Here is a 72,089-nt window from a genome sequence, read left to right as displayed (position 1 = left end):
AGAATGGACTATTCTTTATTACTTCTCTGCTACTGGAATGTTAATCACTGTCTCCTATAATAATAATTCTAGTCTCAGTCATTCAAGTTTTGTTTAAGATAATGAGAAAATAGCATATATAAAAACATTTCTTCATCCAGTAAAGAAACCTTCTCGTAAGAAGAAGGTAGTGAAATTAACATTTTTGAGTAACTTCCAGGTATCAAGTGTTCTGCTAGGTACTTTAGAAATCATCTCATTCAATCCTAAACTCTATTCCGTATAGTGGTACAGGTTCAGTATCCCTAATCTAAAAATCTAAAATCTGAAATGCTTCCAAAATCTGAAACTTTCTGAGCACCAACAAGAGAGGCTCAACAGAAATGCTCACTAGCACATTTTAGATTTCAGACTAGAGATGTCCAACTGGAAGGTATAATGCAAATATTTCAAAAATCTGAAACACTTCCGGTCCCCAAAATTTTGGGTAAGGGATATTCATCCTGTATTTATCCCATTTTACAGATGAGAATATAGGCTTAGATAAATTAACATCTCAGAGCTTGTTGATAGGAAAGGAGAAACTGAAACTGTATCTGGTTCTGTGGCTTACCTGTTATGGGACTGTGGTCAAATTACTAGTGCTGAGTTTTACTATCCTTGTTTTAAAAGGGAGATAATAAAGTATCTACTTTTTATAGCACTGTTTTGAGGTTTAAATGAGTTAATCTGCATATATAATAGTGTGGCAGAATGCAGCAGAATTGATGATATGTAACTTTTAACTTTTTTTTTTTTTTTTTTTTTTTTTTTTTTTTTTTTTTGAGACAGAGTCTCGCTTTGTTGCCCGGGCTAGAGTGAGTGCCGTGGCGTCAGTCTAGCTCACAGCAACCTCAAACTCCTGGGCTTAAGCGATCCTACTGCCTCAGCCTCCCGAGTAGCTGGGACTACAGGCATGCGCCACCATGCTCGGCTAATTTTTTGTATATATATATTTTAGTTGTCCATATAATTTTTTTCTATTTTTAGTAGAGACGGGGTCTCGCTCTTGCTCAGGCTGGTCTCGAACTCCTGACCTCGAGCGATCCACCCGCCTCGGCCTCCCAGAGTGCTAGGATTACAGGCGTGAGCCACCGCGCCCGGCCAACTTTTTTTTTTTTTTTAAGATGGAGGTCTCACTATGTTGCCCCGGCTGGCTTTGAACCCCTGGCCTTAAGAAACTCACTTGCCTCAGCCTCTCAAGTAGCTGGAACTATAGGCATGTACCACCATGAGCTGATGACATGTGACTTCTGAGACTAGGCCTTAAGAAGCCCTGTAGCTTTCGATTTTGCCCTCTTACAACACTCCTCCTGCCACAACTGTTGGAGCAGGTTGCTACTTGCCCCTAGGGATGCTGCTAAATATCCTACAGTGTACAATGCACAGGTCAGCCCCTTCCCCCAACATTACTGGCCCCAAATGTCAATAGTGCTGAGGTTGAGAAACTGCTATAATCTGTGATGGAATGTAGCTTGGATTAAAATAGTAGTGGTAAGAGTTGGAGAAGTGCTTAGCTTCTGGATATATTTTAAAAGTAGGGCTGACCATAGTTGCTGAGGGATTAAATGTAAAGTATGAGGGGAAAAAAGGAATCAAAATTGACACCAGAGTTTCCTGCCTGATCAATTAGAACAATGAAATTCCTTATAGTGAGATGAGGAAGAATGTGGGAGTTGCAGGTAAGTAGCAGGTGTTTTTGTTTGTTTGGGGGTGCACAGAAGAGACTGGAATGAAGTGTTCAGTTTGGAACATACTAAATTTGAAATGCCTAGTTGGCATCAAGTGGATATAGCAGGTAGGCAGATGGATATATGTGTCTGAAGTTCAGGGGAGAGGCTGGGGCTGGAGATACTAACTTTGGAGTCTTGGTGTCCATATAGTATTTAAAGCTATAGGACAGGATAAGATGATTTAGGGACCAAATGCAAATTGAGAAGAGAACTGAGCCCTGAGGCACTCCAATGTTTAAGAGGAATCAGCAAAAATTACTAAAAAGGAGAAGCCAGGAAGTAAGAGAACTGGGAGTATGAAAGAATGATCAATTGTGTCAAATGCTGCTGAAAGGTCAAGGAAAATGAGCGCTAGGAAATGACCACCAGGTCTGGCAACATGGAGCTAATGCTGATGTAGAAACGACATTTTCCACATGGTGGGGAGGTAGGCACGAAAGCCTGACTGGTCTGAATTCAAGAGCGAGAACAGTAGGGGAAGGTAGAGACAGTAGCTATAAACAATGATACACTCTCTTGAGGCCATTTCCCGTAAAGCTGAGTAAAGAAACAGGGTTCTGGAAGAGGGATTTTTTTTTTTTCTCCCAAGTTCTTACTTTACATATTCAAACATACAGAAAAATTGAAAGAACAGTATGACAATCACCCTTATGTTTACCTCAAGATTCAACATTTACCACAGTATCATTTTTACCTATGTGTACTAGTATGTATCTTGAATATAACTCTTCCCCTCTAAATACACTTCAGATACACCTCCTAAAATAAGCCCATTCTACATAACCATACTAACCATTAACACATCTAGAAACATTAAAAACATATTCTCAAATATATTCTATAGCTGGGCATATTCAAATTTGCCCAGTATGTGTTTTACAAGCCAGGATCAAATCAAAGTCCATGCATTTCATGTTTCTTTGGTTCTACTACATGATAATGACTTCCCGAAAAGACCTGTCTTAGAGAATGGATTTGACTGATTCTTTGTCACTTCCATTTCACTTGTTCTTCTGTTCTATTAATAGAAGGGGAGGTTTTCAGGATAGTGAATATATTTATGACCTCTGGCACAATAGTCTAAAATTAACATTTCCTAACTTTCCTATATTTCTCTGCCCTTTCATTCAGAAAATCCTCAATTTATTTCAAGTATTTTTTTTCATTTAATCACCACCTTTCAGCTCGGAAGACTCAACTAAGCAACTGCCAAGGTTTATATACTCCATATTTAGAAAATATGTACTACCACCTCTCATTTACCATAAGAATTCATAGGAGATCCCATCTTAAAGCTAATCAGTACCCAAACCAAACATCATTTTATTGATTAATCATGACAAATTACATTTGAAAAGTAAAATGAATTTCCTAAAATTTCTTTCCTGATTAGCAAAATAGTGCCTCCAAACACTTGAGGGTGAAAGCTGCTGTCAAATATACCTACATGACTGGAAATTATGACATCCAAGTGAGTTGACTGGGTCTGGTGCTGGTATGCTCTACACTTCCTCCTATCCATGTAGTAAACAGCTTCCATCCAGGTGAGAAAACAGATTATAGCAATATTTGGGCTTCTATAACTGGTCATTCACATCTGTAAGTTCTTCAAGCAACTGAAAATGCAAACTGACCCAATAATACTTATGGTTAGAATTCCAAAGAACATTTAGGCATTGCCAGTTTATCTTAAAACATCTTCTGCCATAATCTTGAAACTATTATCTTTTCCAGTGTGTTAAAAAGCTATAAAAATAGAGGACAAATGAATTGTATACTCCTTAACTCAATGAACATTTCAAGTTCTCTCTTACATTGCAATTTTTTTTTTTTTGCTATTTTACATAACCTAAAATTACTTAGCATATTATAGGAAATTAAATTATATTCTTAACCATTTCATTACACTTACTTGGACTTCTTTAATGCTCTGGCATTAGAATTTTATTTTTACTTTTAGACAAAGCCTATCTCTGAAATCTGGCATTAGAATTTTAATCAAACCATAGACGCATACAGTGCTTACAGTGCTCCTTTGGGCCTATGGACTATCTCAGTGAAGTAAATGACCTTCACTAGCCATCCAGTCCACCTCATTCTGATTACCACTGCAAAAAAAAAAAAAAAACCACAACAAACAAACAAAAACAAGAAACCTCACTTGAATAAACCAAGAGGATGGGAATCAGACTCAGGAAGCACCCACCAGGAGACCAGAAGCAAATTATTAACTCATACTAAAATCAAAATAGTAACTATTATCACCTTATAATAAATCTGCCTATGGATCTCCTGAACTTCCACATACTACACATACTATCTGGAAGAACATGCAAACTGAGAGTAGTCTTTGAACATACTATGTAAATTACTGATTTAGAAAAAAAACTAGACAAGAAGGTCAGTCTGATAGCAGAAAATCATCCTGTGGATATATTGTTTCAACCTATTCTCCAGCTAGGAAATTTTATGATAATACATACAGAAATATAATCGTTTCACAAAACTATCATTAAAGAATTTTATTGGGATATTAGACATTACTGAATTACTTACTCTGCAAGGTATAAAATGAAACTAATAAGTTATATAATTGCAGTACCCAGCCTCCAAAATGGCCTCTAATGAATCCTACCTCCTGGTATTTATATCTTTGTGCAAATACCTCCCACTTTGTATCAGGGTAGGTCTGAGCAACCCATAAAATGTAGCATAGTGATGGTAGGTCATTTCTGAGGCTAGGTTGTAAAAGACATTGTGGTTTCTGCCTCTCTCTCAGATCACTTGCTGAGGACATGTTGTGAGGACACTCAAGCAGCCGGTAGATGACCGCAACCACATGGAGGCTGACTTGGAACCACCCAGCTAAACAACTCCCTGATTCGTGACCATCACAAATTGCATGAAATAACAACTGTTTGTTGTCGTAAGCTGTTTTGGGGTAGTTTGTTACACAGCAAAAGACAGCTAATACGATAATACATACTGATTTAAGTGGCTGAAATTATAACTTTATAACTTCTTTTTTTTTTTTTTTTTTTGAGACAGAGTCTCGCTTTGTTGCCAGGGCTAGAGTGAGTGCCATGGCATCAGCCTAGCTCACAGCAACCTCAAACTCCTGGGCTCAAGCGATCCTACTGCCTCAGCCTCCCGAGTAGCTGGGACTACAGGCATGCGCCACCATGCCCGGGTAATTTTTTCTATATATATTTTAGTTGGCCAGATAATTTCTTTCTATTTTTAGTAGAGACGGGGTCTCGTTCTTGCTCAGGCTGGTCTCGAACTCCTGACCTTGAGCGATCCACCCGCCTCGGCCTCCCAGAGTGCTAGGATTACAGGCGTGAGCCACCACGCCCGGCCCATATAACTTCTAATTTAGGTATTAAAAGTCATAGCTTCCTGATGCAAGGTATTTTAAATTAACAAATACTGATTGAGTACTGTTGAGTGCATGAAAGCTCTTTCATATTCCACATGAAACTTCCTTAGTGTAATATTCATGGCCGATCTCTCTCACTAACTCCTTCCTACGGGAGGAGCGGGTAATTAATCTGATAGCAAGTTTGGGAGAAGAAATTCTGAGACTCAGTCACTTTCTCTCTCCTTTCCATTTGGGATTTGGCTGACTAAACACAGACATTGCTTTGGCCTGCTCTGTCACACAGTAAATGTAGTGGGACAGCTCTATTCTTGTAGATAGAGAAACTTGAGGTGTAAATATGTCTAACCCGGAGTGCGATACTGGGAAGCTCGCACTGTTGCTGCAAACCTCAGCCACATTTTCCAAACAACTTTTTCAGTAATTAAACTTACATTTCAATTTTCACTTATTTGATTTAACTGTATCCAAACATAGGCAGATACAAAAAGTTGGAGGAGGGGGAGCACTACTTATCAACTTCTAAACTAAGTATTTTGTGCTCTCATGGAATTTACAGTATATTTGGGGTATAAACTAAAACACTTGAAGGGTTTCAAATATAAAAAACAAAAAGCACATGATTAATAAATAGGTGAGAAATTGTGATTGCTGGTGAATATTAGAAAATCTGAGGGATAAAAAATATAGATGCCCAGGCCCCATGCCAAACTCATGAAACCATAAATGAGACCCAAGCAAGTACAGTTTCAACAAGTTCCCAATATACAGTTGGCCCTTGAACAACACAGGTCTGAACTGCATTGGTCCACTTACATGTGGAGTTTTTAAATAAAAGTTACACCAAGTGTGCCTGCCTCTCCTGCCTCCCTTTCCACCTCCTTCAGCTCTTTTGCCTATGCTAGCCCCGAGACAGCAAGACCAACCCTTCCTCTTCCTCCTCCTCCTCCTCAGCCTACTCAATATGAAGATGACAAGGAAGACCTTTATGTTCATCCACTTCCACTTAATGAACAATAAACATATATTTTCTCTTCCTTATGACTGTAATAAAATTTTCTCTTCTCTAGCTTACTTTATCGTAGAATACATGTATCATACAAAACACATGTTAACTGTTTATGTCATCAGAAAGCCTTCTAGTCAGCAGTGGACTATTAGTATTGTAGTTTTTTGGGGAGCCTAAAGTTATACATGGATTTTTGAGAGCATGGAGGGTTGGTGCCCCTAATCTCTGCGTTGTTCAAGAGTCAACTATAATGCTGACTCATACCCATTTAAGAACTTGTAATATATATGTGAGTGCAACAACTTGGCAAAAGAGAAGACTTCTAGGAGCTAGCAAAGGCAAGGTTATAGCAAACAGAATTTAAAGCGAAGTTTAAAGCTGTGATTCCCAACTCCTGGAGCCACAGACTGGTACTGGTCCCTGGCCTGTTAGGAACCGGGCCACACAGCAGGAGGTGAGCAGTGTGAAGCTTCATCTGTATTTACAGCCGCTCCCCATCATTCTCATCACTGCGTAAGCTCTGCCTCCTGTCAGATCAGCAGCAGCATTACTCTCATAGGAGCTCAAACCCTACTGTAAACTGCGCATGTGAGGGATCTAGGTTGTGTGCCCCTCGTGAGAATCTAATACCCAATGATCTGAGGTGCAGCTGAGATGGTGATGCTAGCACTGGGAAGCGGCTGCAAATACCAATTATCAGTAGGAAAGAGGTTTGATTGCACAATAAATGTAATGCGCTTGAATCATCCCAAAACCACTACTCCCCTCTGTCTGTGGAAAAACTGTCTTCCATGGACAGTTCTGGTGCCTGGTGCCAAAAAGTTTGGGGACTATTGCTTTATAACAGTCCTTTACAATAATAAGCCAGTAAACATAAAACGGTTGAGTTAATAGTCTTCTCAATAAGAAGATAAGCATATCAATTATATATGCATGTGAACTAACAAATATGATAACATGGGGGATATATGCTGTTGAAAACGTCCCATTTTAAGAGTAGGTTTAGTTAGCCATGTAAGTTGAAAATTGGGAGCCACCAAGATCATCACTCATCAACAAATCTGCACCATGTACCGGGCACTGTATATACGATGGTGAACAAAACAGAGGTAGTCCTTGACCTCAGACAGCTTACAACCTAGTAGAGACACAAATATATATGTAAATAATATAAACATATATATGCTATGACAAAAACAAACAGCAGGTGGTAATGAGAATTAGAGTTGGAGTTGACGATAGAAGGCTCCTCAGAGAGGGTGAACAGCTTAATACAAGACATTTAAGCTAAGACTCCAAGGATGAGAAGAGCCAGTCATGTAAAGAGAAGAAGAATAACATTGCCAGCAGGGATGTAAGACCCTAAAGGGTGGTCATGTGCTGCAATGCCACTTCAGGGCAATACAGTTACTGCAGCACATCTCCAACCTTTGATTTTTTCAATTCTTTTGCTATTGTTTCTATCATCGCTTCTCCTTTTCTGATGATAAGCATTTTAAATGTCTTGGCTAAATTAAATAACGGCATGAACTCTACGGAATGTAAGGCTACCCATTTCCAAATAATCCTAAATTCCTTTCAGTCCTTATGACTAATAAGTTCATCTTGAAGTGACAACTACGTCCCAATTAGGAAAGACTGTTTCTCTATATGTGCTTAATTTTTTGATTTGGAGGCCTCTTGATTGCTAATCAGCATGTTATGTGATTACTTCAGCAAGTACTTAAGAATGTTATTTTGTCATCGGAAACATGCACTGCTGCTTTCTGAACTCTAGGTTGTAGTGTCTAGGCAGAGTAAATGTACTTAAAGCAGTCCCTAACCAGTAGACATTCTCAGACCTACAGCTGGAGCTACACATTCTGAGAGTGGGTGACACACTAGAAAAAGCCCTGGATCAGATATCAGAGGATGTAGGCTTTAGTCCCAGGTCTGCCACTTTGTTACGTAAATTTGGGTACATTGTTTACTTTTTTTCCCTCATTGGTAAAGTGGGAATACCTAGAAGTTGTATCATACACAAATTCAACTACATTATGCTTGGCAAAAAACTTAAAAGAAAAATATCAGTTTAAATAGTACTCACTGAGCATATGTCTTGGAATGAGCATGTTCTAGAAATCACAAACCTGTTGTTACATCAATCAGTCTCAATTCTCATATCCCTCTCACTGTGAATCTTGCTCTGCTGTATGATTTTAATGCTTAAAGATTTATATGTTTATTTGTTTAGGACAAAGTCCCTATACATAACCTACCTGCTTCATCTATTATACATACACACACTATATATATATTTCAGGGCTCAAATGAAGAAACAATCATTCAGGTGATGTGATTTATCTCATATTCTTAGAGTCAAATAGGGCCTGACAACACTCACTATATCATACTGGCATAGAGAACACATATGTCAAAATAGATGAAACTCAGCTGTGCTACTGGCTAAGATATAGATATATTCACATATGTGGAAAATGATGAATGAACAAAGTTATTCATTACATAATGCTTTTAATAAATATCTGAAAAAAAACCCTGAATGTCCGAAGGGAGAGAGCTGATCGAATAATGATACGTTATACAACGAAATATCATGCAGCCATAAAAAGAATGAGGAAACACCTCCTATAATAATTTAGAACTTCTAAGTGAACAAATAAGGTATATAAGTAGTATTCATAGTATGTACCATTTATGCTAAAAAAGGGAAAAATAAAATATATATAGTTCTTATTTGCTTGCATAAGCATAAAACTGTTTCTGGAAAAATATACAAGAAACTGTTGGCACAGGCTGATTCCTAGGCAGGGAACTGGGTGGCTGTGGAACAGGTACGGAAGGCAGACTTTTTGCTGTGTATCATTTTGTACCTTTTGAATTTTCAACCATGTGAATGTATTATCTACAAACAAAATGACAAATTTAGATCAGCAAGATAGAAGTCTTAGATGAAATGGGATCATGTCCTTAGTGAGAAAAATTTTAAAACAGCAGGCGGTAGTTCTAAAAGTAAATATCTGCAACTAGAATGTTGAAACTGTAAGAAATCTTAGTTAAGATCCACCTATTTCAAACTTCTCATTTTAGAGATCTGTAAAGCAAGACTTCGAAAATTAAGTGACTTGTGTAAGGTCATGTAGCAGAAGAGATGGGATTAGATATCAAATATTCCAGTATCTACTCTAGGACTCTTTTTTTTTTGAAACAAGGTCTTGCTCTGCCACCCAAGCTGGAGCGCAGTGATGTGATCATAGTTCACTGTAGCCCTGAATTCCTGGGCTCAGGTGATCCTCCTGCTTCAGCCACTCGAGTAGCTGGGACTATAGGGCTCACACCACTGTACCTAACTAATTTTTAAAAATTTTTTGTAGATTCAAGGTCTTGCTATGTTGCCTAGGCTGGTCTTGAACTCCTGACCTCAAGAGATTCTTCTGTTTGGCCTCCCAAAGTGCTAGGACTACAGGTGTGATCCACTACAACCAGCCTCTAGGACTCTTCATCATACCACCTTCTTATTTTGTGTGGGCAAAGCAAAACAGAGCAAAGGAAGTTTGGGCTACATTATGAGTTGTTATGTTCTACCTAAATTTTAGAGTCTAAAGTAAAAACCTACCTTAAGCCCTGGGACTATTAATTTCTTGTTTGGATCAACACTACATGGCTACACTTAAAAATAAGCTGTGCATATTTCTGTCATTGCACTTATACAGCATGATAGGTCTATTTTTTTCTACCCTAACAACTGAATTTACTGAGGGGAAGAACTAAAATGTCTTAAGTTATTTTAATTTTTTAAATATACAAATGCCTAGCGTAAGTGTGCTGCCAAAAATATTAATATAGGTTCACAATTCCTTAACTAACACTCAAGGGTTGGATATGTTTTAGAAATAAGAATTTCTTAGAATTTAAAAATGGTACAAGGTACACAAACCATTATATAACACCCTACATAACAGTGGCCAAGGGCAGCACCCCATAATCACACATTTTAATATAGTTTCAGCAAAACATATGGGATAAAGGCTATTTATAGTTTCTCCTTAGTTCAGGTCGTATTTCGTTGCCAAGCTTAAGAAGTTTTTGGTTTCAGAGCTTTCTGAATGTTAGATTTAGATAATAATTACAGACAGTACTCACATGGGTGCTGCTGCTAGAAAGTATGGCTAGTCACTTCAACTCTCATCTTTCTGATAAGATCAGAGCAAGAAATTCTAGCAGGCAGCTTTTATATTTCAGGTTTGGGTCCATCATGAGTAGAGAAAATGAGAAAAAAATGAAAATTCTAATTGTACAGCATTGAACTCCTCCTATACCTGTTCATTAGTTATTGATTTAATAAAATCTTCCTGTGATTAAATCATGTTTATAATTGGAAATAGGTAAATAAAACTTCTGTCCCACACTGCTGCCAAGGGGATGGAAGTAAAGAGCTTTAATCTCACTGGAAGGTAACTATTGCACTCTCTTTCGGACCAGTGTACATAGAAAGAGGCATTCCAAATATATTAGTGAGGAATTAGCAGCAATTTTCTCAACTTGGGACCATTACTCTATAATATAAAGGAGAGGCAAGTTTTCTAGTCAAACTTCCCTGATCTCCTGTATCAGAATTCTTCCCTTTATCTTTTTAGACTTTTCCTACCTACAAGGAGTCAAAACACAACAAACTCTAAAATCTTATCCTTTCCCTCTATAACCCAAACCCCACCTCCATTTTGTTTCTGTCACTAATACATACTTTTTTTACCGGCCAAAAATCAAAATTATACTAAAAGACTATAAATCAACTTCTAAAACGACGATGTTTGTTTTTTTTCTGATATAATTCAGATTGGTGATGTTCTGCGATCTTAAAATTCTAGCTAAAATTTTTTTAACTGAATCAATTGTTTTGTTCAATTTATGAGTTAACATTCATGTTTATTACAAATAGCATATTCCATTCTAAAAATGGAAATAGCAATGACGAGCAAGAAAAAACCCTCTGAGTTTTCACTATTTCAGGAGGAAATAACACTTTCTCAAATTTTCATCACAATTCATAAAAAAAGAACACCTACCTAGCTAGATCTTAAACACATATACCAATACATTAATAATCTAGTAAAACAAAAAATGTAAACAAAAACCAACCAGCCTATTTTTATATGGAGAAAAAAACAACACTCTTGGATTTCTTGGCCATCTGCATTCATAAGTACCAAAAACTAAAATCCATTTTACTAAAGAATTTCTTCCTATACGAGACTTGATTTCTCCATACTACCTCATCAAAATTATCAGCATTACTCCAGAATATAATCATTTAGTTTGAGACCACCGAAAAGCTCCACAGTGCAAAATGCCAATCGTGGTTACTCTGTGAATAAATGGTTAGGAACTAAAAATTGTTATCCTAGGATGCAGAACCAACCGACCGAAAGGACTTCTGGAATATGCTGCCCCAAGATTTTTAGAATGCAGCCGCAGAAATAGCATTCGCGGTCACGACGTCCCTTAAACCACATGACCTTCCTACGAAAGCAGAGCCTTAAACTTATAAACTAAATGAGAACTCCCCCTTTCTCTTAAGTTAAAACAAGGCAGGGCAGCAGGGATCAGCGCAGCAGGGACAAGATCCACTGCTGACTCCTCAGAACGGACCATGGACAGCAAAGTCCCTGTGCTTTCGCTACTCCCCTTACCGTTAGAAGATCTGGGAGGGAGGAAAGGAGGAGGAACACCCCAGAATCCTGGTAGAAAAGCCCCTGGCCCCGAAGGTGGGGTTTAGGGAGACAGGGAGGGGCAGCTCCGTGTGTGGTGACCCTTTGTGAACGCGCACTCTGTGGCAGCATCGGCTCTACCGAGGGGTTTGGAAATGCGGACTATGGGTGCCCGGCGCGGCCCAACCGTGGAGGCCACGCTGTCGGAGAGCCTCCATGGCACCCTCACGGCGTCGGGAGCCCTTCCTTCTCCCACCCACGGTCACTCGGGGCCGATCGATTCCCAACCACGACTTGCGCGGGCCAGAGTGCAACGAGATGTACTCCGATCTCTTTCCTCAGCGTAATCCCTCCGCAGCCGGCCGCGCACTAGTTTTAATCACGCCCCACCCCCTGGCCGCTAGCGTCACCTCCGCCACTCGCACGCTTTCCAGCACTTCCAGAAACGTCTCCTCCCCAAACCCAGCCACTCACACATGGCGGGCTCTGCAGCCACCGGCCCCGCCCCTACTAGTCCCCGCAGTTGAAACTGCGGCTGCGGCAAGACAGACAGCCACGCCTCTGAAGAGCGCGGCCGGAAGTGCTCCCGTCTTCTCCTTCCCCGCCACGCCAACGTCCTTTCAGGCCCTTCGTGTAGCAGGGAGGGGGACTCTTTTGCCGCGGACTCAAACCGGAAGCCGTTTTCCTAGCGGAGACGCGGGTGGGGGAGGAGCAGTCCGGGGGTAACGTGAGTTGAACGTTGCAACTAGGTGGTGTGGCGCTCAAGCTGGAACAGGAGTTTGGATCGACCCGGTACGAAGAAGGGGAGTGCCCGCGGCAGGTAAGGGAGGAGAGGGAGTAGTTTCTTTTGGCTGTCGATATGGGGAAAAGGGACAGAGCTGGGATGACCCGTGGGGTAGTGGCCACGCTGAAAGGATGGGCCGGGCAAGGCTGGGGTGGGAAGAGTTGGTGATTAAGGTACAGAATTGGAGTAACAGATCCGTTTGGGCTCAGAGAGGTAAACGCTGAAGAGAAACCAGAGTTTGTTTTCGTCTCCTAAGGAGTGTGGAGATGGGGAGGGTTAACGGACCCTGCTCCTTCTTGGCTTCCAAGGTTGGGTTTTGAAACCCACCTCGCTTGGTCCTACCCATCTCTGATTCAGGACAGCTGGGTTTGGTACCAGACAGGACTGGGCTGAAAAGCGACTCTATTTTCCGGCTTCGAGGCAGTTGTGGCCTCACCTTTTACAGTTTACGTGCGGAGCCCACTTGGTCTCGGAGGGCAAGCTTAAATGGAAATAAGGCCCATCTTCGAACAGCTATTTGTCTGGGTTTCCCCATTTTGCACAAAGGATTGTGAATTAACTTTAATTGCATACCTTTTGCGATTCCGGTGGCCAACTTGACGCATTCATTGTTCTGTAAATGGGTCCATGATGGGCCAATAATTCACGTTAGGGCTCATGAAGCGTTAGTGGCTACAGAGGTATGAAAAGGGGATGTTAGAAGAAAGATGCTGGAAGTGAAGTGGTGTTTAGGAAGATAAAACTGGAAGGCTAGGTTGGTCTCAGAGTGCCGTGAGCTTTATTTAGGTCGTAGTACTATCTTTAGGTCATATTGGGCTGTTTGGACGGACTTGCCTGTCATCTTGCTGGAGTAAGGTGTTTTTAAGGTGAGCAGTGACAGGTTCAGACTTGTTTTATAAGAGCATTATTTTGACAGTGATGTGGAGTGGGTAAGAAATGGGATTTGAGACCTTTCCAAAGAACTGTCCATAGAATTGGTGATTTTTATTGCGTGAAGAAGACGGTAATGAAAGAGTAGAGAAAGACTCAAATTTCCTAGACTTGCATGTTTGGAAGCATGGAGATGCCAAAATTTAGGTGAGATACAGAAAGTAGGAGCAGGTAGTTTTTGAAGGGTGGAACGGCAGTTACTTAGGGACAAATTAAGTTGTAAGAACCACTCCGGCATTTTGTATTTAAGACAAAGTAAATTGTATTTAAAAGAAGACCTGGAAAACCCACCTCTGGTATTTTTTTTTTTAAATGAATTTTTGTTTGGGGGGTTTTGTGTGTTCAGGACTTCAACTACCAATCTACCTGCTTTTTCCATTGAAATGCTGGTGGTGGAATCATGATAGCAGACTTGAAGGCTCCCCATGTTTTACCTTTGCTATAGAGACAGAGAAACTATCTGAAAAAATTTTCTAGATTCCCTCAGGCAGATGGAAATTTTCATCAAGAACAATTTATTCAAGATACAAAGCCGACCAGTTTCTCTTTTGAGACTACTGCAGAAGGATACAATGTACCCTGCATATTTTCTACACAGAGTGAAGTAAAAAATTAGCACCAAATAGTAGCTTTAATTTACTATGTGTGAGGTGCTAAGTTTTTTACATGCATTATCACATTTACTTCTTAGGAAAAATCAATTTTACAAATTTCTGGACCCAGATCTGCAGATATAAAGTCCATGCTTTTAATCACTCTGGAGCTGTAGAAGTTTGACTCTTTCCTACATAGTTCCCTTTTGTGAGCGTAAGTAGAACTAGCCAAAAGTAAATAAATTGTCTGTGGGGAGCCTAAAAATCAAAAGTTGGTACCAGTAGTTCTCAGTGAGGTGATTTTACCTCCCAGGGAACATTTGGCAATGTCTGAAGACATTTTTGGCTGTCACATCACTGTAAAGGTCAGTGATGCTGCTAAACATCCTACAATGCATAGGACAGCTTTTTCGAAGAATTATTTGGTCCAAATGTCTAGTGCTGTAGTTGAGAAACCCTGCCTTTTGGTTATTTCTTCAAGAATAGGAAATTGAGAGTCACTGATACTTTTTTAAAAAGCATTTCTGTTTTTGAAATTATTCCTTGGCTTGAAAGGTTTGTGAAGTTTATACAGATGGAACGGAACAATATAACTAGTTTTTAAAGTGAATCCTGTGAGCCTCTGATTCCCAGGACATGGTTGATGTAGAATCATGAATTCTTAAATTATGGAAAGACTTATGCCTGGAATTATTTTACAACATCTCAGCTTAGTGATAATTCACGTCTGCCTAAAGGTCTCCTGGATCTGGTTCCCCCAAATTGTAAATCCATATTTATTTAAACTGCTCTTAATTATTTTTTCCTTTCACTGAGGTCCAGTCTTTCATAATTTTAACTCTACTAAATGTGGTTCTTGGGACTACACTCAAAGTAAGCTTTTCACATGTGTAATTTATACAATGACAATGTTTATATCTTTGTTCTGATAACAGATCACTTGCAAATAATATAAAATAGTAGTTTGTTGGCAACTTCTAAAAAGTAGCGTTTTCCCCAACTGGTGAAGTATTCTTGGTAGTTCAAAATAATAGGAATGTATGGAATATACGGTTCATTGGTTCTTTTGTCCCTGTCAAATAATGGCACTATGGATCTGGGATTTTTTAAGTACTTTCTCAGTATAATGCTGGCATATTTGTTTCACATTGTGCGTAGACTCTAAAAACTTAGGGTTTTCAAACTCTGGTCAATACAGTTTGCTTGAAATAGTAACTACTTCTGCTAGAAATTTTGTTTAATTTGCTTGCAAATGAGTCTGCTGTCTAAACTGGTTTTCTTGTCAATATCTACTCTGTCCACAAATTTGCTAGATTTCTAAATATTGGTATTGTTTTCACTTCAAAATCATAATTGTGGAATGTTTCTTCTAGGACACAGCCTTCAAAATATACTTAATAGATACATCTTATAAAATAGCACAGTTCTTTTTTAGAGTAAATAGAATTTTTTATTTAATTGTCTATTGACTTTTTTTTTTTCCAGGGTTCATTGAAAAATCCTTAGTGATATTGACATGTTTCAAGTGACATAAATTAGCCAATGACTCGGAATGATGGATTCCCCGAAGATTGGAAATGGTTTGCCAGTGATTGGACCAGGGACTGATATAGGGATATCTTCACTCCACATGGTGGGGTATTTGGGAAAAGTTAGTGAACTTATTTTTGCCTCGGTGCAAAGTTGTTGTTTTTTTTTTCCCTCCTATTTTTGAGACTTAAATTCGGTTTTAATGTTACCAAGTACCTTCTAAAAAACTGTATCTTCCACGGAAATCTTATAGTAATGGCGAAAGATTGCTTTACTGTGTTTACCTCTCTGTGTTTTATTGATATGTGAACGTAGAAATAAAACATAGACCTTGTGGTTTACTATTCTTTAAAAGTATGACACATACATTTTCCCTGGCAGTTGATGTTACTTTTTTCTTGCAAATAAAATTGATGCTCTTCTCAACACTTAAAATTTAATATTTAAGACTATAAGACATTATTTTTGGAATAATAACTGTATTTAAAGCCTTAAATGGGTTTCTTTTATTTGCTGTGTTTAAAATATCTTACCAGGATTCTTCTAGCTGAAAATTATAATATTTTCTGGTTGCCTTTCCATTTAACTTTTTATAATTTTGTGTATTCTAGGAATGTCTATATTTTAATTTGCTTTATTTCTCTTGTAGAATTATGATTCAGCTAAAGTTACGTCAGATGGGTATTGTCCTGCTTGTAGAGAGAAGGGAAAGTTAAAAGCCTTAAAGACTTACCGAATTAGTTTTCAAGAATCTATCTTTTTATGTGAGGATCTGCAGGTAAAGTATTACTCTTATATAGGTTTTAGCCTTTTGCTTTTTCTTTATTGTTTAAATTTTTACTAATTTTGTAATTTTTAGACTGTAGAGTTTTAATACATAGAGAATCTGGGTTCAAAATCTGTCTGGTTTAGAATTTTAAATAGCTTTTTATTTTTCCACCTAGTTTCCTGAGTTGTTGCATAATGTTTATTTTTATGGCCATTAGACTTGTGAGAGGTGAAGATTAATGTCAAGATTTATTTTTTTTATTTTTATTTTTTAAAATCTGTGGAGTCCTGGTTAGCTATTAGCATATCATAGTTACTCATCTCTTGGGTTTAATTTTGGGACTTACAGTGATGTCCCCAGCAGAGTATTTTGGAAATTGGTTAGTCCAAAAACAATACATTATATATGCTCTTGAGCTAATATGTACTTAAAGTTTTAAAAGGCTCTAAATATCATTTAGAATTATAGTAGTTTGTACCCACTGGTATAACTTTTATACAGGAGCTCATTAAATTGTGTAATACTCTACGTTTTGTCTTTGACAGTTGATGAGACTGTTTTATACACATTTAATTCTCAAAACTTTGGAAGATAAGTATTCCCATTTTATGAATAAGAAAATAGATTTACGGAGTTTAGGAAAATAAGATCTTTGTAGAGTGGCAGAGCTGTGATTGAAATGTAATCTTCTAATTTCAGATATGTTTATTGCAGCTAAACTAGCAGTTCATAGAATCACCTGGAGTGCTTTTAATAAATTTCTGGGTCTCACCTCCAGATGCTGATTCAGTCAAGTTGGCACAGAATTCTGTAGTTTTGTAACTTTGTGGATGAATCTGATGATCAGCCAAGTTTGGAAAATACTAGACTAGACTACATGACTAGACCACGTGACCACCAAAGTAATAGATACTTTCGCTGGGTATAATTTGAAGAGAAATAATCCCAGGCATGTCTGTAAATACAAACAAATTTCCGTATGCATTTATGCAATTTTTTTAATGAGTGTCACAGTATTGGTACTGTTCCAGATACAAAGTTAGATACAATAATGAATAAAACAGAAATATCTTGCCTTTAAGGGAGTTATGTTCTAAAGTGGGACAGATAATAAGTAAAGTCTGTGTGTTTGTGTCAGGTAGTGAAAGATGCTGTGGAGAAAAATAAAGCAGTGAAGACTGGAATGCTGGGGAGGGAGGAGTTTGCAATTTGAAATAAGAGTGGTGAGGGGAGCATTTTATTGAGAAAAGTGAAATTTGAGCAGAGGCCTAAAAGAGATGAAGAGAGGAATGAGCCTTCCAGGCAGGGAGAGAAGCAAGTTCCCGGAAAGCCCTGAGAGGATGGAGGCTCTCTGTCATGTTTGTGCTGCTGCAGTGAAACCAGCAGAATGGTAGAAAGAAGATGGGTCAAAAATAATGGGGGAACTGGACCAAGCAGGGTCTTGTAGGCCATTGTAAGGTCTCTGGCTTTTTTACTCTGGGTGGACTGAGGAGCTGTAGTAGGGATGTTGGCAGAGAAGTGGCGTCACCTGACAGGTGTTAAGAGGAGTACTGTGGCTGCTGGGTTGAATATAAATGTAATGAGCAAGACATGAAGCAGGGAGACTAGTTGTGGTATAATAGGAAAAATATTTGGTCTTTCTCCCTGGTTCCCATCATAGAGCTGAAACTCTTGAAATTTCCTGACTGATGAGTGTCTTTTATTATTCATAATGATCCTGTTTGTTAACACCAGAGTTTATACTGATGAGGTGACTTAGAGTGGAGCCCTAGGTAGCCTCAGATGGGGCCACTCCCCAGAAAGACCAAGTGATTAGAGAGTTAGAGTTAGAGTTAGAACTTTTGGCCCTACCCACCAGCCTCCAGGCAAGGGGCAGGGCTGGAGATCAAGCTCTATAAAAAACAAGATTTGGATTTTTTGAGCTTTGAGGTTACTGGGAGGGTGTTGTGCCCAGAAGACTTAAAAGCTCAGCACCCCTGCCCACCAACACCCTATACCTTGCCCTATCAATCTCTTTGTCTGTATCCTTTGTAATATACTTTAGAATAAACCAAGTAAGTGTTTGAGTTTTGTGCGCCATCCTTACAAATTAATTGTGTCTGAGGAGAGAGCGGTGGGATGGGATTGGCATCTGAAGTGGAGACAGTCTTATAGGACTGAGTCCTTAACCTGTAGGATATGACAGTATCTCCAGGTAGATAGCATCAAAATTGAATTGAATCATAGGATACCTAGTTGATGTCCACGGGAGAATTGCTTGGTGTGGGAAACCCCACACACATCTAATCACAGAAGTGTGCTGTGAAGGTAGAATATGTGAAAGTTGTTATAATCAAAATGGAAGAAAACCCTGACTAATAGAGCCAGAGAAGGCTATGAAGAGAGGGCTCTCATGCATAAATGCCTGATAAAATTATCACAAAAGACTCTGTAAGAACCCTAACCTTGCACAAAGGCTATTACAACCTTACAGAAGAAGCGCTTATGCTAGGACAGCTGCTCAGCAACTGCCTGTCCAACCTTAGATTGGTGTCACCATTGTTAGTGATCCTTGTAGCCAAGGATAATTATCTCAAAACAATTAAGTAATCCTCTTCATTTTTCCTTTAAAACCGTTTGTATTCCTTTACCTCCCTGAATATACACATAGTTTACCATGATACACGTGTTCCCATTGCAATGCTTTATTCCTGAATAAATATCATTTTCTTTTAGAGAGCTTCTGTTTCTTACTTAGGTTGACAAACAGAAAGGAAAACAGTTTTTTTCCCTCCAGACTAGTTGAATGCAATTGCAGTATTCCAGGGGGAGAGGGTAGTGGCAGAGGGGATGAGGCGTGGTTGGATTCTATTTAAACTTTGAAGGTAAAGACAACAGGATTTGCTGAAAGATTGGGATGAGGGTTTGGAGAGAGGAAGCAAGGATGATTCCAGGATTTTTGACCTGAACACTTGGGGGAATGGAGTTGCCAGTTGATGAGTTGAGAAGAGTTGGAAGAACAACATTTGGGGAAAAGACCAAGAGGTCAGGACCAGTTGAGCTTGAGACTTCTAACTAACATCTGTGGGTATGTGGAGTAAACAGATCTATGTATCTGGCATTAGAGTTTGAGGTTGGAGATGTTTGATCGTCATGAGCATGTAGGTAACTGAACCATAAGTATAGATGAAGAAGTCCACTGTCTGAGCCCTGGAACACTCCAGCATTAATAAATTGGAGAGATGAAGTAGAACCACAGTCGAATCTGAGAAGTGGACAGTGAGGTACAAGTAAAACCAGGAATGAGTGTGCATTGTCCTGGGAGTCAAGGAAGGAAGGGAAGAAGTCATTACTATTAAATGCTGCTGAGAGCTTAAGGAAGGTGAGGATTCAATTCACCCTTGACTAGAGTGTTCTGGGGGTCCTTGGAGACCTTGATGAGAGTAGTTGGGGTGAAGTAATAGTGATAAAAGCCTGATGGGAGTTAGAGGGAGGAGACTTGGGAAGTATTGATTTTGGGGGATTGTTTTTAAGTTGGGAAAAAGTAACAGCACATTTGTATTCTGGTTGTATCCAGTAGAGAGGGAAAATTAGGGGAAAGTGTCTAGAGGAGCATCCCTGGAGCAGGGGGTAGGCTCTGTTGCACAAGGGAAGGGATTAATTTTAGGAGCTTTGACAGCTCATCCCTAACAACAGACTATATACACAGAGAGTTTACTAATTAACTAGCTCCAAATAAAGTTGTAGAATTGTGAACACTGGAAAGACAAAATAAATTTTACTGATTCTAAATAAAAATTACTTGTTTTCCTCTTTTGAACAATATATAATATTTCAGAAGAGTTCTTTAACCAAGGACAAGAAGAATAGAGAAGTCGTCCTCAGGAGATAGGTTTTGGCTATTAAGATTAGGTATATTATATGCGTTTTTAGTTTTTGAAGCATTTTTTTTAAATGATAAGGAAAAATAATCAAGAATTTTAAGTATATAGTTTGCAAATGTTAAAAGAACTGAGTAATTTATTATTGATCTAATTTTTTAAAAAAATTTTATCAGCAGTATGAGCTGAGTGTACTGCTTAAAGTGAATCGGTTTACACCAGCAGTCAGCAAACTCTTTACTGTGTGATGCATAAGCTAGGAATGATTTTTACATTTTTTAAATGGTTGGAGAAAAAAATCAAAAGACTGCTCTTTTATAACACAGAAAAATTATATGAAATTCAGATTTCAATGTTTATAAATAAACACATTGGAACATAGCCATGCTCAATCATTTATGTATTGTCTATGGCTGCGTTTGCACTTCAACAGCAGAATTGAGTAATTGTGACAGAGACTGTATAGCTCACAAAATCTAAATATTTATTATCTGGCCTTTTATCAGTAAAGTTTGCTAAAGCAAACTTGAATCAAATTAATTTCTAAAGAGCTCTGTTATAAAATTTGGAGTCCACTCTGCTATTAAATTGCATACAGCCATTTGGAAAAACCCTTTTAATCAGATATTTATATAAAATGTTTCTTGATTTGTATATACCAATATTCAAGACTCTGGTTCAAAATTAGTACCAAATTGAAACTCAAATGTTTTCAAACAGTAGGAAGTTTTAAATTGTCCTTTTTTTTTGGAGGAGTACATTATTCAGCGTTTATTTTAGAGCATTTTATTATTCAGTCTTTGTTTGAAAAAAACCATGAAATTTATAATAAAAAGGTTTTTAAATTATTAGTGTTAAGTCATCAGTGAAAACACTTTTTTTGTTTGTTTGTTTTCTTCATTTGTAAAATGAGCATAAATTATTTTTGTAATTTGGTTTTGGCTATACCTTACAGATAATGACTTATCCAAATATAAGATGACATACTGTTTTCCTTATTTCTATTCTACATGAATAAAAGCAAGAATTTATTTAAGTTGCTCCAAAAATCAGGGAAAGAGACAGGATTACTTTTTTTTCCGGCATTAGATTTTAAATGATATTAGATGTTTGTGCTGGGCTAAAAAATTAACGCTTTGTGTACAGTTTTTATGTTTTTTTTTTCTTTTTTGAAGACAGGTTAAAAGCTTTATTCTAGCTATAAAAGTGATACATGTTCATTGAAAATAAAAACTCAAATCAGGCATAAAGAGATAGCCAGCATTAATTTTTATAAATTAAGGGGAAAATGACGACAGGGACAAATTATATTGTAGATTAGCCCTCTGATGGGAGCACAGATTATGTAAAGTCAGTGAGGACGTTGCAGAGTGTGAGTGGAAGCCATCCAGGCCACTAAGTTTTGCAGCCCCAGGGCCCCTTATGGTTTTTTATTGTTTTTAATTAAGTAGGGGTGCAGGTAGGGTGTATACACCATGATCTTGACTGTTTGAGATTGGTGACGGGTTATTTCTGGGTATGGCATTTTTTGGGGATCTCAAACAAAAATTCTTTCTTTTTTTTTTTTTTTCCTTTAATTTTTTGCTTAGCAGTATTTTCCTCCTAAAAATTTAATTTTTAATTATTTTTTTTTTTTTTTGAGACAGTCTTGCTTTATTGCCCAGGCTAGAGTGCCGTGGCGTCAGCCCAGCTCACAGCAACCTCAAACTCCTGGGCTCAAGCAATCCTTCTGCCTCAGCCTCCCGAGTAGCTGGGACTACAGGTGTGCAGCACCACACCTGGCTAATTTTTTGTATATGTATTTTTAGTTGTCCAGATAATTTCTTTCTATTTTTTTAGTGGAGACGGGGTCTCGCTCTTGTTCAGGCTGGTCTTGAACTCTGACCTTGAGAGATCCTCCCGCCTCGGCCTCTCAGAGTGCTAGGATTACAGGCGTGAGCCACCACACCCAGCCTTATTTTTAATTTTTAAATTGTAAAAAACACAAAATTTATAATCATAACCGTTTTTAAGTGGAGAGTTCAGAAGTATTAGGTATATTCATATTGTTGCACAACAAATCTGTAGGACATTTTTTCATCTTAGCAAAACTGAAACTCTGTACACATTTAACAACTGTTTCCCATTTTCCTCTCCCATATCCGCATTCTAATTCTTTTTTTTTTTTTTTTTTGAGACAGAGTGTCGCTTTGTTGCCCTGGCTAGAGTGAGTGCCGTGGCGTCAGCCTAGCTCACAGCAACCTCAAACTCCTGGGCTTAAGCGATCCTCCTGTCTCAGCCTCCCGAGTAGCTGGGACTACAGGCATGCGCCACTATGCCCGGCTAATTTTTTCTGTATAGATTTTTAGTTGGCCATATAATTTCTTTCTATTTTTAGTAGAGACGGGGTCTCGCTCTTGCTCAGGCTGGTCTTGAACTCTTGACCTCGAGCGATCCACCCGCCTCGGCCTCCCAGAGTGCTAGGATTACGGGCGTGAACCACCGCGCCCGGCCCGCATTCTAATTCTGTTTCTGTGAATCTGACTACTCTAAGTACTTCATAAATGGAATCATACAGTATTTGTCATTTTTGACTTAGCATAATGTCTTCAAGTTTCATCCATGTTGTAGCATGTGACAGAATTTCCTTCATTTTTAAGGCTGAATAATACTGAATTATATTTATATACTGTATTTTCTTTATCCATTCACCTGTCTGCAGATACTTGAATTGCTTCCAAATTTTGGGTCTTTGAATGATGCTGCAATGAACATAGGTGTGCAGGTATCTCTGTGAGAGCCTACTTTCAATTTTTTTGGATATGTACCTTTTGTGGTACTTTGAATACACAGTTATTGCTATTGATTTTAAAGTGTTCTCCATTTTCTGACATATGGTAGGATCTAGGAAATAATCTCAAGATATAAAGTTGATGGTCAGTCAGATTGTTGATGGTGACTGCAGCTAGTTGTTAACAGAAGAATCTAGAACTTATCTGTTTAAAGAATTTCATAAGTGCAGGATTATGAGTGTAGTGTTCAATTGTATAGAAGAAGCTACATGAGGGGATTTACTGCATTTCATTTATCTGTTGCTGTGAAATGAATCACCTTGAAACTTAGTGGCTTACAGATTTTAATGGCTTCATTTATTCTCATGATTCTGAGGGTTGACAAGGCAATTCTTATACTTTACACGATGTTGGCTGGGACACCTGAAATGTCCACATGCCTGGCGGTTGATACTAGCTGCTGGCTGGGAGTTCTGCTCAGGCAGTCAGCCAGGGGTCTCAGTTCTTTTCCATGAGGGTCTTTCTATGATGCTCATTGGGCTCTTCACAGCATGAGAGCTGGGACTGAGAAGGAGTGTTCCAGAAGCGCTCCAAGAGGACATGCCCAGTAAGCCAGTGCCTATCAGGCTTCCCTGGGCATCATGTGTGCTAATGTCCCATCAAAGATAGTCACATGGCCAAGCTGAGTCTATGAGATGGCATGAATTACCAGGAGGTGTAGTTCTTTAGGTCACTGGGGCCCATCAAGGTAGCAGTCTACCATACTTGTGTAAAACAAGGTGTATTTTAAATGAAAGCATTTAGTGTATAGATTTCTTGAATTTATATTGTAAAAATATTCTGGTAGTTTGTAAATTTAGGAAAGATTCACTGATCAGTGATTTGTTTACATTTTTGATAATTGGCTGAAATTGTATTAATGCACAGTAAGTTTTGACAAGGTCATTAAAATTCAGCCAGTTTGACTCTAAACTCAATAAATAAGGATGTGGAACTACAGCCGGTGCAGTGGGTGCACGCCTGTAATCCCAGGAACTCTGCTGAGGCGGGAGGATCACTTGAGCTCAGGAGTTTGCTACCAGCCTGGGCAGCAAAGACTGCATCACTTAAAAAATAAATAAAGTGACAGCAGTGCTCTCAGATTCATACTCAGTTTTAAAATATAAGATATTTTTTAATTTGAAAATACTTTTCAAACTTTTAGTGTTATGCAGTGTGTCTGTCCCAAAAGAATGACATTTTATTTTATAGAGTATTTCTTTACATTGCTGAAAATTTTAAATTTACTTGACATTAGATTTTTTTATTAAAGCAAAAATATGTATGTTTTCCTTGTTAGCTTTCCTCATGTAACTCAGGGTAAACCCTTGGTTGTTAAAATTAACTAGGAAAAATTGTTCTTTTGGGGCCAGATTTTTTGTTAAATATTTGTGTTTGTCTCTAGTTCAGATTTAGGTGGATAAATACACCCCATCCATGTCAAATTAATGCTAAAATCTTATACATATTTTCCATGATACAGAAACTGTAAAGTAAAACTTGAGCTTATTTGAATATTTGTAGTTTTTATCATTTTATTTTTTCTTTTTAGTGCATCTATCCTTTGGGCTCTAAATCACTTAATAATCTAATTTCTCCTGATTCGGAAGAGTGTCACACTCCAAGTAAGCCTCGAAAAAGAAAGATCTTGGAAACCAGCTGTAAAGACTCACTTCTTTTAGCAAATTCCAAAAAGACTAGAAATCATATTGTTACTGATGGTGAACAAATTTTGAACAGCAAACATAATGGAGAAGTATATGGTGTCAGCTCATCAAATCCAATTAGGACAGCTGATTGCTTGGAGCAGAATGAGATTTTGGAAGCTGATATTGTTGACATGGCTACTGAAAAAGATCCTACTACACTTGGTGTCTCTGGAACTGGGGGAATTTCCCCTCAAAATGAAGGATACACATCTGAACTGGACATGCCGTTGGAGAGCAACTTTACATCATTTCGCCAGACTTTATGTGTCCAGTGGAAAAATGCTTATGCTCTCTGTTGGTTAGACTGTATCTTATCAGCTTTGGTGCACTCAGAAAGGTTAAAGAACACTGTGACTGAACTGTGCTCTAAGGAGGAATCTGTATTCTGGCAGCTGTTCACAAAATATAATCAAGCAAATAAGCTTTTGTGTGAGAATCAGTTGGATGGAGTTAACGGTTGGTACTAATATTTTATTTCTCTTTAATTTTTAAAGATGTTAATGTTGTAGTTTGTCTCACAGCAGGTGGGGAAGATACCATTGGTAGCTTCTGTGTTATGTAGAGATCTGGGAGCAAGGAGCCCAAGGACAGTATCATGAAGCTTGTGGTAACACCAATTATATTATCATAACTGCCCAAAGGCAGTCTTTTTCAAAAACTAAAGGAGAAGGAAGCCTTGATTGTGTCTTACAGCCTATCGGGATAATAGTGGTCATCATAGATTCCATCAGTGTTTAAATTATTGAAAAGCAGAATGAAGAAGTAAATAAAAGTCACCCATAATTCTCCAACTCCCCCCAAATCTCTCATCACAATAATTGTGCCTAATTTATAAATTAAACCTGATCATAGGTATATATGTATAGGTAAAAACATAGTATATATAGGGTTCGATACTATCTGAGGTTTCAGGCATTCACTGGAGGTCTTAGAAAATATTCCCCACGGATAAGGAGGGACAGATAGTACTGAACCCTATATATACTGTTTTTTCTTGTACATACATACTTAACAATCAAGTTTAGTTAAGATTAATCTGGCTCAACTGCTTGCCATCAGTTGGAATGTGTTTCTGTTCGTGTCTTCCACAAATTTAATACCTTTTCCGTATTAACTAAGCACTTACCATGCAATATGGCTGTAACTTTTGCAGTTTGAGGTGCAACAGCAAAACTAGCGTGAATTTTCTTTTTCTTTCTTCACAATTTCACAGATAAGAGATTCGTTCTTACTGTAGACCTTAGCAACCTCAGCATGTGATTTTTTTTCTTTCCTTACTAGCTCAAAAACTTTTACTTTTTCACTTAAAGGAAGCACTTTACAGCTTCTCTTTGGCGTATCTGAATTGCCAGCATCACTATTTTTGCACTTTGGGGTCATTATTAAGTCAAATAATGACTTGAACACAAGCACTGCAATACTGCCAAGGTCAATCTGATTATCTAGAAGGCTCCTAAGTGACTCATGGGCCGGGAGTGTAGGCAACATGGATACTCTGGACAAGGGGAGGATTCACTTACAGGGTGGGACAGAACGGGAAGGTGCATAATTTCATTACACTACTCAGAATGGCATGAAATTTAAAACTTATGAATTGTTTATTTCAGGAATGTTCCATTTAATGTTTTCAGACTGTGGGTGACTTGTGGGTAACTGAAACCACAGAACGCAAAACCGCAGATAAGGAGGAACTACTGTAGTGCCTCATTTAGTTTCTTTTGAACTTTATAAGAAGGATGTGATGCAGCATGCCTCCTGGGACCTTTGTTTTTGTTTTTGTAAAGATTTATCTTTGAAGCTGCTTGTACTTCATTGCTTTTCATTGCTGTATAATATTTCCATTTTGTAAAATAATACAAGTTTGTTTATTCATCCACCTGTCAGTGGTCAATTGGGTTATTTTTTGCCATAATGAATCCTACTGCTATGGCCATTTTGGGGCAGGGCTCCTGGGGCATGGTAGAAGCGTTTCCCTTCAATGTACCATATGAATGGAATTACCAAATCATATGTTCTGAGTCCAGATTTAGAAGATAATGGCAATTGTTTTCTAAAGTGGTTGTACCAGTTAACACTCCCATTAACAGTGTATGAGACACCTTCTGGATCTGTATATTGTCCCTTGATTATTTTCATACTTTGAGATTTTTGCTATTTAAGTGGGGTAAAATGATCTGTGATCTTGATTTGCCTTTCCCAGATTTTAGAGAATTTGTTGGCTATTCATGTTTATGTTGATCATATTTGTTCCCTTCTCTATGAAATGCCTGTTTGTGTCTTATCTCTGTTTGTTCTGTTGTCATGTTCTTACTGATTTGTATGAGTTTTTGTACATCCTTTTTGCTATTTTTATGTCAGATAAGTGTTGCTGAATCTTCTCCCAATTTGTGGCTTCTGTTTTTACTTTTTAAAAGCTGTCTTACAAGGAAGTATTTAGCTTTCCTTTAGGAACTAGTAATGTTTGTGGCTTTTTTAAAAGAAATCTTCCTTTTTCCCAAGATCAGAAAGTCATTTATCTGTGTTTTCATTGAAAAATGAATAAAGTTTTGCTTTGACTTTGAAATTTTTAATTCAGCTGGAATTAATATTTATGTATGGTGTGAGGTAAGGATGCATTTTTTTTTCCATTTGCGTAGCCAGTCTTTCTATTAAATAGCTCTACTTTTTTTTCCTCAATTGATCTGTCATGTCACCTTTGTCACATTAACATTCCATATTTTGTTCTGTTGGTCACTTTTTCTATCCCTATAGCCACACTATTTAAATTATGGCAGCTTTTTAAGTCTACTATCTTGTAGGGCAAGAATTCTCACCTTTATTCAACGTATTTGGAACTATCTTGGTATGTTTTTTTTCTGATCTTGTGCATATATTTTTTTGACAGACACGACATCATACCAAGCTTTCTTTAATATACTAAAAGGCGTGACTTTGGTCATGCAGTCTTTTATATGGATCCTGTATGTTGCTCCCCCATTGTTGACCATTCAAGCTGCTGACCAAGTTTTGCTATTATGAATTAATGCCAGGGCGAATACCTATATATCTTTTAAACCCATTGTTAATTAATATCCTAGGAGGGATATTAAAATATGAATATTAAGGGTCTTGCTGAATGGCTTTTCAGAAGGGTTCTACCAACATATAATTCTGTTTTCATTATGTAGAAGAAAATTTCTCAGCATTCTAACCACCTTGGCGTATAAATGTTTGAAACGATTTTGTTAGGTAAGAAATATTTTGTTTCAATTTGGGTTCCTTTGAGACTGAATTTTTTAAAATGTGTTAGTCATTTGCAATTTTTTGCAATTTAAAAAATTGATTTCTCAGACATTTTTGCCTTTGAGTTTTCTATAAGTTTAGGAACTCCAATGCTGAATAGGTGATAGTAGTTGTTTCAGAACAACAACAGTTCAATATTGAAATTAATTTTAATTTTATATTTTTATCTTTTTACAGAATAGTTGTAGTTTTTACAAGCTGGTTGTTAAATTATATTTGAGCTGCATTCCTTTGCATTGTAAATTTTCTTTTTTGGCATGGTTAACAAAAATTCTGGTTAATGCTTATTTAATATTACAGGAGAATACAGGTATTTTCATTAGTGAAATATATAAGCAGCATGTGATCAGGCTGTATGAATTATTTATTAGAGATTTGAGTGAAAAGATCCATTTATAGCTTAAGAGTAACTAGAGTCAGATGCATATGAAGGCTTTTATTCAAAATAATTTTCTTGTTAATATTGGATAGTTTCTTGTCATGGTAATTCCATTTTGAGGACTTCTCTACAGAAGTGATCAAAAAGATGGACAGATATTTGCCCAAAGATGTTTATCACAGTGGTATTTATAATAGTGAAAAAAAGAAACAGCTTAAATGTCTACCAATGGGGGAATGAGTAATAAGGCTGTTTCAGTCACAGCGTAATAGCCTGCAGAATTTTTAATGAAGCAAATATGTGTGGACAAAGCAGGATATGGAATGAAATAAACACTATGATGCCACTGAAGACCACCCACACCCCTCAGAAAAGACATAGGAGGGAAAGAATCATAACTTCATTAAGTTTTCTTGTAAATTTATGTGTTCTTATAACCTAGCTAAGTTCAGTAGAAGTTACACAAAGTAGAATAAATGATCCTGTTTCTAGCATAAGTAATAATAGCACATAAAGAGGTAGCTTCAGCTGCTTCAGGATGTGCAATATCTGAAAGGTTGGCTATTTTATTAATACTAGGCCTGTGATTATTTGGGTGAAAAAGGCTTTCACTGAGATTTTATCCAGGCAGAAAGTACTAATGATTTTGTGCTGATAATAAATATTAAGGGACTATACAAGATACCACAGAGGAGGAATAATTAAGGAAGTTCTGTGTTTTGCTTTTTGTCTCTTTGTAAAACTTATTTGACTCTGATAAACTTTTGGTCTTATTAATGTCTCAGTTTTCCATGGGAAGATGTGCATTGATGAGGAATTGATAATGTATATGTTTTTTTAGATGGAGATTGTAAAAAACTTGCTTCAGAAATATATGCGGAGATAGAGACCTGTCTGAATGAAGTCAGAGATCAAATTTTTGTTAGACTTCAGCCCCAGCTTAGATGCGCATTAGGTAAGTAATTGGTATAACTTAACTGTATTATTCATCTATCATATAGAAATATGTACATCATATGGAAAAATGTTGTTTGGATGATTATATTCTTGAGAGAGAGAATCTGGGTAGTTTGACTTAGGAATCTACCAGTGGTTAAATCATTGCTGGGCAGACATATTCCGTATAAATATGCAGGCTAGTGTTCTACCTCTTGAGAGTGGGTGCAGTTCAGTTCTCAAAACCTTTTCCATAGGAGGTACATCATTGGTTCCTTCTCCAGTACTTTCCACATTTTTAGCCTTTGCTGTGCATTAAAAAGCACCTAGGGAATTTAAAAGTAAATGTCAGTGCTAAGGGCCAATACCAGGTCAATTAAATCAGAATCTCAGGGATGGGGCTCAGGTAATCAGTAAGTCTTAGAAACCCCTACATGATTCTTATGTGTGGACAGGTTTGAGAATCTGTGACCTAAACCAACCATAATAATTTTATTTCTACTAGTGATTGGTTTAGGAATGAACATGTGGTACAGTTTTGGCCAGTGGGATATCAGGAGAAATATACTGATGACTTTTTAGGAGGCTTTCTTACCTTTAAAAGAGGCACAAGGGTGAGACCTGCTTTGTCATCTGAATTGGTGTTTGGCCTGTGGGAGCAGAGTGGAGCAAGAAAGCTAGAATATCCATCCAGGTCTTTCTAAATTTTCTCCTATTACATAAAGGAGCTGCTGGTGATTTTATTAATTTTTTTTGAGAGGGTTGTCTTTTTATTTCCTTTTTATCCTTGTAACTCTTGTATTAATATTATAGTAGCAGAATATATGACACTCCCTAGTAGTAATTACACGTAATAAGTATCAATGTCTTCTAGTTTTTCTTTCAACAGAAGGCATTTATGTCATCAGACCCAGATACCATATCTGGAAGCAGTGTCTTTTGTACATGTCAGATGGCTTTTGACCTACTTCTTTGTCCCAGGGTTCTGCCCTTAGTTTTCTGCTTTTTCCCCCCACATTTTTTATTGGTACGTAATGTACATTTACTTTGTTTTTCATGGACTCTTACATATATAATTTACTCTGTTCTTATAATCTGATTTTTCATGTCCAAATCTCTGGCATTGCCTCCTTTAGGTCTAAAGAGCTGTTCTAATTTGTCATCAAGTAGCATCTCAGCTGAAATGAGTTTTCTTTGTATCAAAGTGTAATTTACATGCAGTAAAACCCTTCTTTAAATGTATATAGTTGTGTAACCACCACCATAATCAAGGTATGGGAAAGCTGTATCACCCTAAAAATCTTCACCATGCTCCTTTGTAGTCAACCCTTTCCTCAACTCCAACCACTGATATGTTGGCTGAATACTCATTTCAGAGGAGCCTTTTCCATAACATCCCTAGAGTATAGCCTGAGGGGCTTCCATGTTGCATTTGGCAGGTTTCGTTTCCTTCTCAGAGTAACCTAAGATATTTTGCTCAGGGTCCCTGCTGCAGTTCCCATTTGAATAAAAGAGTGGTTTCTTCTTCAGTCTGAATCAACACCCTTCTTATTTCTGATAATTACATTTGGAACAAAGTTTCGTCTTTTGCTCCACCGGGGTCCTCCTTGGGCCTGGTTTTCTATGTAACAAAGAAGGAATTTTTAAATTATTATTTTGTGTAATCGTAACAGTTAAGCAAGCATACAACTCTTTGAGTACAGTAGGATTTTTGTTTGTGCTACCCATTCAGCAGTGATAGGTGCTGTATTAGAGCTGAAGTTCTTACTAATGAAATCTAATCTTTGCCTCAGAAAGCACTTTAAAATTTTACCATCTGTATGTTGTCCTTCTGAATATTAATGTTTGTTTTAAAGTACTAAAGACAAAAGTAGAATCTGTACTGACCCCGAATGTTGATTAAACTTTTAAGTGCAGCATCTTTATCATTTGATTATTGTTTTTAAAAACCACATTGTAAACTATCCTCTTTGCTCTCCCTCCCTGCAATAAAGAAATAAAACATTACAACGACAGCAGAAGCCCCTTTTGTATTCTTCCCCAATTCTTCCTTATTTCCTCACAAAGATAACTATCTTCAGTTTGGTATTTTCTTTCCCTTGAGGTTTCTACTTATTTATGTAAATCTGAAGACTGATTTACTCTTTGAGTATTGTGTACAGGTGTAAGGATGGACAGACAAGTAGAGTCTGTCTAGATTGGAAGCCTTCTGCTTGGTTACTTCATGGTTTGACGGAGGTGGTTGTGTAGATAGGAGGGGAAAGAGGACCGTCAGTAAGTGGTGCTGGGACAGTGGGTTTCTGACACAGGAGGAATATTGGATCCTTACTTCATACCATGTTCAGAAAGAAACTTAAGCATGTTTAAAGACCTAAATGTGAAAAGCATAGTTGTAAAACATTGGCAGAAAATATAGGTAAATATTTTTATCACTTTAGAGTGCGGAAAATGTTCTTAAAAGATGAGTAGATGTGATTTACATTAAAGTTTAAAACCTTCGGGCAAAGATAGAAAAAAGTAGTAATATCCAGGATACCTTATAAAGAACTCTTGTACATCAGTCAAAAAAAGACAACCTGATTTAAAAAAAAAAGTGGGAACTTGAATAGCTAGATAGCAAAGCATCACTGAAAGGTTTGCATCATGGCAAGTGAAGGTATTTTAGGGGAATATGCAAATCAGATTCACAGTGGGAAGTTGGGGTTGAGATACTAGAGGCTAAGAGACCACATAAATATCTTAGGTTATCAAAATTGAAATTAGGGATTGGTATTATAAGTTCTTTAGTAAGATGCTTTATACTTTGTATTCATAGAATTTGTAATCAAAGAAAAAGACCAATTTGTATGAAATTACCTGTAATGGTCTGTAATCATTTAACTTATTTAACAGTGTGTTTTGAGCTTTTTCATGATATTGATTCATTGAGAACCTTATGTATTTTAGACTTGAAGATTTTATGTTGTCATGAGGAAATGTAAATTGTTTGCTGTTTTTTCAGTTAACATTTAGTTACAATAGAGTAAGCATTTAAAGGCTAATTACAAACTTGTGCTATACTACATACTGTTTATGCGTACAGTGTTGTGTCTTTATTTCTAGATTAGTATTTCTATTTCTAAAAGACATTTGATTTAATGTTTTTGTACAAAAATAGCAGCAGGACTATACCACAAAGGTGACTATTAAAATAGCCTTAATTATTTTAATATTCTACTAAAATAGAATATGCTTGGCCAATAACACCTACTGTCTGACTTGTGGTCCTGCCAAGGTGACTGACTGTTCCTGGCCATGTTCAAGGCAATTGTAGTTCCAGGCTAGGGGGAGAACTGGTCCATGAAAGTGAAGCTCTGTCCAGGGGAAGGAGGGGATAGGACTCACTCTATCTGGGACCAAATCAGTAAGGCAGCATCTAAGCTTGTCTGAGGATTGGAAGGAGAGAAACCAATTGGAGAATGAATGTAAGAAGAATTTAAATCCTATTTAACTTACTTGCTGATCTCAAAGCTGGAAGCCAGCATTGACCGTTCAGTTTTTGTTTTAATGGCAACAAAATTCAGATCTTCTCTAGTCTTCAAGTTGTTGAATTGCTAAAGGAAAGGATTAGACTGAAAGGTTTAGAAGAGTGGTAGATGAAGAATGCATAGATTTAAGGCCTGTCTTTTAACCCCTGTGTGTCATTGTTAGGTCTATCTCAATGTTCCCTGGTCCTCAGTTCCCAGTGTCAAGAGTGAGTACTGGTACCGAGTTTAGCCGATGATGGAATGATCACAAATACAAAGCAATCCCACACAAACAGTTAATTACAGAACGAAAGAAACTATACAAAGTGAAGTGAAAATATGTTCTTCTGAGAGGACCGGGTCAGTCTCCAAGAGTGGAGAAAGACATTGAGGACTCCCAGGTGGTTTCCTTTTATTGGCCTGGTCTGGGGGAGGGCTTATAGCAGGTGTGGGATATTACCAGATGATTGCCAGGTGTTCTGTGTTTTCCTGCAGTCCTTTCCCCTGATTGGTCCCCCCCTTCTCCGCCCCTAGGAACCACCCTCCTGGCCTATACCCACCACCTGCAGATTTGATCCCTACCTAACGTTTTGCCCTCTCCACGTGTAGAACAAGAGGATTGGAATAGAAGTGGTGTTTTAATGATTCTGTCCGATTCTGATACTATTCTACAGTATTTTCACCACTTTTTTTTTTTTTAGTATCTATAGCAAATCATTTACATAATTTTTATTTTCTGTACCCTAAGGCTATGATAGTTCTAAGGTTTTTTTCTTCCTGAGAAAAGCTAGAAAGACCTGAGAAACCAGTTTGGGTCTTTTGTGTTTTTTGTCTTAAGAGGTTTTCATAAATGTCTTCCAAGAAAAATGAAAGAAACTGAGGTGATAATTAAATCTTTGTGCTGGACATTTTTAGAAAAACGTTTTAACCCCCTGCCACCCAACTGTGAATGACTTACTCTGTAATACTGTCTTCACATGTATTCATACTGTAAATACAGTGAGAAAAGACAACAGCTAATTTTGATTTACTTTTTGCAGTTACTAATTATGAACAATAATTTTTCCTTTTCTTTTTGAAGGTGATATGGAAAGCCCTGTGTTTGCATTTCCCCTGCTCTTAAAAATAGAACCTCACGTTGAAAAGCTCTTCCTATTTTCTTTTTCTTGGGACTTTGAATGTTCACAGTGTGGACACCAGTATCAAAACAGGTTAGTTTTTTTGTTTTTTAAAATGAATTCATTCTATTGAAAATGACTCTAAGTAATATAATTTGAATAAAACTTGCTTCCACCTGTAGCACTGCTCTCTCCCTGGTTTCTTCTACCTTTGACAAAATTTCCTACACATCCTGAAATTTCTTCATCACTGAGGTTAAAAGAAATTTGAGCACGAGAAACTGCAGTTTGTTTGCTTTGTTAAACTGGAAGGGTCAAAAACCCATGGTTTGAGAGATTGCTTGTAGGAGTTTTCTTTAAAATTTCTGTAGTGGGAAGTGGAGACAAATGAGAATGGCACCCTCCTCCCCCTCTGGATCTGCTGCTGAGTAAGAATACCTCTCAGAATTGCCTGCAACTGTGTGTGTTTTGTTTCCTCTTCTAGTAGAGACTAGAGTTTTTGTTTGTATGTTTTAGGTTTTTAGCATCACAGAAACTGATTTTTAGGCACCTAGAGTCTGGCAGCCGTTCTCAGAGGTAATGTAAGTTTCCGTATTCCCTTCCTCAGTTCCATGAAAGACCAGCCACCACCAGAATCCTCCTGCATGTCAGCTGTCTCAGCCATCCTTTCTCCTTTTCTCATGTCCCTTGGTGAGGATTAGAGGGGCCATGATTGATGTGCGTGTTACCTTCAGGCTGGGTGCATAAGGTGTATATGAAACATAAATGAATTTTGTGTTTAGACTTGGGTCCCATCTCCAGGATATCTCATACATGCAGATATTCAAAAACCTGAAAAAATTCGAAATACTTATGGTCCCAAGCATTTCAGATAAGGGATACTTAACCTGTACCCACCATCTAACGAGAGGAATTGGGTTTTAGAAGAGGAGTCAGGGAAGGGAAGTTTTCATCAGACATGATATCCTCACTTTGTCCACACCTGAGGAAGTTGTTGGCTGACAGTTAAAAAGATTAGGAAACTGGCTCTGTTGGTCATTTATTTCAATTATTACAATAGATATAAATCTTTTCATCTTTTCTTTAACTCACCTACTAGTAAGTTAGAAAACTTGGAGTCTCTCAAAGTTATTAAATAAAAATGTGAGAGGAAAATATTACTTAGCTATTCGTTGTCTAAATATGAGGTTCTTTTTAGATATTTGGGGAACACTCAAAGAGAGTTCAGTCTGGGAGAATGCTCCAGGGAATGTAAGCAACAAAGTATTTGTTTTATTTTTTTACCAGTTAAAACTCTTAGAACAGGGTGAGAATTAACATTTTACTTAAACCTAGGACTTAAATAATTTAGTGTAAGCAAGTGAGTATGAGAACAAATATGTTTCCAGGTCTTCTGTCGTTGATTCATATAAATTATCTGAGTTTCTCCTCACTCATTGAGGAAGAACTTGGTATCCTCATTTGACAAATATGAACACTGAAGCTTGAAAGAGTTAGATAGATGCCCAGGGTGACACACTAGTGAGTGGCAGAGTCAGGAGTTACACTTAGGCTTTTCTGGTCTCTAAGGCTCTTTTGCTCACTGTACCGTACTCCCTAATCACTACCTGGGGGTTTTAAGTAACATAAATAAGCTTGATGGTTAAAATCGGCTTAATTATAGCTTTTCTAGAATCCACATCTTAGTTGTTTGTCAGGTTCTCCTTGAGGGTGTTGTATGTGCCAGAAACTCATTTAGGCACTGGAAATAGTCTTTCTTGGCCAAATTCAGACTAGTTAGAGAGATAATAAATGAACACATAATAGAGGGCCAGTGACTTAGTAATTAATTTGATCTTTTGGCTACTTTACATTACCTTTGAATACAAGGTGATAAGTGCATTTTAAAGGAGTATAGAAAAAGCTGTGAGAACTTGAAGGAAAGAAGCCAGCAGCCACTTTGGTTTGCTTTTTTGTTTCTGTTTTTTTAAAATAATCTTCCTTTGTTCTAAAATGAATGTAGTTATAGAGGAAAAGCTAAAATGAAGTAGCATTTCATTACATATGTTTTAACATGTCATAACTTAAAACTTATTTCCACTTAACCTAAAGGAAGATTGTTCTGCAAATTCATTTGTGCTAGTGCCAGTTTACAGCCTTCTGTTTGAGTTAGGAAGTATATCCTAGAGGCAGTTAAAAACATGGTCTTTGGAGGCAGCCTCCCTGGATTCACATCTCAAGTCTGTCATTTATCATCTGATGTACACTCTGTATGTCGGTTTCCTCATCTGTCAAATGGGGTTAAGAATAGCACCCACGTCTTAGAGTTGTTTGGAAAATGAGTACCTAGCACCATGTCTTGCCCTGCACAAAGTGAGTGCTCAGAAATGTTAGATGTCATGGAACATTAATCCTTATTTGCTGAGATAAACTCCCTTTTATAAACTAAAATATAAGAGCCTTTACTAAATAATTATCTTTGAGAATTTAGCAAAAATATAGTTAATGCATTTGTTGATACTTTTATGTTGCTTTGCTTTTACAATGTTAACTTCACTGAGAACTGATCCATTTTTAACAGCCAGTGGTTATCTCACTTAGGATTTGTTAGTATGGTTATTGTTTAGAATGAAGCTTTGTCTCTTTGGTTATATGTAACTGCTCTTCTAATTAAAAAATATTTCTATTAAAATGGATACAGTTGAGGTTCAGTGTACATCTTTAAAGATCATCTCTTTAGATGGCTATTCCTATCAAATATTCAGACTACAGGACAAATTTAGAACTTGTTTAACCCGGGAAAACATAATTCTTTCACAACTGATGCTGTAATTATTTTTAAGGATCAAGGAAATTAAGTTGTATTAATATATGTTCTTAATTATGTATTTGAAAACACCCCATTTCATTTTTGGTCATCAATAATGGCTCGCCAGATTGAATTATTTGAGTAAGGGGTGAGCTTTAATAAATGTGTCAACCATAAAGCATTGGTTCTTAACTAGGGGCTATTTTGCCCCCGACAGGACATTTGGCAATGTCTGGAGACATTGGTTGCTGCAACTGGGGGCTGTTACTGGCATCTGGTGAGTAAAGGCCAGGGATGATGCTAAACATCCTATAATGCACAGGACAGCACCTTGCAACAAAGAATTATCTGGTGCAAAATGTCAGCAGTATTGTTGAGAAACCATGCCTTTAACAGTTTCTTGCTGCATCTCATAGTTGAAAAAGTATTGGTAATTAATGTGGGGAGTCTTCACAGAAAGCTTCTTTACTAGAGTTAGGAGAAACATTTTTATATTAATATATGATTTGGGGAAATAGGAATGTATGAATAAACAATTGAAGGGGGAATACCGTTTATTTTAGACATTGGTTTAAATTAATGTGAATACATTTAACATAAATTATTTTGTTGTGTTTTTTTTTTTTTATAGGTTTACGAAGAGTCTGGTCACCTTTACAAATGTCATCCCTGAGTGGCACCCACTTAATGCTGCCCATTTTGGTCCATGTAACAGTTGCAATAATAAATCACAAATAAGAAAAATGGTATTGGAAAAGTGAGTTCAGATTACCCTATAATTTTTAGAACAAAGTGAAGGTGAATTTACGTTTTTTTAATGTGTAGAATTGAAAATGACGAGTACAACCTACCTTTGAGAAATTTGAGTTAACATCTATTTGTGAATGTCCAGCTGCAGACTCTGGCCGATAAACCGACTGTCCTGGATGAATTACCACGGAAGCGCTGACTTAGGCTGCTTGTCTGGCGCCACTTTCCTGGTGTTTTCCCTTCTTTTTGCCTTTTTTTCTCTCCTCTTAAGGATAAAATTTTTTCGTCCTCTGCCAAGTTACTAAAATCCTGGGATTTTCTTAATCTAAATTTCAAGAACTAAGATAATGTAAATATGAGCCATAGGCTCATCTGTCTGAATTTCCATCCTCTCCCCCGATCTCGGCCTGCTAATTCTTCATCATCACGTAAGCTTTCTGCTGCCCTTGAGCAGATGTGTTTTCATTATATTTTGCCGGCTTTTCTGTTTGTCCTTAGTGGGGAAGTTGGTCAGAATTACTTTCTCAACGGTTACCAGAAGCCGCATCTCTTTAATCCCACAGGTCAGTTGCGTCTTGTCTCTCTGTTAATCCACTCACACATGTACACATCCTCTTTAACCTTCACTTTCAGTCTAACTCTATTGAAGTGTTTTGAGGTTTAATTTGATGTAATAAAGAATCAGTGACATTAACCTCTGATGCCCATGAATGTCCCAGAAACCCCTCAGAATCTTTCCTAAAGGTATATTCTCATTGAAGTAATACATTCTCGGTTCATCTTACAGTGTTAAAAGGCTTAAAAGGAAAAAAAAAAAGGGCAGTCCTCTGGCCTCCGCAAGCCTCTACTTTAAACTTTCAAATTAAGGTAGTACTTTGATATTTAAAAATGAAGTACTTACTCTGCCATAATGCAGCCTGTTCTCCTTTCTTGCTGGTTGAGGGCCAGAGTTCTTACACCAACACCCAGGCCCCATCCCTGTTGGCCTTACTCCATTTGTCCAACGTGATGACATACTTGGTTAAGTCAGTACTCAGTGTTTGCATTATTATTAATATACATATATTATTCCCTCTCCAGCCAAGCAGCATACACGGTTACGTTTCATTTCTTTTGTAATTCTTTGTTTTTACTGGAATTATTATTTGCCCTGTGTTTTCATTTGCTTTCTAATGAATGCACTGTGAGTTTTTTCGAAATCTTTAAACACTTATTAATAAATTTTCAGTACTCAAGTGCATCACATCTTTTCAAATCTTTCACCCCTCCCCTTTTTTTCTAGAAACATCTCTTCTGTTACCTTTTATTCCTTATGCTCCAGTCTTCTAGTCTATGCTGGTACCTGTCTGGGCCTGGTGCCTAAAGATGTTCTTTATTATGTATATGCTTTAGTCGCTATCCCAGTTTTTAGCCCAGGGCCTCACCCCCCCATCCCACAGCATCTGTTGCCCATGAATATCAAGTCTTTCAGGAGTTCTGTGGGATGGATGAGCTCCTCCTCCTCATAGCACACCCACTCTGCAGCACTGTGCCTTCACCTCAGCCACCCTGCAGTGGAGGTGCCCCTTCTTGCTTGGCTTTCTGTCTTCTGAGTGATTATTGACTTCTTGTTTGTTCCGATCTCCTTTCTCTGTCTTTGTCCTTTTGGACTAGAACCTTCTTTTCCTTCACTCTTCATTTGATAGCATTTGAGCAGGAGGGCAAAACATGAAGCAAGAGGAGGATCTTGAACCAGAAGTCTGTGATCTGTCTCGGCTGCCCAGTTTTGAGATCTGAGTGTTGAGGATGCTCTTCAAGCCCTGGCCTTGATGATTTCAGGGGAGGATAGCAGGGAGTGGGGGTCTGGCATCCTGTCCTGGACCATGCACCTGCCTGTGGCTTCTTGGTGTATATGATTTCATCCAGCTGTTTATACCTGCTTTTCAAGCTCCAGCACTGAAGATAGACTCAAATGTTATTTTGTTTGATCTGTTAATTGGTTGTATTGCAACATATACTTTTTAATTATACAAGTATAATGCTTTACTTACATGAAAGATTCATGCTCTGATCTGGAAATGTACCCATTAGGTAAAACAGTTTTTCAGTGGAAGACGTGTTTTGAGTTCCAGTGGGCCAGTTTATAAGTGAAATTTATAATTTGGACATTTCCTATATTCTTCAAAAGTAAATTGAACTGGTGTGTGAAATTTCACTTAAATTTTAAATGACAGGATCTTTATATAAGTCCTTTGTGGCTTTTTACTTTGAAATGTTTATAACTTGATTTGTTGATGTCTAATGGAATTTAAGAACAAATTTAATATAGTTTTTAGGGATAAGTTAAAAGTCATTAGGTCCATCATATCATGTGTAATTAAATCATACAGCATTCCAAAAACTAATAAAGTTCCCTGGATACCTTGTCTCAGATAATCCACATCTCTTAATGTCTCCTCATTAGAAAAAGAGTTCATTGAAAATTCAGGTGAATGATGCCTTGCTGCCATTCTTTAAGGTGTTTAGGAGTTATGTTCAGAGCCTGCTAACATGGAACACCAAGAACTTAGAATCAGATTTAATTGTACTTCACAAACTCTTGAAAAGATACTGCCACCATCTCCTTTAGGAGTTTGGTTGTATATTATCCTGGAGTGGCATATGAAAAACTTATTTATTTAAACCTCTAACAATGACTTTTTTTTTTTTTTTTTTTAAATAGATAGGGTCTCAGTCTGTGGCTCAGGCTGGAGTGCAGTGACGCAATCATACCTCATTGCAGCCTCGAACTCCTAGATTTCAGGCCGTCCTCTTGCGTCAGCTTTTCAAGTAGCTGAGACTGCAGGTGTGCAGCCACCACACTTGGTTAAATTTTTTTTTTTTTTTTTTTTTTTTTGTAGAGATGGGGTCTCACTGTGTTGCACGGGTTGGTCTCGTACTGCTGGCCTCAAGTGATCCTCCCACCTCCACCCCCCAAAATGCTGGGATTATAGGTGTGAGCCACTGTGTTTGGCCAACAATAATTTATTAAATAACTATTTGTAAAGGATAGGGGAGTGGTAGGAAGAGAAATAAGATTTCTGTTTTTGTGCTTATAGAGCTTATTTTATTTTTATTTTTATTTATTTATTTATTTTTTTTGAGACAGAGTCTTACTCTGTTGCCCAGGCTAGAATGCCGTGGCATCAGCCTAGCTCACAGCAACCTCAAACTCCTGGGCTCAAGCAATCCTCTTGCCTCAGCCTCCTGAATAGCTGGGATTACGGCATGTGCCACCATGCCCGGCTAATTTTTTCTATATATATTTTTTTAGTTGTCCATATAATTTCTTTCTATTTTCAGTAGAGATGGGGGTCTCGCTCTTGCTCAGGCTGGTCTTGAACTCCTGACCTCAAGCGATCCTCCTGCCTCAACCTCCCAGAGTGCTAGGATTACGGGCGTGAGCCACTGCACCTGGCCGAGCTTTGTTCAGTTTAGCTATTTGAGACTATTTTCTGGTTCAGCATATTGCTGTAATGATTAAATGTATTTTTGGCATTATGGATGTCTTTAAGTTTATAGTAAATTGACCAGCATGTTGTATTTTTTTCTTTACTTAAGTACAAATTAAACATTTCCTAAGTAGCAATTTTAATTTGATAGACCTCTCTACTTCCTGAGATAATTGAGAAATAGGCCAAATTAATATTTATTTGAATATCTTAGGTTTGTTGCTTTATTTCACATAATACCTATTCTACCTAACAAAAGCAATTAATTTGAGTGCTTGATGCCAAAGAAAATTCTAAAAGATCTGAATTTTTTTCCTTGGATTCTACAAAGTAGCTACCATGAGATCTTCTTTAAGCCAAAGCAGCATTGCGGCTTACAGAGCGCTTTTTGTTTAATGGTCTGTGTTAGAGCCGTATTGCATGATGGCTTCCAACTGGCAGGGATACCATTCTGAAAAGGGTTTGGTGTTATATACTTCTTAGAGCGAGTTCTCCATTTCTAATTAAGGCATACATCTGGAGTTGCCCAAGAAAAATTAGTGCAGTTAGCCTTGAAAGTGTTATGTGTGACTTTTTTGCTTCAGACCATCTTTTAAATAACCAGACACATGGTGTCGAATGTGTTTGACTTCTCTTGCCTTCCTCCCCACAGAGTATCTCCCTTATTCATGTTGCACTTCGTAGAAGGCTTACCGCACAATGTCCTGCAGCGCTACGAGTTTCATTTTGAAGACTGTCTTTATCATATAACTTCTGTAATTCAGTACGAAGCAAATAATCATTTTATAACATGGAGTTTAGATGCTGATGGTAAGTGTTTAAAGGTTTTCTTCTATGATAATAGGCATGGAAACTAAAGGCTAGTTTTTTTTGTGTTTTTTTTTTAATGACAAACTTTGCCTTGGCTCTTTTTCTATTTTTGCCTTTGCCTTTAATTTTCCTCCCCTTACCCCTCCTATGAAAACTTTGGTGGTTCTAGTATGCTTCCTAACTTTTTCCTTTGCTTATATCATGTATTATGGGTATATATGTGCACATGTGAAATTTCTTTTTTAGAGAAAGGGTGAGATTATATACTACTGTTTATTTACAGTTTGCTTTTTCCCCACTTAGCATTTTTGCTTTTATTTTTTAAACATCTATTTCTAAGACTATTAAACATTAGACTGTTGCAGCCCTTCTGTCATTGTGAAATAGAATATCTGAAATCCATAGTTCCCTGATAGCTGCAGTCAAGGGTAAAGGCTTTATTTAAATAAACTCCCAGTAGAAGGCTAAATAAGTATAGTTTGTGAATTTGGGGGATTTTTGCCTTTCATTTGTCTAATGTGGTTAATACTGAGTTTGTTTTCCTCACAGTGTTCATTTTGTCTTGGATAAGGTAACTCAGTCCCCTTAAGATGTTATATCAGGCCACCATTGGTAGGGTGGCCTTGATGTAACCATTTTCTATTATTAGGACACTTTACATATTTGGTATTTTTCTCCTGGGGATGGTTTGGATGCATGACACAAACTGTATTATAAAAGTGCTTTGTAAACTAAAACTTGCATTAGAAATGTAATTATGACCTTAAAGTTTTACCTTGTTTCAGAATTTGAGCGGAAGTATTTCTCAATAACATAAGCCAACTTATTTTAACTTCTATTGCAGTCCAAGGAATGAAGGATCCATTTCAAGTGCAGCATGGTTTCCAACCCTGACAGGATATAAGAATCATTTGGTTAGCTTATTAAAAAAATCTTAGGGATTGGCCCAAATATCAATATTATTTTAAAAGCTCCTCACATGATTGTAATGTGATTTTAATGTGCTCACATGGTAGGGAAACCACATAGGCAAACAAAATATTCTCAGAGTTTTAATAAGTGTAAAATGAAAGTAGGTTGAGGTAGTTGAAAGGGTGTATACGCATAAACCACATACTCAGTGGGGTTTTCTTGTTTGTATATATGTGGGGAAGATTAGCAGATTTCTGAATATATTGTTTTCCTTTTTGTAACTTAACTATCAGAGAATTTATACTTCTGTTATGTGACTTGTGCTCTAATTTGTTTAAATCAGCTATTTTAATAAATATTCTAATCTCATTTTTAATTTTTCCCTTTGGGGGATTTTTAAAAAATCTGTTTGATCTTAGACCTTTGGGGCTTGTTCTCAGTCACTAATGAAACCCCAGTTGGCCAGTCTATTTAGCAAGTAAATTGGCCTGAAGCAGCAGCTGAGGAAAATCTTTTCTCCTTTTCTGACCGTCTCTATTCCTCAAGATTAGTTCCTTATAGGAAACCTTTGAAGCCGGTGGCACAGTCCTCTTTTTTCCTCACAATATTAAGATAATGTCTTTCTCAGCATTAAAAAATGCATATGATAGTTATGTCACACCTATGTGAACTATGGATTTTTTGTGGGTGCTTTTAGAAATCTTTTTTCAAAAAGGATAGATGCGCATGTATAAGGAAAAGGGAAGCTTAGTGCACTTTTAATATTTAATATTGTTTCTAAACATAATTTTACAACATTGAAGAATACTATGTTGGTTGTCACTTCTATACTGCTAAAACAGTGTTTTCTAAAATAACATATTCCCTAGAAAAAATAATAGTGGTTCGGATGCTCACTATTTTAATCGAAAGCATAGAAAACGTTTTATAGTGAGTAATTATGGTGTTTGACATGATTTATTAATTTATCACATTTGGTTTCATAGAAATAGAGTAAGCTACCCATTTACCGTGCCTCAATTCTGTGACATACTTTTTAAAAATCTGTTTCTGTTTCAGAGATATATAGATATAGAAGTATGGATTTTTTTGAAAAGTCAGTAATAAAAGCACAGATAATTATTGATGCTTTAAAAGCTATTACTCATCGAGGCCTATGGTTAGATTTTCCCAAATTATCACATGGTAATAAGTAAAATATAAACAAATATATCTTCCCTTAACCCCACACCACCTAACAGCATCTAGCCACCTTCCTTTACTTCTCAGCCATTCTTTATATTTTTTATTGTGGTAAAATATATATAAAATTTAACATTTTTAAGTGTGTAATTCATTGGCCTTGAATACATTCACAATGTTGTGCAAAACCGCCACCGTCCAATTCCAGAGCTTTTTCATCATCCCAACAGAAACTTTACTCATTAAACAATAACTTTCCACCCTTCCCCTTAAACCCTAGTAACCACTACTCTACTTTCTCTCTTTTTGAATCTGCCTAGTCTAGATACCTCATATAAGTGATCATACACTATTTGTCCTTTGGTGTCTGACATATTTTCAAGGTTCATCCATGGTATAGCATGTAGCAGAATTTCATTCCTTTTTAAGGCTGAATAATATTTCATTGTATGTGTTATCCATTCATCTGTTAATGGACATTTGGGTTGTTCTTTTAGCTATTGTGAATAATGCTGCTATGAACATTGGTGGACAAACATATTTGAGTCCCTGTTTTCAGTTCTTTGTGGTATATACCCACTACAAGTGGAATTGCTGGATCTTACAGAATTCTGTGTTTAACTTTTGGAGGAACTGCCAGACTGTTTCCACAGTAGCTTTACGATTTTACATTCCCACCAGCGATACACAAGGATTCCAGTTTCTCCACGTCCTCACCAACGTGTTATTTTCTGGTTCTTTTGATAATAGCTATCCTAATGGCTGTCTTTTTTTAAAAAAAGCAATGATTTAAACAGGATACCTTCTTACTCTTAATTCACACCTTAGTCCACTACATAATGACTCCTATTCTTACTATACCACTGAAATTATGTGGGCACAGATACCTGCGAGTGACCACGCTGCCATAAATAATGGACTCTTCACAGTTCTTAAGTATTTGATACTGTAGACTACTCTTAGTCCTTAAATTTTTCCTTTGACAGCCATTACCTCACTCCCACTTGAAAAATACAAAAACAGAAGCTGAGAGATAAATTGAGAATTAAAACGAATGTTGGTCCTTGAGGTATCAAGCTTCATTTATCTTGACATATGGAACAACTTACTCTGTTTTTTTCTGATGTTGTTGGATCAATTAGGTGATACTATATTCTAGGTCCCAAAAGATAAATATACTGCCTTGATTTCTGTAGGTATTATAGGAAAGAGTGTAAACTATCCAGAAAAGTGCCTCAATTTTTCAAATTTCTGAATATATGCTAGTCCGTAACTTTTGTTATCCAAATAAGGACTTCAACATTTGGGAGAGAAAGATGGAGACAGGACAAGGCCATGTATTAAAGTGTTCTCCTTTGGTGGGGATTCAGTGCTATAGCAGTTAAAGAGGCCAGAACAAAGTTAACCTAGGATGGTGGTTTTTGAATGTCTAACCTCCTTCACTTTCTTTCCCATCCCCAGGAAGTTGGCTGGAAAGTGATGACTTAAAAGGCCCATGTTCTGAAAGGCATGAGAACTTTGAAGTTCCTGCTTCAGAGATACATATTGTTATTTGGGAAAGAAAAACATCTCAAGTGACAGATAAAGAAGCTGCTTGCCTCCTGCTTAAAAAGACTAATGATCAACATGATTTTGGTAATGAGAAACCAGAATCTCCAGCATTGTGTTCTATGGGTGATGCTGCCTCAGCGGAAACAGCCCCAGGAACTCACCCTGCAAATATGTCAGTTGCTCCTCATGCTCATCCACAGGCCAAAGCCGTAGCTCGTGGAGATCATTTACTTTCAGGCCCAAAAGGTTTGGTTGACAGTACTATTTTATCCTTGACACTTGAAGAAACTGTCCGGCAAACTGCCTCAGTTTTTCAGTTTAACTCTGAAGCTTTCCTGTTAGCAAGTAAACCTGTGGCAGAAAATATAGGAATTGTCAAAACAAATACTTCTCAGGCACAAGAATCACTAATGCCTTTTTCAGTATCAGCTCCATGTAAAGAAAATCTTATCCAAGACCAATTAGTGGATCCAAACTTTCCATCTGAAGTTGTAAATACAAAGATGCAATCAATACAGCTGAATGTAGAAGATACTGTAAGTACTAAACCTGTGAATAGTACTCACATTGCTGGTCTTACACAGGGAGTGAAGTCAGTAGAAATTGAGAAGGACGCTCAGTTAAAACAATTGCTTACACCAAAAACTGAGACAGTAAAACCAGAACAAGTTATATCTCAAGTATCTCATTTGAAGAAAAAAGAAACTGCAGCAGATTCTCTAACCGTGACAGCTAAGTCCTTACAGACTCAGTCTGTGAAAGAAAATCAGAAGAAACCATTTGTGGGAAGTTGGGTTAAAGGCTTATTAAGCAGAGGTGCTTCTTTTATGCCACCTTGTGTTTCAGCTCATAATAGAAACACTCTAACTGATTTGCAGCCTTCAGTTAAAGGGGCCAATAATTTTGGTGGCTTTAAAACTAAAGGAGTAAAGCAGAAGGCTAGCCAGGTATCCAGGAAAGCTCATAGGGGTGCAAGTAAGCCTCCAGTTAGTGAGCCTCCGCCAGCTCCTCCGTCGTCAGGCAGCGCCGCTGCTCAGCCACACCTGAGTGCCAGCGCTGCCGCAGCAGTTGTGAAGGGCGAAAATGCCTCACCCGGAGCTCACCTCAACCACAATTCTCATGGAAATGAAAATGATGTTTCTTCAGCAAACCATGGAGACTCAGTTGAGGGTCAGATTCATAAACTCCGCCTAAAACTTCTTAAAAAACTAAAGGCAAAAAAGAGGAAATTAGCTGCTCTTACGTCTTCCCACCAAAGTGGAAAACTTCCAAGTGAAAGTTTAGAACACGTGCCCCAGGGTGGGTCTCCAAATGATTGTGAGTCGTTAGAAGACTTGTTAAATGAACTACAATATCAAATTGACATTGCAGATAAGAAGTCTGGATGCACCACTGTTTCTGCTGTTTCTCCATACAATAGTCAAACTCATGAAGAAATTTTAGCAGAATTATTATCTCCTACATCTGTTGTTTCAACAGAACTCTCAGAAAATGGGGAAGCTGACTTTAGGTATTTGGAAATGGGAGATAACCATATACCTGCTCCAGTACCTGGTGAATTAAATGATATTTCCCAGAACACATATCTGGGACAGGACCATAATTATTGCAGCCCCACCAAGAAAAATGCATGTGAAGGTCAGCCAAACTCCCTAACAAATAATGCCTGCGTTAGAACGTTAAACTTGGAGAGTCCCATGAAGACTGATATTTTTGATGAGTTTTTTTCCACCTCAGCATTAAATTCTTTAGCAAATGACACGTTAGACTTACCTCATTTTGATGAATATCTGTTTGAGAATTATTGAATGCTTATTAACTCTTTAATATTTATTATTACTCTTAGAAAAGCTGTGTTTTCAGGTAATGTTTATACACTGGCTTTGTGTTAATAGCCATGAACAAAATATAAGCAACTGAAGATTTTACCTTTGGTTGTGCCCACGAAGCATGTAATTTGTTTTACAAATTAAAATAATCAGGAATGTGTTCTCCTGTGGGTTTCATTTTGTACTTGTAAGAGAATGAGGATTTCAAAATGTTTTTAAAAGATGGAAAGTGTTATCTCATTTCTGGCAGTTGTACAGTTGGGTGCATTAAATTACCAGATTTGAAATTTTGGTTATGTTCAAGAGTTTATATAAACTTAAGTTGTTGTATACAGTATATGAATGCCTGATGGTTTTCCTCACGGTTGTGTGGTCTCATGTGAGATGCCAAGCCTGTTTCTTACACAAATAGAGTGCTGTAGAATGTCAGCTTCCCCCCATACCACTTGTATCCTTTGTCTCTCCTTACTAAAGGATGGCAGGAAACCTTATTACTAGAACTTTGAGTAATGTTAAGTGATCAATAAGTGATTTTTAATAGGAAAAATTAATCTATTTTCACAATGATGTGCAAAAAGTTTACATGTTATCACTATCATGGGTACCGTATTTCTCCCCAAGACATTCTATAACCAAAGTGACCTCATTTAACAGTCCTGTTTTGGGAGAGTATAATAACCAGTGCTTATAAGGCTTGCTATATGTTGGGTTCTGTTATATATATGAGACAGGTGTTAATGCATTTAAACCTTAACATTCCTGTGAGTGAGATACTTTTTACCACATTTTGCAGGTAAGAAAACAGTGCACAGCTATTAAGTTGTAGAGCTGAGATTGAGTAGAGTGGTTACTATAGCAATTAGAAGTGCTGAGCTTATCAATATATGTTCTACTTCTCAGGCTTTATTTAAAGTTTGAATACCCAAACAGCATTACTGCTGTAGTGATTTGAGTTAACAGTAGTTACTGAGGTTTAAGGGTGGCAGTCAGTGGTCTTAGGGTAAAATACTTTACCCAGGGACTCAGTACTTTATAATTTATTTGCCAAATTTACTCCTAAACCTCCTTTTTTTTCTGTTTGCAAAAGTAGTGCAATTTATTGTAAAGAAAAGCTGAGAAAAGGGAAACACCAAGAAGAATTTTGATCATCCATTTTAATCTTAGTGGTAACTACTGCAAACATTTTCATATTTATGCATATAGACTTTAAATAAAAGTGATATCCTCTTATACCTATTTCTATGATCTGTTTTTACTTAATGTTTAATGAGAATTTTTCATTTCATAGTTTTTGACAATGCTTTGAATAGTTACAGCATACTACATTGTATGGATAACCATTGTTTCACTGGTCTTTTTAGATTCCGAGATGATTTGTATTATTTGGCTATTGTTAATTGCACAGCAGCAGTTATCCTGTTTATAAATTTTTGCACAGATCCAAGTTTTATTTTCTAGGTGTGGAATTGGTTGGTAAGAGGATGGAATGCTTTAAGTTTTAAATGATTGTATGATTGGCTTCCCTGGACCCTCAACAACACTAGGTATTAATAGTAACCTTGGTCGGCGGGGACCATCCTTTGCTGTATTTGTTTATATTTCCATGATGATTAGTGAGGCCGAACATTTTCTTTTTTTTTTTTTTTTTTGAGACAGAGTCTCACTTTGTTGCCCAGGCTAGAGTGAGTGCCGTGGCGTCAGCCTAGCTCACAGCAACCTCAAACTCCTGGGCTCAAGCGATCCTCATGCCTCAGCCTCCCGAGTAGCTGGGACTACAGGCATGCGCCACTATGCCCGGCTAATTTTTCTATATATATATTTTTAGTTGTCCATATAATTTCTTTCTATTTTTAGTAGAGACGGGGTCTCGCTCTTGCTCAGGCTGGTCTCGAACTCCTGACCTTGAGCGATCCACCCGCCTCGGCCTCCCAGAGTGCTAGGATTACAGGCATGAGCCACCGCGCCCGGCCTAGGCCGAACATTTTCTGTAACTATTGCCCAGTTGGAAGAATTGCTTGTCTGTCTTTGCTTGTTACTAACCCATCCAGCAAGTATTTCTAGATTACTGTTAAGGGCTAAGCCTGAGAATAGAAGGAAATTCTTGTCCTTTAGAGTTTGCCTTCTAAACAAGGAGATAGATAGTTAGTAGTAGGTGGTAATAGAAGATACATACAGTTAATTCTTGTAATTTTCAATAGTTAGGGACTATAAAGTTGCCATGAACACTGAATTAGCAAATACTGAAATAATGCTCCTGGGGAAATACAGGATTACGTTCCTAACTAGCCTATGGTCACAACAGTTTTGTCACCCAATCGATATATGACCTTGTATTTTGTTTCTATTTAAAGATGCCTTAATCTATTGATTCATTACATTAACATGACCAGCAGGCCTGTAACTTGGGCCTAAATGAAGCTTATCTAACACAGTTTTCTCCCTAAGGCACATCCCAGCCTCCTGTGCTTAGGAACACTAGACAGCACTGCAGCACTGCACTTTCAAACAGTGAAATAAAAAAGCAAAAATACAAGAAATAGAAACGGCTGTTTTCAGTAGGAGAGCTGAAAGAAGAAGGTGGACTTGTTTGACCTCAGCTGGGAAGGTGCCTGTCAGGTGACTCAAATTTTTCAATGCGTGTCCACGCATGACCACTGCACTACAAGTATTGATTTTTTGGGTGACAAATAGCAAGTAGGTGAATCAGCAAACATGGAATCTGAATGAGGATTAACTGGATCACGTCAGATGGTACTAAACACTATGGAGAAAAACTGGATGAGTGGGAAGAACTATAGTAGACTGGGTGGACTTGGAAGGTTTCTTGGAGGTGAGTGACATTTCAACGAGCCTTCCATGAAGTTAGGGTGTTAGCCACATGACTGGAGGAGGAGCATTCCAGGAAGAGCAAAAGTCATGATAACAAGTGTGTTTGGCATGTGTCTTAAGTCTGTTTCAGCGGCTGTAACAAATAACTTAGACTGGATTAGTAAGAAATTTATTTTTCACAGTTCTGGCAGCCAGGAAGTCCAAGATCAAGGCACCAGCAGATTGGGTGTCTGGTGAAGGCTCACTCTGATTCATAGGTGGCACCTCTCGCTGTGTCCTCACGTGGTGGAACAAGGGTGGGGGCACTCCCTTCAACCTCTTATGAGGGCACTAACCCCATCCATGAAGGCGGAGCTGTCATGACTTAATCAACTCCCCAAAGGCCTCGCCTCAACACCATTGCACTGGGGATTTAGGTTTCGGCATATGAATTGCGGGGGCGGGGTGGGGACGACACGTTCAGACCATAGCACCATGACAGGAAGAGACTAGCGTGGCCGAGCAGGGGAAGGAGAGTTGAAACATGAGTAAACGGATTGGCAGGCACCAGGTCTAGTATGGCTTCCTGGGCCATGTTGAAGACATCTGTTTTGAGAATAGGAAGCCACGGGAAGGATTCGGGCAAGAGGGTAACATCTGGTCTGGGTTTTAAAAGGATCACTGAAGTGTAAAGAATGACTACAGAGGTCTAGTCTATTACACTCTCCTCAGTTTAGGTGATGACCATGAAGGTGTTCAAAAGTAGATTACTGTTGGATTTCAAAGGTAGCTACAACAGGATGTGTTGATAGGTTGGATGGGTAGAGGACGAGTTAAAGATGAACTCCAGGGGGGTTTGCCTGAGCAAATGGGTTGTGCTGTTTACTGAGATGGGACAGACTTGGGAAGGAAAGAATTAAAGGGGGTAAGCTAGTTCAGTTTGGGATGTAAGTGTAAGATTCCTATTAAACTTCCAAGTGGAGATAATTTACTAGAAAATGGATCTGTAACGTTGGAGCCCAGGAGAGGCAGACACTGGAGATACTCATTTGGGAATTATGAATACCTGGATCATATTTAACACCATGATAAAGGGTGGAGTCATTTAGGGAGTTACAACAGCTCTTGGAAACAGAAGGGGCAGTAGGAGGAAAACCAGATGAGTGTGGTGCTCTGAAAATCAAAGAATACTTTTTTTTTCCCCCTTAAGAAGGGATGATTATTTGCCAGATCCTGCTGACAAGAAAAGTAATATGGGAATCCACCATTGGCTTTGGCAGTAGGGAAGTCCTTGGTAATTCAATGGACAGGTCAGTAGAGCTGGGAGAACAAGTGTGAGTGAGCTGCAGAGGGGATGGTGAGGAAGTGGAGCTGTGGACCCACTCCTGGGCAACATTTTCTGGTGCCTGGTGGGGGAAGGAGAGGTCAAGGTTTTTGATACTGTTTAAGATGAGAGAGGTCATAGTATGTTTATGGGTGGACCTGAACGTTCCATGGAGAGACATGAATGGATGTTGTAGATGAGAGAAGGGGCAGTTGTAGGAGCAAATTTCTCCAGGGACAGGATCCAGTGTGTAACAGGAGGAGGGTGTGACCTTAAGAGCTAGAAGAATTCATCATTTTAATCCGAGGGAAGACAAAGTGTATAGATACAGATGTTAGATTTGGTGATAGAATAACAAAGGTCTCTTCTGATTATTTTCTCAGGAAAATAAATAGATCATCAGATGAGGATGTGAGGGGAGGAGGAATTGAAGACTGAGCAAGAGAGGTGGGAAATATAGGTCTCGGGGCATGGAGAGCTAATGGAACAGGGACATGCAGTGGGCTTGCTAGGCTGTGCTGAGAGCCTGCCAGAGGCTTATGGTCGTAACTGTAACCGAGATCAGCTAAGACGGTGGTTTATTTTCTCCAATCATGTTTAGCTGCTCAGTAAGTGGGAAGTTGGATTCAGCCAAAGTAGAAGAATTGTCAGGCAAACAGGACAGAGATAAGAGGAAAAAGGAATTACGGTTTTCTGCAAAGGTAATGATTGTAGGGATGGATAAGGAGGGAGGGAAGTAGGGACATAAGACAAGTGGTGGGTAGTCTGTTAAAAAGTGGTGGCAGTGTTTGTTCTGGTATGTGGCCTTTCCTCCCTCCCCCACCAGCCTTGCCCCTTGGGAAGCAGCTGGGGTGGGGTCCCTGGGCCTTCCCCTGTCCCCTCTCTCTCCCTGTTGGTTGTCACTCCAGGTGGCTGCATTTCTTTTTAATGTTGCACTAAAGGTTTTTTAAATAAAATTTTTTAAAAAGGGAGGGGGGAAGTGGTGGCAGGCAAGGCATGGCAACTCACACCTGTAATCCCAGCACTTTGAGAGGCCGAGATGGGAAGATTGCTTGAGCCCAGGAATGTGAGGCTGCAACGAGCTGTGATCATGCCACTGCACTCCAGCCTGGGCCAGACCCCATCTCTAACAACAACAGCAACAACAACAACAACAACAACAAAGTGGGGGCAGATCTCAAGGGATCAGAGGAGGGCTCAAAGAATGCCAGAGTGGACTTGTGGAAGTAAGCCGGTTAGAAAGTGCTGTGCTTGAAAATGAAGCTTCTGGAGATAGCACAGTTACTGGTGATGACAAAGTCTGAAGTATGAAAGTGCAAGGCCAAAGTTAGGTAAGTTCATGAAAAGTGAGGCAACAGAGGAACTGAGGGGCTGGGATGGTACACGGATTGTCCCTGTGGAGGGCAAGCTAGGAAGAGGATGCTATGGGAGTTCATGGCAGGAGAGGTCGAAGCAATCTGGTGGATTAGAGGAAGCATCCCGAAGTGACATGACACTAATGCCTTCATTCTGAGTAGGTTGCAGAGGCAACCCCTCACGTGGGCACGCCTGCCATGTGTAGTGTCACCCACAGTTCATGGCTCTGAACAGGCCTGCTCAATGAATGTATCTAGGACTCTGTCTCTCTGGCCCTTTTAGCTTTGTTAGGTAAAATTTACAGAGGCCACTGGACTAAGCTCCTGCTTAGTCCAAACAGACCAGACCAGAATGGAGTCACTCGTGCTAGGTGCCACATAATCAAACTGAACTTTAAAACAAGCCAGTTTTTCAAACAAAACAAAAAGATTCACAGCAACCAATTAGAAGGGGCCCAGTCCACGCGAGCCGGCATGGTAAGGCCCCTCTGCTTTAATTCTGTAAGGAAAGGAACTTTGGAATGACGGGTTTCCTCTCCTTCCTTGTTTCTGCTTTCTTCAGCCTTTTCCTCCTATATAGCTCTTCTGCTCAGCCCATTGGAGCGCCCTTCTACTCAGATGGGATGCTGCCGATTCATGTATCACTGATAAAAGCCAATTGAATCATTAAAACTCAATTTTTTGAAATTTTGTTTTTTGACAGCTTTTCAAGGCCAGACTTCCACACCCCTGCTTCCTCAGTAGTGCACCCTTAGGGAGCCCCTGAAGCAGCAGGGGGGCTGAAAGGCACATTAGGACGCTTCCAAAGCAGCACATCTGTGGAAGGCACCGATGAACTTTTGCAAGATAGCAGAGTACTGACGTGACCAATAAATCTGGTATCGGAGAAGTTTAAAATAAGCAGCTGATTAAATATAACCACAGAAGCAAGAGATCATAGGGAGAAAAGGAATCCCATGAAATACTTTAAATCTTAAAATGAGAATGCATTTCCTGCTTAGTTATTGCAGGCACTCAATAGCTTGGTAAAGTACCCTTCTTGCCAGCTTTCTCTTTATTACAGCCTTCCCACTGGGCTGGGAGGCAGATATTATCTAAATATACTGAGGAGGTTCAAGTGTCTCTACAACTCTCACCTGATACTTAATGCTCCCCTCAGCCCTAAGGCAATGTAAACCAGGCCTACTCAGCAGGATGGCAAAATGCAGTTGTAAACTAATGTCCCACTGGCTAAGGATCTTGTGGTGTAAAGAATCCCTGCTTGGGGCCAGGCTCAATTCCTCATGCCTGAAATCCCAGCACTCTGGGAGGCTGAAGTGGGAGGATCCCTTGAGGCCAAGAGTTCAAGACCAGTCTGAGCAAGAGCAAGACCCCCAACTCTACAAAAAAAAAAAAAAATAGAAAAATTAGCCAGGTTGGTGACAGGTGCCTATATAGTCACAGCTACTCGGGAGGCTGAGGCAGGAAGATCTCTTGAGCCCAGGAATTTGAGGTTGCTGTGAGCTAGGCTGATGCCACGGCACTCTAGCCTGGACAACAGAGTGAGACTGTCTCAAAAAACAAACAAACAAACAAACAAACAAAAAGAAAAAACCCCTGTGCTTGGTAATTAATAGAGAAATTCTATATTTGAGACCTTAGTTCTATATGGGGTCTTATCCATGGCAGATTTTCACCCATGTAGTCTTTATCATAGTGAATTCCAGTGATCAGACCTGTACTCAAGTGTGAGTGAATATACTGTTCGATTAAGTCTAAATCATCATGCTCACACTGACACATATGATAATCTCAGTTTCTTACTAAGGTAATTGAAGATCTTATTTTGAAGTGTGTGTTAATTTACTTGTTTGGGAATAACTAGTTTATCATCTTTCACAGATAATTTTGTTTTATTTTTATTAAAAAGCGGTGAAAAATGGCTCAATTTCTATAAGAGATAACTAAAATATGGCAATTTTCTGGATGTCGTTAAAGTAACCCACAAAGAAAAACATATAAATTGATATCTGCCAATGGTGTCAATCCCCACAGAAGTGACCCTGAAAGGATCAATGTGTTAAAGTCATTGCATCCAGTCATTTCAGATTGTCACAATAAAGCATTAGGTGTTAAAACCTCAAGGCAGCTTTTTTTAGTCTCAAATTCTTTTTTTTTTTTTTTTTTTTGAGACAGAGTGTCGCTTTGTTGCCCGGGCTAGAGTGAATGCCGTGGCGTCAGCCTAGCTCACAGCAACCTCAAACTCCTGGGCTCAAGCGATCCTCCTGCCTCAGCCTCCCAAGTAGCTGGGACTACAGGCATGCACCACCATGCCCGGCTAATTTTTTCTATATATATTTTAGTTGGCCAGATAATTTCTTTCTATTTTTAGTAGAGACGAGGTCTCGCTCTTGCTCAGGCTGGTCTCGAACTCCTGACCTTGAGCGATCCACCCGCCTCGGCCTCCCAGAGTGCTAGGATTACAGGCGGTGAGCCACCGTGCCCAGCCTCAAATTCTTTATTATTAATTTTATTCTGGTTTTTTGTTACCTTAAAATCTTCTGTTTAGTAATTTTTCCATACCTAAACACTTTGGATTTGACATTCTTTGTGTCACTTATCAGTATTAAATAATTATAATACAAATGCAATACATTAAGTAAAAGCTGGGGCTTCAAAATCTGGGGCCAAGAACTTTGCTTCAGAGCCCTTGGACATTATAAACAAAATTTTATCTGTGAATATGCATATTTTAGGTCTTTGGCTTCCCATTTGGATTTTCACAGGGCTCCATGGACCCCTAAAGTAGTCTCATGGGAAGTTTGATTTAAATAAAGTTTAACTTAAAAAAAAAAAAGACTTTCTGCAGTTAGGTTCTAGGTTCAAGTAAAACTCATGGCAGAGAATCAACCACAAGTAAGCTAAGAGTATAGATAATTTATAATTTTTCTTATTTTTAGATTTCTTTAAGACACCTGCAGAGTTTGAACATCTATTAACAGGATTACCCAGCCTCTAAACATAGGCATCACCGTGGACACTTCCTTGCTATTTCAGTTCCCGAGTGTTGTCCAATCTTCCCTTGAATGGCACCTGTGCTGCCTTCTCTATACCCACCTTAGCCTGAGCCTCATGGCCTCTCCTTTGAAATATAATTGCCACTTAACTATTCTCTGATCTTTTATTTCCCCTACACTGTTACTAGACCAACCACCTAAATAGATTTCATTCTGTCCTGAAACAGAAACCCCTGAGAGTTACTTCCTTCCTTCAAAGCCCTTCCACAAGCTAAGGACATTTTCATTTTGTCTCGAATTTTCTCCAGCCTGGAATGCCTCTCGCCTATCCAGGTCTTTCAAGGTTGTTTCAAATACTCCATGAGAATAGTTTTAACTCCAGGCTATGTTGACCACCTCCTCTGCTGCCTGGGGATGTTTTCCTGTGGCTGTCTTGTTGACACTTCATCAAAATGTATTTTTATCTGACTGCCCATCTCTGCAAACCGTGCCCTGAGAAGGGGTTTGCATCTACACTGAGTATGTGCTATGTGGCAGGCCTGTGCAGGATGGCAAACATCGTGAATGAAGACCTGTCCCTACTCTGAAGAAGTTCGTACTCCAGTGTAGGCAACAAGCAACTCACAGATTCAGGGGCGTGTGGTGATTGCATAGAGGAGGGGCGACTAAATCAGACTGAGGCAGCATCCAAGGAACCTTCCCTGAAAGGTCGACTCCCCAGCTGATGTTACCCAGGTGCATGGGGTAGAGGTGGGGAAGGGCACTTCAGGGAAAGGCATTTGGGGGAGGGGGTATATGGCAGCCAGGGCCATTCAGGGAGCCCTCCAGAACTGCATATACCGCATGAAGTTTTCATAAAGGAACATGGTACGAGATCATGCAAGCCCTTGTGTGTTTAGCTCAAGGATTTAAAATGTATCTTGAAGGAAATACCTTGGAGCCTAAAATGATCATTAATATTAATAACAGAAAATGGTCTCTGCCACTAAAGAGCTTGTATCCCAGGGTAAATGCATTTAGCTTCAAAGTGGAAGGGCATGCTTTCTAAGCCCTCATAATTTTAGCGGAAGCAAATATTATGCCCTTCATTTTGAAATTTTAGACTAGATTTGAACAATCTATAAATGATCTTATGACCTAATTTCCCCTTGTTTTGTTGTTTTGACTGTAAGTGTAGATGGGAAGTTTGGAATTTTGATGGGCATCAGAAAAGCCTAAATATTTTTGGGAGCTACTTGTTACACTGCCTGGAATTCCACCATAAATGCAATGGTGTGTCTCCTTTTTAAGGCTACTAAGTAAACAGTAGAGGATATTTTATTATCAATTATTTGATTAATAATTATCAACCAGCATTTGCCAAGGCATTTCCTTAAAGACAGTCTTGGTGACTCAGTTAACTATTCTTCTAGGTCTCTGGATTGTATCCAACATTAGATCCCAGAGACAAAGCACCTACAATATGACCTCAATCCTGGCAAAAATGAATTATATTTTCATGTAATTCTTTCTCTTTATTGAAGGTCTTATGTGAATCCTCTGCTTGAAAAATATATGTGTACTCTGTTAGCCAGAGTTGCAAATATATCATTGAAAATCTTCCAATAGTAACTCATACAAACAATGTCTGCTTGAGTTTAATTTCAGGGGTAATTCTGTCAGCAATCTAAGGTAAACATTAACGTCTTTCCCTAAATTCAATTGTCCAAAAGCTGTAACAGAATTAAACTGGATAGTTTCGTAAGCTTCCGCATACTTTTGAAGGACTCCTCTCTGCACGTTTTCATCTGGTAGGCTGCTCATCCTTTTGGAAGTAGATAAGGCAGTATTAAGTAACTACATTTGCTTTTTGGTGGTGGCAGATTTTTCTGAGAGAAGCCAACGGTATTTATTCATTCACCCGTCAATGCACAACTGGGTTGCTCTTTCGCCATTACAAAGACGGCTGCCTGTGAGCATTCTTGGTCAGGTCGCCTGAAGTTCACGTGCAAGTTCACCTTGGATAAATGGTACAGATAGAACTGCCAAGCCGCGGGCTGCCAGTCCAGACGCAGCGTCGCCCTTTGTCCTAGAAACGTGGTAGCGTCGTACTCGCAGTCGATTAAAAATCTCGCAGTTGCAGTTTTAAAATGAGCTCCGTTCCTGGAGATTGTCTCGGGAAAAGAAGCGCTGCCGTCCCTGGGTGGGCTCGAACCACCAACCTTTCGGTTAACAGCCGAACGCGCTAACCGATTGCGCCACAGAGACCCAGCTACTCGGACCGCGCTACGGTGCGTACAGATTTCCGCGGCGGCGGCGGCTCTGGCTCTCGCCACCCCGGGCGTCGCCACCCTGGGCACCGGCGCGGGGGCCGCGCGGCGCGCCGAGGAGGCTGTGGGCGCGGCCGAGGCTGCGGCGGCACCCGCGCGGGAGGAGAGAGTCCAAGCCCCCGGCCGCGCCTGGGGGGATGGGCGGAGCCGGGGGAGCCCGGGCGACTCCGGGCCTCCCTGGGGACAAAGCACGGCCCTCGTCGGTCTGCAGGCCCGCTCGGTTCTCCGGCGACGGCTGCATGCAGTGCGTGCGCTGCCGAAGGGACCGAGACCAGCAGGACGTGCCACCGCCAGCAGCGTGGTCCTCTGGGGAGAGCGTGCCTGGGGGATGAGGTCACAGACGACATACCACGCATCCTGGGAAGGGAGAACCGAGTGCTATGCAAGCTTAGAGAATGAAGGGTCACATCCGTTTAGATCCCAAACTTCAGGGCAATGTTCTCAACCTTTTTTCTGGGTGGTTGTTAGGGTTCCTTAGCCATTTTTTCCCCAGTCACCTCTCACCCCTATAAAATTTTAGTAACACACACTGTGTGTCTGTGTATGTACTGTATGTGCTTCTATGCCTTGTACATAAAAAGAGTAAGATTTTTGCCACCTCCTAAGAACCAATTTACATCCCCTTTGGGGGATGCGGCCTCCCTTGAGAATGCATGGTTTAGGGGCCGTATGGAGAAAGTGGCAATTAAGATATGCCTTTAACTTGGAAAAGGCCTCTGAAGGCTTCTCTCTTCCCTGGCTTCCGAATTTGATCCACTGAAAACCGGGCGGAGGGTAGGTTAGCATCGTGCCAGCACTTTCTCAAGGGTCAGAAAAGCACCTCCTGGCTTTAATTTTTTTTCTGGGCAGCCCAATCACGAGAGCTCACCTGGGGCCTCTCTCCTCTTCTTACGCCACAGAATGGGGAATTCACTTTGGTTTTCCGAGTAGTAAATCCAGTCCTGTGCGCTCTATGTTCCCGTTCTATTTCTGTGAGGGACCATTCTTTTTCTTCTCCTCCTCCTCCGCTTTCCTCTCCTCTTTCCTCCTCCTCCTTTTCTCTCTCTTTCTCCCTCCCTCTCATTCTTCTTTTCTCACCATTTTAGCCACTTTTTAAGTGCACAGTTCAGTGGCATTAACCACATTCATATTGCTATGCAACTATGCCTGCCTTCCGTTTCCAGAATCTCTTCATCTTCCCAAACTGAAACTTCCTACCTATTAAAAAGTAACTTCCTATTCCCCCTTCCCCTGTCCCCCAACAGCCACCATTCTATTTTCTGTCCCTGGATTTGACTACTCTAGGAACCTCATGTTAATGGCATCATACAATGTTTTGTCTGGCTTACTTCACTAAGCACAATGTTTTCAAGGTTCACCCATGTTGTAGCATGTGTTAGGATTGCCTTCCTTTTCAAGGCTGAATAATATTCCATTGTGAGTATATACTGAGTTTTGTTTATCCATTCATCCCTCATGAACACTTGGGTTGTGTCTACTTTTTGTCTAGTGTGAATAATGCTGCTATGAACATGAGTGTACAGATATCTGTTTGAGTCCCTGCTTTTAACTCTTTGCTGACTATACCCAGAACTGGAGTTGCTCAATCACATGGTTTTCCACCGTTGGCTGCATCATTTTACATTCACACCAAAAATGCACAAGGGTTCCAATTTCTCCTCATCTTTTTTTTTAATAGTAGCCATCCTAACGGGTATAAAGTGTTATCTCATTGTGGTTTTGCTTTGCATTTCCCTAATGATTAGTGATGTTGAGCATCTTTTCCAGACCCTTCTTTTGGATTTGGGTTCTATGGTTCTTCCTCTACTTGCTTCCTCCCACAAGAGACAGCTCTGCTTCAGTGAGGAGGAGGCTGGGACTGATGGAGATCACCCTCTGATCAAAGGCAGGGGGAAAGGGCTTAGGGGGGCTTGCAGAGTTGGGCCTGTGCCATGCAAGGAGAGGAGAAGAGGGAGGAATCTTTGAGTAGGACCATCTGGAGGTCTCATTGTAAGGAGGTCCTTGCTCATGTGTGCTGGACCAACTGGTGAAGAAGAAATTGATGGCCTCCACCTTGGAAAATTGGAACAGATAATGTCTTCCACATTGCAGGTTTAGAAGTTAACTTAATTATGCTGATTTAATGGAATTTTGGATGCATTTTCAGTTTCTTCTTAAGAATTGTGGGAATTTCTTTTTTATTTTATTTTTTTTGGAGACAGAGTCTCACTCTGTTGCCCGAGCTAGAGTGCTGTTGCATCAGCCTAGCTCACAGCAACCTCAAACTCCTGGGCTCAAGCAATCCTCCTGCCTCAGCCTCCCGAGTAGCTGGGACTACGCATGCCCGGCTAATTTTTTCTATATATATTTTTAGTTGTCCATATAATTTCTTTCTAATTTTTTAGTAGAGACGGGTCTCACTCTTGCTCAGGCTGGTGTCAAACCCTGACCTCCAGCAATCCTCCTGCCTCGGCCTCCCAGAGTGCTAGGATTACAGGCGTGAGCCACTGCGCTGGGCCTAGAATTGTGGGAATTTCTTAGGTGGATGTTTAAGTGATGATCTCCTTTTCTTGTGATTCCCTTTAAAAAAAAAAGAACAGTGAAATCTTTCAAATGTATAAGAAATAAAACTTTATTTTTCTATAACTCCATTAAATTTCTATTTTGATTCTCTATTCTTTTGCTACAAGAAACACAATGTCAGCCCATTCAAGATCCTCTTTGTGCCCCTCCCTGGAGTTGTTTCCAAGGCTTTCGAGGGAGGTTGTGCCCATCCAGTCCTTGAGCCACATGTGCACACTGGTTGCTTTGGAGGGAGTTTTGCTCCCATTGAAGGTCCGGGTGACTCTTCTGTGCCTCAATTGAGGGAAAGGAATCTCTTGGGAAGTTGGCATTGTTGCATTCGATATTCCATAAAGCCCTCCTGGGGATGGTCCCCTCTGCTTATGGGACTTCATGCTTCTCTGTCCTCATCAAGCTCTCTTTCCCTCTCCCATTTGCCCAGCTCTAGACTGTGAGATGTCTAAGTGTTACAATGTTTTAGAGGCACCTGTTAGCGTAGGTGGAAGGAAATAACCGTTAAGCATGTTCCTGATGCCTCCAAGCCCATCTGAAGGTCTAGGAATGTCTTTTCAGTCATACTTATTTGGAAATATTTTCTAATTTTCCCTATTAGTCCAAGCTCTGGGGTCTTTCTTTTTCCATGTTCATGGGGGTGCAATGGTTTTCTGAAAGGAGGATGGCATCACTAGGCCAATGATGCTTAAGTAATTATAGGTACTTATCAAACTATAAAACAGGCATTCCATAAACCAGAAAAAATACAACGTGATAGAAAAATTAATATTTAAAAGTCTTTTTACAATTCAACTAAAAACAAAACAAATAAAAACGAGGACATGAACAGAAAGTTTCCCAAAGAGAAAAATACATATGGTACAGTCATTGTGGAAAACAGGATGGTGGTTCCTAAAAATATAAAAAATAGAACTACCATATGATGCAACAATCCCACTACTGGGTGTATCTAAGGAAATGAAATCAGCGTGTTGAAGAGATATCTGCACTCTCGTGTTCATTCCAGCACTATTCACAATCGCCAAGTTATGGAATCAGCCTAAGCATCCATCAACAGATGAATGGATAGAGAAAATGCGGTATATAGACCCAACGAAATACTATTTAGTCTTAAAAAATGAGGAAATCCCGTCACTTGCAACAACACGGATGAACCTGGAGAACATACTAAGTGAAATAAACCTGGGATGGAAACACAAATGCTACATGATCTCACTTAAGTGTGGAATCTGAAAAAGTCAAACTTAAAAAAAAAACATCAAGCAGAGAATAGAATGGTGGTTACCAGGTGCTGTGGGTAGTGACAGGGGTGTAGGGGGAGAGGATGGGGAGATGTTGGTCAAAAGGTACAACATTTCAGTTAGATGGGAGGGATAAGTTCTGGAGAGCCACGGTACAGCGTGGTGACTGTAGTTAATGATACTGTATTGCATACTTAAAAATTGCTGAGAGAATAGGTCTTAAATGTTCTTACCAAAAAAATGTAAGTTTGTGAGTTGATGGATATGTTAAATAGCTTGATTTAATAATTTTGAAATATATACCTATATCAAAACATCATACTGTACACCATTAACATATACAATTTTTGTCAATTAAAAATGCCCATGAGAGCGGGGCATGGCGGCTCATGCCTGTAATCCCAGTGACTCAGGAGGCTGAGACAGGAGGGCTGCTTGAGCCCAGGTGTTCTAAGTTACAGTGAGCTATGATCGGGCCACTGCACTCCAGCCTGGATGACAAAGCAAGACCCTGTCTCTGGAAAAAGAGAAAATGCAACTGACTAATATAGTCATAAAAGTTTAGCCTCACTAGTAATCAAAATCAAAATTAAATGAAATAAAAATTTTCCTTTCCCCAAATGGCAAAGGAGAAAAAGAGATGATACTAAAATGCTATCAAGGGTGTAATGAGAAGGCCACTCATACAGGACTGATGAGAGTAAAATTGGTATATTATTTCTGGATAGCAGTCTGGTAATAAAAACATTAAACAATGTGTATGCTCTCTCATTTTAGAAATTCTATGTTAGAAATCCATCCTAAGAAAATAACCAGGGGTGTGACCAAAGTTTTAAGTATATCATCACAGTATTATTTATAGTAGTAATAAGTAGGAAACAAACTAAATGTCCAGCAACAGAAGAAAATGATAAACAAATTGTGGTATATTTAGGAAATAGAATATATTAATTATGTAGACATAAAAAATAATATTTTCAAAGAATATTTAAAAACATGTGGTTATGATAACATGTTAAGTAAAAGAAGGTAGGATACAGGACCATATAACCATAAAAATAATATTTTTAAAGAATAACAACATGGTTGTGATAAAATGTTAAGTTCAAAGGTAAGATGGAGAATGGAGAACTGTATAATCATGACAATTCATAGTTGCATAGTTCTTTCTATACACCGGTGCTGTTAGAGCACTTTATACCTCATTTAAGCTCATAGCAACCCTCTGCAGCAGATACTATTATTCCAATGTTACAGATAAGGGAGCCAGTACAGACAGCACTTTGTTCAAGGTCACAGCGCTAGTGTGCGTCAGGTTCAGGGTCAGTTTCAGACCTGGGGGTTAGGGGGTGGAGTCAGGCTCCAGAGACCTTGCTTGTAACTGGACCCACACAGCCTCTCACCTGTATATCGGAGTGAGCCCCAATTGGGGGAGGGGGCGGTGCTGCACACATGTGTAGTATTTGGAAAATTTTCTGAAATATTATTAGTGGTTATCTCGGGGGGGGGGGGGGTGATTTTTATTTTCTTCTTTACCCCTTTCCAGTATTTTCTCAAGCGTTTGCAGAAGGCAGCCCTTTGCTGCGGCCGGGGTTGAGAGGCAGCAGCAGTTTCCCTAAAGTACAGATAGAGGGTGGTAGGAGGTTATGCTCGCCGGAGCTTCTCTGTCTGGGGCAGAGGAGTGCCCGCGTGCGAGGCGGTGACCTTGCGGGTCCAGCGTGTGCACACGGGGGGCTTTGCCACCCACAGTGGAACTGTCACGCCGGTCTCTCTTCTCCAACTCTTTCACCCACCTGAGAAAAGGGTGTCTGTGGAACATGCGCCCACTCCTCTGGGGAATTTTACAATGTGCAAATCTTCAGTGATGAAGATACTTACATTTAGAAAGAATTGGGGTACTTGAGATTGGAGGTGGCCTCTACTCTTTTTAAAAGTTTTAAAAATACCTCTTTGTACTATTTTTTTTTTCTTTTTTACAATGAATTGTTTTCATTGGGTAGGATAACGCAACCTACAGGAGAATATTAGGACTTAAAAAAACTCTTGTGACTATACTATCAAATATTTGTTTATTCATTTTTTTTTTTTTTGGAGACAGGGTCTTGCTCTGTCACATCGAGGCTGGAGTGTAGTGGCATGATCATAGCTCACAGCAACCTCAAACTCCTAGGCCCAAGCGATCCTCCTGCCTCAGCCTCCCTAGTAGTTGGGACTACAGGCATGCGCCACCACACCCAGTGAATATTTTAAAATGTTTTTGTAATGATGGAGGTCTTGCTATGTTGCCCAGGCTGGTCTCGAACTCCTGACCTCAAGTGATCCTCCCACCTTGGCGAGGCGTGGCCAGGAGGCTGAACCAGACCTGAGCAGGAGGAAACCCACGCACAGGGAGCCGTGGGAGTGCAGGCAGGGAGGGCAGCGGGACAGCACTGGTGCAGCCGCAGAGGGAAGAGCAGTGGTCAGGGTGCCCGGATGCCAGATTCAAGCCATGAGGCTCTTTAAACTTCCCGTCACGAATCACCAGGTGGTGCCTCAAAAGCCTTAAAGCAGAGGACAGCACCTCCCTAGCCTGTGCTATATAACATGTCTGTTTCCCATAATCATTCCCACATAGCGCTTTATCATTTTTATTGATTTGTCTTCATTTAATACACGTAGAAACTAAAAGCATATCTTCCATTAAAAAATTTGCATTCCTTTAATTGCCCTGGAGGCTGTGCATTTTTCTCTCTGCTGATTTACTCTGCCAATAAACATGTAATCCTACCAGGAGCATGTTTTACTTGTGTAATCAACCAAAATAAAAAATTAAAAAAGGATTCACTGACTGTGAATTAGACATGGAGAGAGGTACCAGGGTCACAGACCTGGTCCACAGTCTTGAGCAACTTGCAGTGTGGCTGGGGAGATCAGACTGGTGCGTTGACAGGATTAAAGCAATCAAAGCCCCATTTATAAAGTGCAGAGTGAGTGCCGGCGAACTCAAGTGCTGAGGGAGTTTCATGCAGGGAGAGATGGAGCCTAACACAGAGGAGAAGAATAGATCAATTTATCACATTCATTTAAAAATTCGCCTTTTGCATAGCAGGACGTGTCTTCTGGGGTGGGTGAGGGGAGTTCTGATTGGCAGTTTATTCTCAGGGAGGTTGAAGAGATCTTGGAGAGGAGGAGCAGAGAGAATGAACAGAGAAAAAGTCAAAATAGGGGTGGTTGAGTCCGCTGTGCGTCCTTGGGTTACCTTAGGCAGGATCCACTCCAACAGGTGTACTTGGTCAGGGTTCTTTAGGAGTTACTTCAGGAGAATGGAGGCAGGGGAGGAAAAGGGAAATGTATTTTACATGCATTGCGTTGTTTTACACCCTTTCCATGTGGAGTGTATCTTAAAAAGCCCGTTTCTCTGACAATGGTTGTAAAAGGGGGAAATGTCTTCTCCAACCACCAATTGGGTTCCCAGTGTCAGACCTTGTTTTAGGAGCTGCCTGGAGTGGTACTTGCTTCCCTCTTGCAACAAGCATGGTGAAGTCTTCCTTGGAGTCTTAAACTGTGACCAAAAAAAAAAAAAAAAAAAGGCAGCAATTTCACAAACACAGATCTGCTGGGCTTTCAGAGATTCTAAATTTGCTTCTGCAAGTCAGGCTGGGGTTAATGGCTCTCCCTGGCCACGGCTGAGATGACTGAGGGCTCCCCCAGGGCGCTGAGCAGGCGGTTTGGAAGCCCCACTTCCTGTCTGCTTGGGTGAGAGTCCACTGGAAGCCATGGAGAGGAAGCGGGAAACCTCAGAAACTAGCCCCAAAGTCACAGCAGCGCCGGCAATCCTGTCTGGCTGCTTCACTGTAAAGTCAGGGCAGCGGGGAGAAAAGCCCAAGATTTGAAAAAGAACGAAAGGAAGGGAACATGGAAAGAACAGGAGCAGGAGTCGGGAGAGAAAGGCAGAGGAGGAGGAAGACAGATGGCGGAGAGGGGCTCCCAGGGATTGGGAAACTGTCCTGTGTTGTTGCGAAAGAAGGAAACCTTGAAGGAGAACAGGAAGGAAGCAGAAAGCAACTGGCCTGTCAGGGCTGGCAGGACTGGTCTTCCCTGGTACAAATGAGGAAACTGAGGCCCAGAGAGGAAGTGGTTTGCCCAAGGGCAGATTCTTGAAAGAATCATCTGCTTTCTCTCCCCCCACTTCCTCACCACCCCTTTGGTCACGAGTCAATCCTGAAGGGCAGCCTGGCCTGAAGCCCTACCCAGACCAGCCTGGGGCAAGCCCGAAACTACCGGGGCCCTGGGTGTGATTTGATGTGTAATTCCAGCTCAGGGAAGGGAAGGTCTCTAGGGCCTTCTCTGCCTTCTGTTTGGTGACCTTCCTCAGAGCGATGGGCCAGGTAGCGGCTGCGCCTCCAGGCAGGTACCCCGGAGAATGCAGAGCTGTGGTTTGAGCTGGGGGCAGAGGACACACAGTTGTGTGGGGAGCTGGGGCTCCTGCAGCTGTGCAGGTAGGTGCTGAAATTCTCCAGCCATCCTTCCTCTTTGCCCCCAGCACCAAGAAAACAGCTCTCTTTGAAGGTATGCAGGTCTGTTCTCCAAACTTTCTATTTAGCATTCTCCTGGGAGTCTTCAGAGGTTCAGCTCACTTACCACCTCCCCCAGGAAGCCCTCCTTGTCTGCAGATGGGCTCCCCACCATGCCTGCCCACTCACATTTTTTAACTCTACACCTTTCTAGTACGCCTTAGCCCACTCTGTCTGGGTTCCAGTCAGCTTCCTTCTAGACTAGAAACTGCCGGAGGCCAGGAGGGCCAGGCTTGTTCCTATCTGTGCCCTGCAAACCTGCCGGGGTACACATATGCCCAATGCTTGGGGGTGTGGAACCAGCTGTCACCAGCCCTCTATGAGTTCCCCAAGGTAGATGGATGAGGGTTTGGTGCCAGAAATGGAAGGTTATTCTCAGAATGGGTTTGGCAGGAAAGACAAATATAGCTCAGGCAGTGGAACTCTCCCTGGCGTGGGAGGAGAGGGAGTGGGAGGAGGAGCAGAGAGCGAGGTGCACGTAAGCACAGAGGAAGGGAAGGAAGAGGCACAAGCTCCCTTTCCAGCCCGGCCACAGAGTGCACAGAGGCTGCTGGGGATCAGGAAAGCTCAGCCTCAAATCGTGTCCATTTCTTGACTTAGTCTACTGTTTTTTTTTTTCCTGAGACGGAATCTCTTTCACCTGGGCTAGAGTGCCGTGAGGTCAGCCTACCTCACAGCAACCTCAGACTCCTGGGCTCAATCCATCCTCCTGCCTCAGCCTCCTGGCTAGCTGGGATTATAGGCATGGGCCACCACACCTGGCTAAGTTTTCTATTTTTAGTAGAAATGGGGTCTCGCTCTTGCTCAGGCTGGTCTCGAACTCCTGACCTCAAGTGATCCTCCCGCCTCGGCCTCCCAGAGTGCTAGGATTACAGGCATGAGCCACCACGTCCTGCCCTAGTCTACTGTTCTAAAGCTGGCTCATTTAAATAGCTCTTTTGTTTTCTTTCCACCCATACTCTGATTTCTGACATTTGCCAAAAAGAGGTCAAGACCCTGGCATGCCACCCTACTATGATTAAAATAAACATATGCATTGAAACTGTTATTTTTTCCTTAAAAGTTATTTGTAGAGTTAAAAATTCCTATGATTGCTTTGGCTCTAACACCATTTTTGGCTCTTTCAAGATAAAATTTGCTATTTGATGCAAAAATAGCCTTGATGCATATACGTCTGTACGTGTGTGGTAAGACTTTTTATCATTGTATCTTCTCCTGCCCTGTGTTTCTGCCTCTCCGTCCTTTTAATTTGCTGATGTTTGGCAACCACAGTCCTGGTCTGGCTTCTTACGAGTTTCTTTTATAAGATCAAAGGCTGGTTGGATCCTGGCTCTGTGTGGGCTGTGTTGCTGTAACCCCTGCCCAGAGGTGCCCGTGACATGAACTGCCATCTTTCGCGCTTCCCTTGGCTGGTGCCCCAACTGGAAACCCGAACAAACATTTTCACTGACATTTTATAAAGTGTCGCTGACTCCTCATTTGTCAAAATGTCTCCCAGGGAAGTTTGAAAGTGTAAAATGGCTGTAACCTCTTCTTCTCCTCAGGGACCCATGGACAGTGTGTGGCCTCCTGGGCAGCCTGGTTTGCTGTCCTCCCCACTCATCAGTTGGTCCTCCAGCGCGCACACAGCCCTGCCCCTTCTGGCCGGCGGGGCACGTTTTCCAGCACCCTCTTTCGGCTTAGAGCTTCCCCCCTCTCCTGGGCTGCTCCTCCCTGTGGATGGTCAGTGGCCTCTGTATACCCAGAGAGCCCCTCACACGGAAGGGTGCAGCCCGTCACTGAGACCCAGGCTGGCCCCTGCCACCTGGTGATGATGAGAACATCGCTTCCCCAAGCAATGGCCTCCTGCCAGTCCATGAGTTATCCAGACGTCCCAATTGTGCCCCCAAATCACTGGCGTGAAGACCCGAGGGGGGTCAGATGATCTGGGGGCTCAGTGGCAAGTTCCTGTCACTATTCCTTGCTTCTGTCACCCAAGCGAACCTGGGGAGGGAAGAATCTTTGTTCTCGTGGCCGGTGGTCACCCTGGAGAGCAGCCTCGACACATTCCCAGGATGTCGTTGCCCATTCTAGGAACTGCAGTAACTGACTTTTCCTGTTAAGGTGATGTCTGCAAGCAGCGGAATTGAGAGGATCAAGTCCCCTGAAATAAATATTTATCATCCATTATTGGAAGGGAGTATGTGAAAGAAACAATGTGGAGAAACTGCAGGTTGAATGCCCGGTTTTGGCCCAGCTTGTGTGTACTTTGGTGGGCGTGGAGGTACTATTGCATCGCAGCGCATTATTCTATGAGACAGAAAAATAGACAGAAGTAAACAGGCCACGCTGGCAAAACGGAATTTTCCGTTTTTATTCACCAGGGTGAACATGGAAGTCCTCCTGTCCTCGTGTCCTGGTAAACAAAGGCAAGGAGTGTGGGTGGCCAAGGGAAGGCGGCCGTGGAACTGAGGAGATGGATGGATGAGGCGGTGGAAGGCTGGTGGGATAACTTTGATGGGCCTTTCGCACTAGGAAACATCGAGCTTGCCTTTTATAACAGACGGGACATAGTCAACGAACAATTGCCCCAGGTAAGTCCGGGATGGGGTGGGAATGGAGCAACCGCAAGAGGAGAGGAAGAATGTGTCACTGCCGTGGCCGCACTTCTCCAAATCTCTCGCCTCTGCTGGCTGCAGACGGAGCCTGAAATGAACGTTTCCTCAGTGCGGGGTCCTCGGCCCCTCCCTCCGCTCCTCGCTCCCTGCTCTCCACACCTCTCCCCGCTTCTGCTCTCCGTGGAGCAGTGAGGAGTCCGTGGAGAAATTGTATTTGAACTGCAAAATATCATTTTATGGCCGATTTGTCCCAATGTCTGCACAATGAAGGGCCTCACACTCGTTGTGTATGGTGTAGTGATTACGTTGAGGGCTCTACATCCAGGTTGTCTAGGTCTCCACCCAGCTCAACTGTCTATTATCTGTGTGTCCTAGAGCAAGCGCCTGCATCCACTGAGGCTTCTCTGTTTGTTTGTAAAGTGAGGATGATAACACCCAACCCATATGGCTGTGGGGAAGGCCAATCAGATAGTATACGTGGGGTGCTTACAACAGTGCCTGGCACATAAAAAGTACTCAAAAATACTAAGCAATATTAATAATAAACTGGCATATATGTTTTGAGTGGGCGGTGGCTACATGCGTGTTCCTTTTATTAAGCTTTGAACTGTGTGTAGATCTTATAAACCCTTTTTATGTGCATGATATATTTCACATGCACGAAAATACGTGCATTAAAAATAAATGAGCATTTATGAGGTTTGTTTTAGCAGTCATATGTCCCAGGGTTGTAAGACAGCAATGAAGTAAAACGTTCTATCCCCTTATTGGACGCATGTACCAAACAATGGGACTACCCGCAGCTTTTGACTTTTGGTTCAAAAAAAGAATGGTTACTATGGGAATAGTAGTGATTCCCTGGAAATTAATATCTGAGCATGTTTTCATTTTTCCCCTTCTTCTTAGAAGATCAGCAGATTCTAGATTCAACAGAGTCACTAGGATTGAGCAGCCAGTACACCTGTCCTTTCCCGCATGGCCACCAGTCCAGAGTGGGGAAGGCTGGCCCTGGGGCAGTCTCAGAGGAGGACTGATTCACTTTCGAGGGGACCCATCCTGCTGAGGCTCCTCACCTAGCATGCTTCAAAGCACCGCTGTTTTTATTTTCTTTCTCGGCTCTCAATTTCCTGCCTAGAAAGAGGGAGATATTGGCAAGGATGATTGTTTAGTTTGGAGCATCAGGGGATGGTGCCAGCTCTTGCTGGCCAAAAAAGACACGGCTCTTTTTCTCTGATGTAGTTTGCAGTGTTCACTCTTGCTCTCAGCCGCTTCCACGGCGGAAGGAAGGGCCCCGCTGCTCACCCTGCCAGACTGAAAGGAGTGCGTCCTCCAAATCCCTGTCGGAATCTGTTAGTGTCACGCGAGTCCCCTTCCTTGTGCTAGCTGTGGCACTGCAGTCATTTGTGTACCTGTTTGCCAACTCCACTAGGCTGCAAATATCTTAAAGGAAGAAACCTCATCTTGTTTATCTTTGAATCCCCGCGGTGACTAGCTCAGTCAGTGTTTGTTGAGTGTGTGAATGAATGAATGAATGGGAACCGTCACAAAAAAGCTAAAATGAAAGTGGAAAGATCAGATCATAGAATCTTCTAGGTAAAATATATTTTTTTTCCATTCTACGTTTCATTTCAAAATGGGTAAAATATTTTAAAAAATATTATCAAGATATTCTAATGCACTGAGTTGACAAAATAGAGATTTTGAAATGTGGTGTCATTTGGCCAACCATTTACGAGAATTTATAAATGCTTCAGGAGGTTGAAAACTCCATAAAAGCAAGGACTATATTCATACCTGACAACTGGCACCTAGTACGAATGCTAAATGAAGTACTCTCTTCTCTTTCAAGGGTTGGTCCAGCCAGTGACCTTGATGGAAAGGAAGGCACATTTAATTCAATTTAAGAAACTTTTATAGAGCATCTTCTTCTCCAGGTGCTTTGCCAAGGATTGGGTGAAAACATGAGTAAGTCTTGGGTTTTTTCCTTGAGTTTTCAGTCTTTGGAGGGAGGTACACCTGCGCCCAACCACAGTACAAGGCAGGGTGTGACAAGTATGATAATAGCAGTAGAGGTGCTAAGAGAGCCAGGAGAGGAGGAATCGCTTCGAGTTGCTGTGGTGCTGGGCACACAGGGTGGGAAGGTAAGGGCCAAGGTGGAAAACGGTGGCCCCCAGCCTCCATGCTGGCATTCGCTGGCCCTTGCCTCCTGGTAGTCATGCTCTTGGACAGTGTCCCCCAACGTTATATCAGGGTTGTTCTGTGTGACCAGCTGAATATGGTGGAAGTGACGGTATGTGACTTCTGAGACTAGGTCATAGCAGCTGTGGTCACTTCCGTTACTGTCTTTTGGATCACCTGCTCTGGAGGAGGCCAGCCGCCTTGTCCTGAGGACACGCAAGCAGCTCAGGGAGAGAGCCACACTGGGGAGGAACTGAGGTCTCCTGCCACCAGCCAGCACCAGCTTGTTGTCCGAGTGAGCGAGCCATCTTGGAAGTGGCTTTTCCAGCACCAGGTCAGCCTTCAGATGACCACAGCCCCAGCAGACATCTTGGCTAGGACCTATGGGAGGCCCCGAGTGGCAAAAGCCCAGCAAAGATCTTCCTGAATTTCTGACCCACAGAATAAGTAAGATAATAAATGCTGTGTTGTTGCTTTAAGCCAGTAACTTTTGGGGTAACTCATGCAGCAACAGATGCCCATTACAGAAAGGAAGGCTGGCTGAACAGTTTGGGAAAGGCCTTGATTTTCAAGGAATTGCACTTTGTTTTGTGTGCAATGGGGACAATGTTTTTTAAAAGACACAAAGTTAGGGATGCTAATGCTGACGATGTGCATAACAGGGGTTGTCAAGAAGACTGCAGGCAGGGGGGTAATTTAAGAGGCCACTGCAATAGTGTGTAGGCCAGAGGTACGGGAGAGTGAACTTAGTGGGAATGGGGAGGTATCACAGGGTGAGACCTATGAGACCACCGATATGGGCAGTGAGTGCAAAAGAGCCGAGAAGG

General features: G+C 40.1%; 1 protein-coding gene and 1 non-coding gene across 3 annotated transcripts; one reads left to right on the top strand and one right to left on the bottom strand.

Annotated features, from left to right (window-relative positions):
• The first annotated feature begins 12,584 nt into the window (after positions 1-12,584).
• Positions 12,585-47,504, top strand: USPL1 (ubiquitin specific peptidase like 1). Of its 2 annotated transcripts, none has more exons than XM_069467388.1 (8): positions 12,585-12,667; positions 16,334-16,462; positions 24,676-25,288; positions 29,335-29,448; positions 34,017-34,146; positions 37,473-37,598; positions 41,714-41,871; positions 45,427-47,504. In XM_069467388.1, the coding sequence occupies exons 3-8, from the start codon at positions 24,964-24,966 to the stop codon at positions 47,322-47,324; spliced, it is 2,751 nt and encodes a 916-aa protein (XP_069323489.1). In that variant the 5' UTR covers positions 12,585-12,667; positions 16,334-16,462; positions 24,676-24,963; the 3' UTR covers positions 47,325-47,504. The 2 variants fall into 2 exon arrangements, with proteins under 2 accessions (XP_069323489.1, XP_069323488.1); XM_069467387.1 differs by lacking the exon at positions 12,585-12,667 and adding an exon at positions 15,707-15,805.
• Positions 47,505-58,001: 10,497 nt separating this feature from the next.
• On the bottom strand, positions 58,002-58,075 carry TRNAN-GUU (transfer RNA asparagine (anticodon GUU)). The gene has a single exon. It is a non-coding gene; the product is annotated as a tRNA-Asn (tRNA).
• Positions 58,076-72,089: the final 14,014 nt, after the last annotated feature.

The sequence above is a fragment of the Eulemur rufifrons genome, chromosome 4 (genome assembly GCF_041146395.1).
Source record: "Eulemur rufifrons isolate Redbay chromosome 4, OSU_ERuf_1, whole genome shotgun sequence".
Lineage (NCBI taxonomy): Eukaryota > Metazoa > Chordata > Mammalia > Primates > Lemuridae > Eulemur > Eulemur rufifrons.
This window is presented reverse-complemented; position numbering and strand designations above follow the sequence as displayed.

Coding starts and splice junctions, on each gene's coding strand:
- USPL1 (XM_069467387.1), top strand. CDS start 15,707: ATGATGGATTCCCCGAAGATTGGAAATGGTTTGCCAGTGATTGGACCA. Junction 29,449..34,016: donor CCAGCTTAGATGCGCATTAG/GTAAGTAATTGG, acceptor TTCTTTTTGAAG/GTGATATGGAAAGCCCTGTG. Junction 37,599..41,713: donor AGAAAAATGGTATTGGAAAA/GTGAGTTCAGAT, acceptor TCCTCCCCACAG/AGTATCTCCCTTATTCATGT.